The sequence below is a fragment of the Aplidium turbinatum genome, chromosome 15 (assembly GCF_918807975.1).
Source record: "Aplidium turbinatum chromosome 15, kaAplTurb1.1, whole genome shotgun sequence".
In the NCBI taxonomy this organism is placed as follows: domain Eukaryota; kingdom Metazoa; phylum Chordata; class Ascidiacea; order Aplousobranchia; family Polyclinidae; genus Aplidium; species Aplidium turbinatum.
In genome coordinates, this window is record NC_137486.1 from 13,566,075 (window position 1) to 13,637,620 (window position 71,546).

A 71,546-nucleotide genomic window follows, 5' to 3' on the forward strand; every position below is an offset into this window, starting at 1 on the left:
TTTAAAGTAATTTTTCAAAATTTTCTGGGGGAGGCCCCCCAGACCCCCCGCCGCTGGGTGGTCAAAACCCCCCCCTTTCAAAATTCCTGGCTACGCTACTGCATGCAACGACCATTGATCGTTTTCGTTTATAACTCACGAAGCTGTAAGCCAGTGGTGGGCATACTGCTAAGTGCTAAGTAGCAAAAATTCTTTTCATGATCAACAGTTTTACTTGCATAGCCTACTCTTGGAGAGTCGTATTATTTTTATTGCGGTTTGAACAGTATGTTATTTGAGTAAGAAGGCTAGCATTAACCAACAGTAAATGTTTATGACACTACTCAATGGCATTCTTTGAACACCGATATTTAAAACTTTAATAGCAGGGTTTAGTTTTGTGGAAATACAGTAAATTCTACAGTCAAGATTCAAGAAGCTGGCGCATTTACCCAAGAGTTGCAAATCAGACCGATTTTCGTTCGAGTTCTTAAAATGTTTTCTCGTTTGAGTTCTTTTATAATCAACTGTTTAAGTTCTAAAGGAGTTTTTTGATCGATTGACATCGTATTTAGAAAAAAACATCAAGTTTTCCGAGTCAAAAACTTTAGATTCCAGGGTTTTTGTTTTACAAGGTCATGACTGTTTGGCTTTGGCGAAAACACAAAATTCTTTAAGTTTGCCCTAACGTAGAGGTTTGCAGCTTGGTTTTAGCCACAGAGAAGATCTGATTATATCGCAAAAAATTTTGTATCCAGCAGTTTTGTAATCAAATTCACAGCTAATAAAATAAAAGAGTTTTTGTCAGGTGCGGGCTTTTCGATACAAATTGATAAATAGACTTTGTGGCATAGAAAAAGCATGTGAAACTTTATCCATCAATGAAATCTGTAAACAACATTTCCGCATGTTTCATTTACGTTCAAACGTAAGCCACCGGATAACTTCTTACAGTTTCGCGTCTCGTCACGCCCAAGTGCTTTGTCGAGTATGCTACCTCACCGCAGGCTACAGACAGGTACAGTTAATGAACGTTCAGGACATTTGGAAAATTTGATCAAGTATATGCGGACTGTAACAAGACGAAAGACATTGTAGTTCTAGAAGCTACAATCAAGTAGATAGTTCGCCTTGTGAACGATGAAGCAATAGGGCGTGACTGACCAGCATGACTGTTACATCAGAGGTAGCCGAAGCCATATAAAGGCAATTGAAATTCCAAGCCGACCAGCGGCTTGGTTGTTTCTGTAACGGATACCTTGGAATGATTGTGAAACAAAGCGTGGATTGAATTAACAAAATAAGAATGTAGGCTACAGCTCGAAAAAACTCCGAAACAAAACTACAGCTGCTTCGGAGCATAGCCCAAAGTTCTAAAGAGAAGGGCGGCAGGCCTACATATAGCTCATTACACAAAGTGAATTTAGCAAACAGTCGTTGCAAACGTAAGGGAAACGGAGCGAAGGCTTGTCACATTCCGTGCTTTCCGGTTGTCATAAAGTAGGAGGTTGCTTCAGAGGCATCTAAAGTTCAATTTGAGATGTGCAGAAACAGGTAGGCCTAAATAGTTTTGTCCCAGAAAGGTTGTAGATCAGTACTTTCCCCATTATCAGCTTTAAAACATCATTCTCTCAAGGCGTATCAAGCAATACCAATAAAAAAGCAATTTTATTCATGTCTCGCGAAGCATATTGTATAACCAGTTGTTTTAAAAATATTTGGGAAAATAACTAAAAGCCTACCTTGTGTAATCAGCAAGGCAGCGCCTAGCCTATATTTCGTAATCGTTGGTGGCATAACATTTTCCCCCTTGTAAAAAATGTCGGCACCTAAACGCCTCTTGACATTTTTGCACTGTGAATTAAAAACTGACCCCGGGGCAGTGGCGTAGCTCTAGGGGGGCGGGGGGGCGGACCGCGGCGGGGGGGCGGACCGCCCCGGGCGGCGGGGGGGCGGACCGCCCCGGGCGGCACGTCTGGGGGGCGGCACTTTCAGACAGGACGTTTTGTTTTTTTGTTGATAATGCAAAAGTACACGGAAAATAAAAGCAAACAGAATGGCAACGTTCAAAACAGTGGCGTAGCCAAGGGGGAGGAGGGGTTTGGGGGTTACAAACCCTCTTTGGCACGCATGTGACGTCACGATATTGAAAATGATGCTTTCAGTCTCTATGTCTCTAAAACAAAGTTTGCCTAATTTTAAACGAAACTCCATTAAAAGAGCGAGTTTTGCCAATACCAAACATTCAAATATCTCAGCCAGGAATTAGCAACAAGAAAACATAGAGACTTAGCTTTACTAAGTTACCAAAAAATTCCCAAGAAAACATGATCTTATCCTTTTGCTATGCCACCGGACAGCACTATTTTACAGGAATATTTATACTAGGGGATTTATACCCACATTTTTGTTGAAAATGCTCTCAGAATGCACCAAATCCAAAGTAATTTTTCAAAATTTTCTGGGGGAGGCCCCCCAGACCCCCCGCCGCTGGGTGTCGTCTTTGACGAGGACGCCGTCGGGCTTCGCCCGCCAGCCCTTAAAACCCCCCTTTCAAAATTACTGGCTACGCTACTGGTTCAAAACATAGAATAATTCCACTTCAAGTCAATTAAATTTCATTTTCACATGCTTTTTCTTGAAGGGGCAGCAAAATCTGAATCCGCCCCGGGCGGCACATTCCCTAGCTACGCCACCGCCCCTGGGATGTGATATCGCCCAGTTTGGGAACTCCGCTGTCGGTAAAGCTTTAAAAACCTAAAAGTAACGTAAATGCTCACACTTATTTGTTCTTTTGTAACGCGATTAACTGCCCTGTTGTCGGCTGCGTAGCCGAATGGTGAGAGCCCTGGTACGGAACTCAAAAAATTGCCGGTTCGACACCGCTCAATGGCGTGCGGTTGTGTCTTCCTAGATAGCAAAAACGGATTTTATATTGTATACAAAATATCAAACTAAGGTTCTTAAATATGAATTTAAAAGATACCACCATAAAACATCTTTCCTCTGAATATTTTACATTGGAGGCTACCAGTTTTGTTGGTACGGTGTACAAAGTAATGTTATTGTCGTAAATGTGTTAGTACTGTGATTGGATTCAAAATTAGCCAATGTATGTAGATTAGAATTTAGAATAGCCTACTTTTAAACTTTATAAATAGATTACCGGTAGTTAACGGAATCAACAAAGTTTATAAAGTCTTTCTTTCAGAAGTAGACCTACCAAGTGTGGAATCTGTGACAAAATAATTTTAACACCTATTTCAGTGAAATGGCAAATTGTGGCTGGCTGTGGTCAATTTTTTGGCTTTTGGCTCTATTGATTGTCGGTTTACCCATTGGACTTATTTGCGCTCTTTTATGGGTGATCCTCTCTCCGTTCACTGCTTGCATCTCTGGATGTGGAGACTGTATCAGTATATTTCAAAAAGGATTCAATCTACCTCAGAATTTTGCTCACAACATGGTCAGCGGAAAAAGCCCATGTTAGAAGATTTGAAAAGATATTTTACCATATTTGCATTCTCTCGTGCTTTTAACATCTCATTAATGAAATAATACTTCGTGTAGTCGTTGTATTTTTTTATTGACTGATCGAGCTTTTAAAACTATTAGAATATTTTTAAAACATTCTTATGATTACTAACTGGGAAGTGGCCTTTGATAACAAGTGGCCTTTCATTTTTCTTTAGCAAGCGTTTGGTAAATTTCTGAAATAGGCTAACTATAAAATAGATGCTCACTTCAGTTGCTGTCCCGTTTAGCAAAAGTTATCTCTTTTACAACGTTTTGCGACGTTAACACAACGTAAAAAGCACAATTTCTGCTGGCAGAGGAGCAGTAGCCTATATACTCTGTTTCAGAAACGTAGGACATTTAGAAATTTGACTGGTAATGCAATTGTCTGCTATGATTCTTATTTTGTTTAAACATTGACAATAGCTATAGCCTAACTGTGTAAGAAAATTGAAAATTTCCAACAGTGGCTTAACTTCAGGCTTATACCTACTGAGGCAAGCGCACTGAATAGAGCTCGATAGTCACAGTTTAAATAAAAGCAAAAAATGTAAATACAGGATATGTTGCTTTCTAGAGGGTTGGTTTGTTCGTTTCATTCCTCTATGAGAGCGTTATGGCTTCAATGCATTATCACATTTTAAATTCCATAATTTTTTAATTCGTAAAGATACCATCAATATACTGTATTTTTCAATACAAAGCAAACCTTTTAACCACAACTTTAACTTCTTTTATACACATAAAAAGTGGTATTTCACGTGTAGCCCACTCGGTTTAAAGTTTGTAACTCTATGTTAACGATGTATCTCAGTCGCATATAGCCAACGTAGACTAAAAAGTTTTGCCTCTCGTACAGTCAGTTTGAAGCAAGACGTTTTGAATAATTCAGTCTGGTCTAAATAGATCATTGCTTGCAAAAAATACGAATTGTGACGAAGGAGACGAGTTGAGGATATGTGCGTTTTGTGCTTTGCATCAAAAGCAATTAGACATATGTTTCAATGCAGTTGTTGTTATTTGTCACGGTCGAGAAAAATTAATATGTTTTACAAAATCCCGTAGCCTTATTCGATGACTGGCTTTTACCGGTAACGAAGAGTTGGTAGAGGAAAACGATGGGATTTTTCAACAGTCCCAGATAATCAAAAATTCCACCGCGTTGACCTTTTCAAAAATAAATTTATCTTTTGTGAAATGCCTCCGCCTTCTAATGAAAAGTTTTCTAATCGTGTAATATTGTGTTTTTTTTAGTAAGAACCTGTATGATGCTTTTTTGTTTGTATTCTTACTTATCAAAATGTTTTAACCTAGATATCGTATTAAATGTTATGTTCTGATATTTGGTCGTATATGTTAAATCACATGACATGTTAACCTTTTGCGTATATCTATAATAAATATTTCTTTATGGCTAAAAGAGAAAGAGTTGTTGCACAACAAAATAAGTTTCACTGTGAGCTGGTAGGTTATGTGTATGACCAAAAAGTTAAGCTACAAAATGATTTTGTCGATTTTTATGAAAGCACAACATTTTATTGTAGGTAGGCCTATCAACAGGGCCGTTGAGAGGATAACTTAGGGCCGGTACCAATGAGATTCTCGGGCCCCAAAATTAAAGCACTTCTAAGAAAAACCCACTGCATCCAACCAATACGAGGTGATTCTTTCAAGTTCCGGGTCCCTTGTAAAGATTTTGGGCCATTGCAATCATCCCAGGCCCGGGTCTGAAAGTACTCCTTGGACTCAACGTCAACGCTAACGTAACGTCGACTTCAACTCCTTGGACTCAACGTCAACGCTACTTGCCTACGTATCAAACGGCTTGCATAATAAGCTCATTGTGTAACAACTGACGATACGGCATACTCAATAATTATTCCTCGCTTACAGGCTACCAATAGCAAGGAAAACTTTGCATTGCAAACAATGAACTTGTTTTCCCCGATTTGTTGTTGTATCGTTCATGTAACAGGTTAAACGTTTGATGACTTGTACGACTGTGAGGTGCCTTCACGCAAATCGTTTCTGCCTTGATTGCTCTGTGGAAGATCCATTTTTAAACGAAGAAAAGCTATCGTACTTTCGGTGTTTGTAGTTGGGTAAAACGCTTCGAGGGCAGCTCTCCATTCGATGGCATCCAGTGGATGGAATAATTTGCTCACAACAGTAAAGCAGTTAAACTTTAATTATAAGTGGATACATGTAGGCCTACAAACGGAAACTGGAGATTTAGGCTCATATCAAATCCGTCAACAGCACTAAAGTAAGCCCATTAGCTACAATACATTTGCAATGTTGTATTTTGATGTAAAATAAACGTGAAGCAAGGCACCAAATGATTTATTAGACAAAACCACAACTAAACACATAAGATATCAAACTATTTTTTCAATTGCTTTAAAAGTTTGTATCGTTAACAGCCCGGTTTAGTTTCTTGATTTGACGAAGCGAGAGAGAAAGAGTAACCTACTTTATTCATATTGAATACCCAGCTTTCTGCTGATCTATGTAGCTTACTTTATTGCTTTTCTAAGTTTCACTAAGAGGCCTTGTTTTTCTAAGCTATTGTTGCTCACTCAATTCCCGTAAAAGTGTTGTTTTTTGAAGATGTCTTCCACATTCCACAGTGTTTAAAACGCTACCATTTTTCAAAGATGGTTTTAGCTCATTCGCCCGAATAAGTTTTTAAATGGAGGCCGTTCAAAACATCGCATCTACAGTCGAATGTCGGTCGAGTATAATACGAAAAAAATGAAGATATGCTACAATACAGATGACAATAATTAAAGTACCTATCATAGTAACGTAGACTCCGCAAAACACAAACGCCATTTTGAAAGTTGAACATAATTGAGTTGAAGTATAATCAAACAAATTTCAAGACAAAAGTGTAGTCCATTTACAGTGGGGTAAGTGTAGTAATTTAACAAGTAACCAAATTGAAACTCAATAACAGAATAACTTTAAGTGAATGAAGATCTGACGCTTACTTTTGCATGCCCTTGCTAGTACAGTACTAATCTTAAAAAACTGCCAAAATACATTTTCAAAGTTTTTTTTATGGGAAATTCAACAAGTTGATAGACAGGCCTACTACGGTGACGTGATTGTTAAATAAATTTGCAGAGGGCTATTTCAAAGCTCTATTGTATCACTATTCTATAAATACATATAAACATTTTGCAGCATATAATAAAATCACAACAAAATCTAAAAGCAAACACGTAAAAAATCATCAACCGGTGTTGTTGAAAACAAAAATATTTTGAAAATAACCTACTTGGATTCGAAGCAAAGTTGTTTGCTTTTCGCTTCTCGTCGTATCAGTTTTTCAGTGAAGAATTTCGTTTTGAAATTATTGTTTCGTTGTGAACTCGAAACGAAAACAAATCGCACTGGAATCTCGAAGCTCAGAAAGAGCATTGTGTTATACTCTTGAATTAAATTTCTTTGTCAACGATGTCGTTACATTTCGAACAGCCATTTATAAAGAAAATCGTTTCGATAAAATAAAACATTCGTTTCCCACAGCTATATAAACAACCATTCATTCCAGCACACTGTATGGTGTTCGTCTACGAAACGCTATAGCAACATACCCAAGTTTGGCATAAAGCAACAAAACGGCTAAAAGTCTTCGCTGTCGCTTTTCGATCCAGAACTATCTGTGTTTTCACTTGATTTCTTCTCTTCGGCCGAGACTTTTCTTGAGCGAACTTTTTTCTTTTCTTTTGGTTTCTCAAACAGCGACAAAATATTTTTGTACCCTGACCTTGATGCCTGGTCATATGGTGACAAGCCTTGCTCGTTTTTAACGTCATGTCTCGCTCCATACCTAACAAGAAGTGGAAAGTAAGACAAAAACTTGCAAAAAATTACATTTCTTAACATTACAGATATCATCGTCTGCATGACATGACTATTTTAACGTGGAAATAAAGAAAAAGTAAGTTATTCTGAATTTCGGTCAATTTAAAATTACCGTATGTTTACTGAATTGGCTAAAGGTAAGCGTTCAGTAGGTGGACAAAAGCGGTATAAAGACTCACTGAAAAGTAACCGCAAAAAAGTGCAATATCGACTACACAAACTGGGAAAAAGCTGCAAAGGGTAGGCTGCTTTGGAGATCTGCCGCTCATGAAGATGTTGCCACGTTTAAGAAGAGCAAATCTCAAAGATTAAAAGAAAAAATAATACAAAGAAAAGAACGTCAATTACGCCCTCAACCAATTCCCCAAAGGATCTCAAACGTCCCAAATATAATTGAAGTTTTAAAGCCAGGATTGGACTCATTAGCCATTAAGAATTCGTGGTTAGCGTTTTATTGCGAAGACTATCATCCAAGCAATGGCTTTGCGTTGTCAAAAATTGGAAACTGAATAGGTGAGAACGAAATTATAAACATAATTTAAATACCTACCGTAGCAAAAGCTTCACCATGTCTTCACCATCCGGACCCAACTTGATAGCCTGGTGCAGTGGAGTGTTGTGATGAGGACCAGATCTTCTATCTACATCCGCTCCTCCTTTGATCAGCTCTCGGACACAGTCAAGATGCTTGTTCATTACAGCAAGACTAAGCACGGACCGGCGTTCGGAAGTGAGATAATTAGGATCAGCACCCTCCTTCAGAAGCTGTTTCACTTCACTGGCTCTTCCATCTCCTCGTGGACCCATCTCCTTAGCCAGCAAACGATCTTCTGGCTAAAAGGAGGAAATGAAATATTCAAGACAAGTAGTCAGTTAACATTGTAAGAATTTGCAGCTCAATAAAAGTGAGGGTGATTTATTTCGCCTCATATTTCAGCGTCTTACGTGCATGCGCTCCTCCAGAAAAACAGGCTTCTTTTTGCTCTTTTTTTTCTTTCCGTTTTTTTCCGTGTCGTTTAAATCTTTGTCAAAGGCGCTCCCAAATGCAATTTTCTTCTTTGATTGATACAAGTCTGAAACAAATACCAATCTTTGATCACAAGATAACAACAATTAGAAATAAGTTAAACATCAAGGTAAAGTAAGCTACTATACTCAATAGCTTACAGAAGTTTTGCTTAAAGGCGAACACGAAGATTGGCTTCCTTGCCTATCAGCCGCTTAACCTAAGTCTTCACCCACCGGCATTTGACTGGAGAGCACTAGAGAATTTCTTTTCACACACATTGGCATTTTTAAGCAACTGAAAAATGAATTAATTGTTGGCAACCTCGCTGCAATCCCCGCGTTCCACCATCGCCATATTCTGTATGTCCTTTGAGGGCAAAGGTCATGCTTACGGTCAATTCTTCTTCTCCTTCATTGACAGCAGTGGATAGTATCTGGAGGTATAAAAACATTAAAATAGGCTTTTCGGAAATAAAGCTGAATTATTTTCGTTGTAATTAATCACAGTGCCTGTGGCCAACATGAAGACTAGCATTTGAGAAAAATTTCTTTGAAGCCGCAAAATGTTCATTAATCTAAATTCTAAAAAATATCTTCTCAAAACTTATCATTTCTTCTCAAGAAAAATTGGGCTGCCACTAGGGGCTCTATCCACTTTTAGAATTCGGGGGGCGGGCGTGATTTTTATACAGTGGGCTAAAATCGTCATAGTCATTTCAACAACAACTTTCAACTCGTCTTAGTCATTCCAACCAGTCCATTGAGTGTGGGGGGATGATCACCCCCCCCCCCCCTGGATAAAGCCCATGGCTGCCACGTAACTATTTCAGAGGTCGTTTATTTTGAAAATACGTTTATCATATGATGCCACAACTACCACAGAGCTTGAGTTGAAGCCAGGTTACCTTTCCTAACTTTGGATCAGCGATCACTGATCGAAACTCAACGTCGTTGTTCGTGTAGCCACGCAAGTGACCACAAATATGATCGAGCTGTTTCCTCCAATAACCTGCACCAAAGTAGAAAAGTTTCAACGGTACATCATTCTTGATAAGTTTTCAGAAAACAAAGGGAATTCCAATGCAGTAGTATAGAGCGGGGTGCCCAAAGTGCGGCCAGCGGGAACACTATCTGCGGTCCCCGTCTGGGCTCCTAGAATATACATTCTTTAAAAACAAAATGAGTGAAAATTTTAATGCGGCCGCCGATACTCACAAAAAGAAAAATGTGACATGTGGCTAAAAGTACTTTGGGCAACCCTGGTAAGGAGTTAATTCCTGGTAACTATTGTGTTAATTAAAAGCGATTTGTCGCAACTTTTTTCTCTTGCGAGTAAAAACGTCATTATTATAACCTTGTAGGCCAAAGAAGGTTTATTCGCTGAAGGCGGAAGGGTGTAATCCATGCGGACGGCCAAAAAAGAGTTCATGCGATAGCATGCGGAGCGACCTACGAAATGGGAACCCTGTGGCGGTCAACGTTCAAAACAGGAGTGCGTGAAAAGCCGCCATCAAGCCGGATCGAAATTTGCTGACGTCCAACCCTCAGAATACGGTAAACAAAGGACGGAAAATCGTGAGCTAACTAACATTACAACAACATTACAACCACCTTTACAACGATGCCAACAATGCTCTCATCTGGCTCCAACACTGGTGTAACAAACTGTGAATAGATCACAACCTAACACTCAATAGTCATTGAACATCATTCCTACAGTAGCCGAGACTTACTGACCCCGGCCTGGGCTAACAGCGGTAAGTGGAGGATTTTTATCTCTCATTTTGAGCTCTTGATTCCTTATCTCCTGCATCATTTCCTGCTCCTGGTGGACTTTCTTTCCTCCAGGATAAAACATCCCGACTGTTTGCGTCTGCGTGTCATTCGTCCGAGGTTTCGCAGCACGGACCACCCTGGTACTGCAATGAAACAAAATGCGTTAGTTAATTCCTATCAGTTCGACATTAACTTAATGTGACAACGGATATGGGTGAGTAAATAAAGAGATAGGTGCAGCTAGATTTTGGAAATTATTCGCAAAAAAGCAAGTGAAATTTTCTATCAAAAATTACTATTGGTATGAGCAACACCAGTCACACGGATAAGAATTGAGAGACTTGCCATCAAGTAACAAAATCCGTCTCTTTTACATTGATTGATTGAACGTTTTAAACAACAATTTAAACACAACGCAAATATACTTTTGCAGAGAACACCTACTTTTGTGGCGATTTCGGTAGCGTCGGTAGTGGAACAGTTTGCCACATTGGTAGTTCTTTGAATGAAATGGTACCGGCCTGATTTCCAAGATCAATGTTTCTTGGATCCATGCGATCTGGAGCCACGAATCTCGATCCACATTGAGAACAGAACTTAGAGTATGGAGGATTGTTGTGCTTGCAAAGCGAACAGGTTAAAGGACTTTGTTCAGGAATGGGCTAAAAAAAGATCACAAGATGCAATGATATTAAAGATTTATATATTTTATGTGTCACAGACGGCCATACAAAGATATAAAAGTTTTCTTCAGATACAAAGTAACAATGATACACAATTTCACAGAAGACAGCGCTGAAGAAAAAACTTTACTAGCCTAATGTAGAATTTGGGATGAAGCAGCATACTTCAAAATATAGTTTTGCATGATTTTGTAGAAGATATTCACTGAATCTCAGGCCACTGCGTTTGTTTCCTTGACTTATTCAAATACAGGAGATAACAGCCAAAAAAAGTCAAATCTTTCATTCATAACTTTTGCACAGAGGCCTGGTGCGCATACACCTCGTTCAGTTTTTATGCAGCTATGCTCACATCCATCATGTCCCAAGGAGCTTTCAGGCTGTCTCAGTTGTGGAGTCGCATATTCTTGGAGGAAATAAATACATACCTTCTCTCCACACCAATCACAGAATCTAGCATCCGGATTGTTGACTCTGGAGCAGGATGGACATCGGACGAGCTCACCATCTAGTCGTGGAAGAGGAGGAGCGTTTGTTCCGGAGTGAACAGGGATTGGGAAGCGATGCTCACAGGATGCACAATGAGTGAGAGAAGACGGGTTGTTCGTTCCACATGCTCCACATAAAATTGAATCCTTTGAAAAAAAATCAATATAAAATAAATGATTATTCCCAGTTTCCACATGTCTTAAACTTTATAAACAAAGACAAGTAGCATCCGAGACTAAGGTAGTTGTGCTTTATCCGCGTTAGCCACAAGGCTTACATGACTGTTAACAGACAAGGTTCATGTTTATCATTTGTCTTTGTTAGCTGCACTAGCAAGTGGTGACAGCGTTTACTTAAAGCTCGAAAGGTTTGAGTTTGATACAATTCGAGAGAACACTTTGTCTCTTCCCAGGCAGCAAAATCAGTGGTTTTTACTTTGATTCAACGTCTGCAGACGTTTACAAAAACGACGGATTTTGCAGTCTGGGTTGACGCTTTACGTCTTCAAAACTGGACACGACGTTGTCTTTCTTGCCTTCCCATCAGTGGCGCGGGAACTATTTTTCTCTAGGGGGGGCTGAAGCTGTCGTAGTGTTGTCAGCTTCTGGGGGGCTTCGCCCCCCAGACCCCCCTTACATGGGGGAACATTTACAACTGGTACTGGGCATGCGGTCTCCTGTGTAAAAAAAAACGACGCTAAAACACACACATTGCAAATTGTAACAAATGAAGAACGGCAAACAGCAAAGCAGCTGTTCAGGAAATTAAAATGAAAACGAACAAATTAGAAAGTTATATGAAAACGACAGTTTGTAGAAATGAGCTCTCACACGCTTCCGAAGATTGATTTTCGCTCAGGTGTTTTTTCTATAAACTGTGTCATAAGTTCTTTGACATCCACAGTGTCCAAAATGTTTTGGTGGACATGTTGCATCAACGCAAGATGAGTACCGTAACTCGTTTTTGTGTCATTGAGCTTCTCAACCACGTTTTCAGGCGTCTTAGAGCAGAAAAAGAACGTTGTGATGATGCAAGCGAAACCGAGAGGCAAAAGCAGAGCTCCACGAAATTTTGCGTTTCTTTGAAAAGATTCAGTGTTTGAGGGTTTAGTTGCAATAGTATCTCAGCAACCTTTTGAACCGAGTTTGCGGTTTTTCCACTTACAACATCGCTGAGCAAAGTAGGCTAAGTTCCGTTTTTAGGCGATCTTTTCTGATGGCATTGGGTAAGCTGATCTCAGTATCAGATCTTTCCTCACCGTTTGCACAGATCAAAAGGACCTTCTCTCTGTTGGCTGCTGTAAGCAGATCCGCCTGGTCGAATCTTCGATCAAGCTCAGCTTGAACCAAATCAAGGGCTTCGATGTATTGCCGTTTCTACGCTCCTTCTCCCGCAGACGACAAAGCATCCGATTCCTCTATGTTTCGAAATCTTGCTGGAGTTTTTCTCACTCGGAAATCCTTTGGCGTCTTTAGGTTATTGACAGACGCAAAGACGTTCGCTGTTTCCATAAGCTTGGAAACGGATTCATCTTTTCTGAGATTTTTTATCCGTTCGCGGAGAGTGGTGATTGATTCCAAAGCTGAAGAAGCAAAGATCTTTGGAGCTGTCTTGCGACGGCTTCTGCAGACTGAAAAACTTCCCCGCTGCAGGTAATCGCAAAATAAAGCCGCGTCGTGCGTGCTTGTTTTACCAAGCCGAATATGTTTGCACGTGCGTCTCCTCTCATTGCACTACGGTATCTTCTGGCATGTCGGTCAGACTTGACAAGCATTATCATGTATTATTGTAATGTCCAGAAGTAGCCTACGCATGAAACGTAGGCTAAATAGTGCAGAATGATGTCCAATAAACGATGTACCGCCGTGTTAGTAGGGAAGGTGGCTAGCACCGCCACTGAGATGTATAGCTCCCTGTGATTGACGACTCTTGCAATTGATGAGCGCGACACGTAACAGGAACTCGATTCATCGTAGCAATTAGTGTTCAAAAAAATTTCTGAAATTATGTTATGTAGGCCTACCTTAAATTGTCAGAATTTTCTAGGGGGGGGGCTGAAGCACTTATTAAAAATTCCAGGGGGGGCTGAATTTTCTCTAGGGGGGGCTGCAGCCCCTTGAGCACCCCTACTTCCCGCGCCCTTGCTTCCCATCAACTTTTTCTAAATTTTAACAAGCTGGATTCGACACACAATCTACATTGTCTTTTGCAAATGAAAACAACTCAGCATAAGCTAAAAATATCACATTTGAAAGAGCGAATTCAAGCAACTGAGCTTCCGTTTATAGCCACTGACTTGCATTCTGATGGTTGAAGAAGGTTTTGGTCGCGCTCCTCTTAGAGGTTCCTCACAGACTATACATTTGGATTGAAGCAGAGGAATGTAGGATCGGCACTTGGTGCACATTCCCATCTGTGGAATGGCACATGCATGTGATTGATACCCAGAAGTGTGGAGAGAGTGGTTATGTAGTGGAGAGAAGAAAATTTTGCAAGATTCTATGAAATGTAATAAAAGCTACTGTCGTCTACACAGTCGGCTACAATGTCATAGCAGCATAGTTGATATAACACACAAAATACGTTACATAAATTCAATAACCCTACGTTTTCTATTACGTCCACGTTTTACAGCCATTATCCCTAAAACTGGTTTGTTTTACGTTGCTGGCCCTTTGCTTACTTATGAATAAAACGGTCTATCAGGAAGTGATCTTGTCTATCATGCATAACTATCATAAAAATACGGACCAGCCGGTCAATACGGACGTAAAAAGATTTATTAGGACTGCCTTAAAAAGGTGGGTTGCAAAATAAGCAGCGGATTAAGATTTAATCTAATTATCAGCTATTTGTGTAATTTGTTAATCAAAGATCAGTGTGCGCGAAGTCTATCTGTGGGTTAGTTATCAAAGTCCCACCATCAGAGTCCCTCCCCCCAGGAGCAAACGCTCCTTGGGCAAAGTGGAAAACATTAAATCGACTCCGAACCGGTGTTGGACGCACTAAGTCTGCAATGGTGGAGTGGGGCTACGACACGGGCCCTGTTGCATGTATCTGTGGCACCGAGCCCCAAACAGCGGACCACCTTCTTGTTTGTCCTCGGCTTGCCACCCGGTGCAGTAGGTGGGACCTGTCAGTGTATAACTCCGTTGCGGAAGAATGTGTCAATCTGTGGTGATTCAACGAACTTTAGAAGACTCGATAGAAGAAGTTATCAAAGACTGTAACTAGCGGATTACGGTTGGTGCATATAAAAAAAAATTAGTCCACAAATAAATCTGCTTAATCGGCGACTTTGTTTAATCGGTGGATGATTTTCTGTCGATGTATTTACCCCTAAAGTCACAAAGAACATAACTCTTCCATAATTGATCATCTTTCATTCCAAATAAACACAATAAATAATTTCTATTACCAAAACAAATTAAATGCTTTAGAAAAATGTTTTTTTGTCTTGCCTCTTAATAAATGGCTAAAAATTATCATCAAACTGATTTGGTTAGAACTAGTTAACTTACGGTTTCCTGGTCGATATTTGACCCAGGGGAATCTACAGGGACTGGTTTTCCGCAATCAGTGCAGAACCTAGAGCTTGAATTTCTTGCACGCGGAGCGTCACAGTACACGCATCTGAATAGTAAGAAATGTGAAAACATCATCTAATGAAAATGTAAAGAACACGAAATGGAAACACTAAACTCATGCCGAGCAAACGTTTCGAAAATTAAGCTGTTTTCATCTTCAGTGCTAAGTCTATTCAATACTGAAGGTGAAAACAGCTTCGTTTTTGAAACGTTTACTGAACATGAGTTTGATATCTACATTTCAGGCTCTTCATTTTTTGATTAGATTGACAAAGCATTCCAACCATTTTTCTCCCAAAATCACGAAGCGTGACCTGTGGAAGCAAATGACAGCCAACCTTCGGCTCGGAGACGATATATGATGATGATGCTTTTGGACTTTTTATTTTTTGATTAAATTAGCAAGCGTTCTAGCCATTTTTCCTAAAAACACCATCTTTTAAAATTCATCCTACTATGACTAGGATGCGAAAATGCAAAAAGGGTATATGGAACGGAAGTTTCATGCAACAATAGATCTTGAATCAAAACCTACCTGACAACATCTCTAGCTGATAAACTTTCTCGCTGTGTCATTGCACTTCTAGGCCGCGGTGACGAGCCAGTGTTGATGCGCAAATCTATGAAACAAAACGTTGCTTTTGTAAAGTTTCAGTTCACCAAAATCCCGATCACTATGAGCCAAAGTAATTCCCGTTCTACAAACTAAAACGAATTGATGGTTGTACTTTAAAGTTTAAGCTGATAGTACTTTTCTCGCTTTTAAAACAAATGCAACTTTACTTATTCACTTAGCAATTGCTTGAAAGCAAGTGAAAGCCGTAAATGATGCATACCGAAGTGGCCTTGTACTGATGGTTGTGGTGGCCTTTCCCTCCAAGCCTCTTTAGATCCTCTTCTTGCATCACTTGAAGATGACACTGGTCTTGAGTCTATCTGTTGAAAAATGGCACAATGAGTTCCTTAACAGAAGTAGTTTTGTTTCTTGAAAAAATATTTTAAAAATATTGATGTAAAGTAAGCTGATAGCAATAGCTTTAATCGCAAAGATCAATTGCAAGTAGGTAATGTCATTAGTAGAGTTTGATTATATAACAAAGCATATGTTCACTTTGAGATATTGACAAACTAGCTCATACAAGTAGCTGGAAGGTAATTTGTCACTAAAGCTATTCAATGGTAGTCAGCTTCAGAAGATTATAGAACACGAAGCACATTATAGTTGAAATGCATGAAGCAAGCACCTCTTGGTAAACATCATTGATATAACACGGTCGCAGAAGAATAAAAAATGAGTTGTGTATTTAGAAAACAATAATTATTCCAATTCCTACCATACTGTGTCTGTGCGAGTTGTACTGATAGCTTCCAGCATTTGAAATTGTTTCACAGTCGCTGTCTGACGAAGAAGCAGGTTCTGCGTATTCGACATTGAAAACTTTCGTCACTACATTGCTCTCTCTTCCATCTCTGCATTGTTGAACAAACATATTACAGTTTTATAAAAGTGGAAGCATATAGCCTACACAATGGAGACAAGAGTTGTAAACGTGAAGGCAACATATACAACAATGTACAATAAGATACAACATACAATAATATACTGTATAAGTATAACAATTCTCACTGAATAAGCCCCTTCTGATGATCTCAATAAAAGTGAAACAGCCTGTTAAGTGTTAAGGTGTTTAGTGAATAGTATTTTATGATATATAACAAAGTCACATGAAACTGCTTGTCGTGTGAAGTAACTCATGTATATCAACCTGCTTCTTGCAAGAGCTTTAATGTGTCTCTTTCCATAACGAAGCATGAAAGGTTCCTTGTAGAGCAAAGTTGTATTCTGTCCAAGCTTCTTGTCTGGGTCTGGACGGGTGTTGTCCACCGTGTAATAAACCTTCGTGTTTGACGTTTCTAAGCAAGATGAAGTACTTTAGGGAAAATTTAGTATAAAAAAGTGATCCCATTACATCAAAAGTTTACAAATTTATTAACATAAAACGTATTAGCTCTTTAACTGGTAGAATTAAGAAGAATGAAAAGCATGCATCAAGCAAATAGAGATAATTCCATTTAAAATAATACAGTGACAAGGCAGAAACAATATCTATATCTATAATTTGTATATATAAAGGGTAAACTTGGACTATTTATTTGTGTTAGGTTGTCAATGCAAATGATTTAGCTTAATTGCAAATGATTGTTATTGCAAATGATTGTTATGAAGAGATTACTTCTCTTGTTTGCATACCTCATATACTAATTATTTGAACACAGAAGTTATTTGATTATAAATTGCACTCGTGTATAAGCACACCGCTAACTGAGGCCTGTTGAAATAGTACAGAGAGCATAAGTCGCACCTTGAAAGAGAATAGTTGAGGCAAACTCTGCATGTTATATATACACAAATAAATATGGTAGGCTATCGTAATCAAATAATCTGTTTTATTGTACCAAGATTTGCACAAATCCCAAACCTGGCCAGAAAAGACACAAGAGTTCCATTTATTACAACGGGTTATTGTTTGTAAAGAGTTTGTTTCCAACATAGTTACAAATAATTGACTTTCAACTGAAAGTTTTAAGCAAGCATTTGTAGAAACCCAAGTATCCACAACTATAAGTATCCCAAGTATCTACAACTATAAATATCACAAGCATCCACAACTAAGTATCCCAAGCATCCACAACAATAAGGATTCCAAGTATCCACAACTATAAGTATCCCAAGTATCCACAACTATAAGTATCTCAAGTATCCACAACTATCCACAAAATACCGCCAAAGTTAAATTTCACAAAATGTGGTTCCAAAATTATTACTGAATTAAATTGTCAATAGATTGATTTAATAGACAAAATCTTGCATAAATATTTTTACTTTACAGTTTACTATAATCATTAACCATCTTTTTTGTAAAAACTACATGAGCTTGCAACCAGCCAACAATGACAGTTTGTTTTAAGTGATTAAAAAGTCTTAATACATTTAAAGCAAAGGTTTTAATAGAGTATGAGCATGTTAATATTTAAAATTAAAAATCGCATATCATGAAGTTTAAAAAACAACCATTACTTTACATTCCTGAATAGCTTATTATTTGTGTTTTTTAACTTGCAAAATACAACAACATTTAATAAGTAAGTAAATTTCATTGGTTAATGACAGGCAAAGGTCAGTAAGTTATATTTAAAAAAATAAAACTATTAGCCTATGTTACAGTAATATGAAAAATGTATATAAAATTCTACAAGAATAATGTCAGAAGCAAAAATTCAAAAAGGAATTTAACACGTTTTGCAAAGGTTTAATACATATATCAATCAAATACAATGTAAAATGCTTCCATCTACAAACTAAAGTTTATCGTTTCACATACCTGAATGTATCTCAATCAATGTGTTGGAATCAATGTGATTTTTCATTGTTCCAATGGTTGGCAATCGCAGTGGCATAATAGTGGGAACGGCAATGGACCCAGCAGTCATTTTTAAATTTTTGTTATATATTTGTTGTTTACTTAATCATAATACCTGCCAGTGCCAAGTAAATCAAGGCTGCTAGGCCACTCCAAGCACTAAGTGATTATTACCATGACTTGCTCAGTAAACTGTTATGGTCACTTCAAATAAAGCATATGGATATTAGGGTGTGACAGCCGCCCCATGATTTTTAAAACTTGGTTTCACAGAGCCTAGCTTTTTTTGGTGGTGAGGTTTTACCTGTATAAGATTCCTGTAAAGTTTCAAAAAAATTGGTCAAGGTTTAGAGGTGGCCCGTGACCACTAAAGTTTTTGGGGGTGAGCGATGCATTTTTAGGGGCGTTTTTGCTATATCTCAGCTCGTAGACATGATAGAAGGTCATGCTATAGCTCAATCGATGCAGTATAGGCAAGTTTATATCAAACTTGTGAACAAATGTTCAGTCTAAAATGTTTAGTTTTTGAGTTATTTGAGAAAAACCTGTTTTTTGCATATTTGTGAGAAAAATGTTCTTAGCACCTTTTCTTCTTGGGTTAAAACACATGGAAAATCAATGAAATGATGAATTCACATGTTTAGTTGTTAAACAAAATCACAAAATACATTTGAAAGCAAGGAACAGCGATGATAAAAATCACAATGTAAGAAACCAACACCGAGATGGATGTAAGTATTGTTTATGCTGATTGGGCATAGAATTTCTGCTGTTCTCAACTACTTGAAGAATATTTTGAAATGAAACTTCTGTCTTAGTAGTGTCTATAAAGTCTTGGCACAGTTTGACACCCCTTTCTGCTGCATCATTAACAACACAAAGATTTGAAACCCGTTTCTTTGCTTCACAGTAGCTGCCGTTCTGGCACCAATCGACAACACCAACACTTAAAAAGGTCGTGTCAATCCTCAAGATTCTGAAGAAGCTCCAAGAATCTTCTCCAACAAAGGAGCTCAAGTCATCATTCTGTTGGTTTTGTAGCAACGGAAGGAAAGGAGGGTTTGCCAAAATCACTTGCTTCTCTTTTCAAAGAATGTCCAGGATCTTCGAAGCTTGTCAGCTTTTGAACAATTTTCTGCTTTGTCCCGTCAGACACACTGCTATCGAAAAGGGTAAGGGGAATAAGTTCTTCACTAAGATATCACATGTGCCCCTTTAGAGCTTTAAGAGCTGCTTTGGCCATACTGCTTTCGATTTATTCATACTCGTTGACGTTGATAAGTTCTAGGTGCGTTGCAAGGAGCAGAAGTTGACACAAAAGTGGTTAGCCACCATGGCACACAGGAATATACAACAAGCTGAACAAATTTTTGGATTTTCTTTAGCTGTTGCTTTGAACATATAAAACCTGCAGGAAGATCTCTAGTAATAACTTTAGTGAGAAGAACGATCTTGATGCAGTATAAAATCTTGGCCATCCATCTGGCGTGGTGACAAGCACCGGATGTAGAAAACCTCCAAAGGTCTCAGCTCCCTCACCAAGATGCAAAAGCACTAGTTTGACTAGCTCCTCATAATCATCCATCACAAATCCCTGTGCTAGGGCTTCATAGCAGATCTTCACAATCATCCCCTTCTTGATCCTCATATCTGCTGGCCATCGCTCTGATGGTAAGATGGACTCGCCTAGTCAAGCCTGAAGACAACATCCAGTTTGGGACACTTCTATCAAAGCTCAAAATAAAAGACATCAGTGAAGTCCTCCAATTAGGCAGACTGAGATGGCTTGGTCTCGTTGAGCGCAGCTCAAGCTGGATCTCACAGGTCAGATGTGTTAACATCGCAGCACAGCGGGGTCAAGGAAGACCAAAACCTTTTTGGGAAGAACTTGTAAAACATGACCTTGTAGCCCTGAACATGAACTCTGTCAACCCAAGAAATGAGGTGTGGAGGGGAAGACTTCGTTCTCGACAGACAGGCCACACCCTCGACATGAGGATTAATTCATGGCCTGTATAATCAAAATTGGTTGATGATGATGATCTTTAAACTGTGACATAGCATGTAATATAAATTATCACTTACCACCATAAAAATTGCCTTAACAGTAAACACAATGTTAGTGTTCAGTTTCTATGCTTCTAACAAAACAAAACATGAGGTAACTTAGGTTTAAACTTTGAAGACTTACAGCTTCTGTACTTCTCCAGGTGTCCCTAAGAAGAAAAAAAAGTGAAAATGATAAAATATTTAATTCATATGTAACAATTTTTCACAAAATTTGTGCAAAAAACAGGTTTTTCTCAAATAACTCAAAAACTAAACATTTTAGGCAAATAGTTTCTTCATAAGTCTAATACAAATTTGCTTATTCTGCATCGATTGAGCTATAGAACGACCTTCTATCATGTCTAGGAGCCGAGATATAGCAAAAGCACCCCTAAAAATACATCGCGCACCCCCCAAAAACTTTAGTGGCCACAGGTCACCTCTAAACCTTGACCAATTTTTTTGAAACTTTACAGGAATCTTATACAGGTAAAACCTCACCACCAAAAAAAAGGTAGGCAAATTCTAAAAAGGTCGGGGCGGCTGTCACACCCTAATGGATATGCAATATGGATTCTTGAGCATCTAATTTGAGCTTTGTTTTGTATTTAGCTTATGTAAATGAATCAATCTCTATAAACAAGGTAAAAGATGAATTAAATTTCTGGCTGTCCTGGCCATCCCTGGCATTGGCAAAGTATTTCTAACCCAACCACTGCATTAGATCGGAGAGCAATATTTAGTCACTGATTCTTCCTTTTAGTAAATTGGTGTAGCCTATTAGTTAATAATAGGTGACCCATGTAACAAGCTTCCTACAAATTAATAATAATGTACCGTACACCTTAAACTAAACTACAAATAGGCCTAGCCTATATTTTAACCAAAAAGCCAAACACTGACAAAAAACGACAGCAACAACTTCTTCCTGTTTTACATCTCATTTCCCGGAGTCGCTGTAGGACGGAGTCTGAGAAGGCACATATGCAGTCTCTACTCATCACAATCTAGACCTAGGGGGCTAGTGTTGGTCATCTGCCACCACTTCCTGTCATCATTTATTTATTGTCAATAGGTAAAGATATAATATGATTTTAATCAGAGGTAACGGTTCTAGCAGTGTATTAGCATCAAACTTTGTGAAGTTTAGTTTTGGTCCATGGTTGGCAAACAATGCTAGTTTTTCATTAACAATTCTGTTTCTTTCACTGTTTAAGCTATGATGTTGTAAAAACTTGAAAATTTTGAAAGTATGTCAGATGACCAGTTCATAATGAAAGTACAAAAATGCAGCATAAGTTCTATGACAGCATAACATTAATGTAACATACAATATCGCTTTAATTTTGTTGCCCCGTCAGCGGCACCTAGGGAATGGAATTTATAATTCCCCAGCAATAACACTTCAACAATTGGAAAACTTCACTCTACTAATCTCGGCAACCAGCCCTGCGTCAAGAGCCTCTAGGCTACAAGTATGCAAAACTACCAGAAATAACTTATCAAAGCTTTGTCAATCCAAGGATAAAGATTCAAAAACCAACCAAACCAAAACCAGTTCAAAAGTTTTTGAAGTTCTTGCAGTATGGTAAGTTGAATAAAAAAACAAACTGTTGCATCTTGTAATTAAGTGGTCATCAGCAAATTTTATTCTCAACTTTTTTATGCTGAGTTTGACCATCAGAAACATTTGTTTTTTTGGTGGGTCAAATCCAGCAATAACCTATAGGTTTCTTACCCCTGTTTCAAATGCTCATGTGAGTAAGTGTAGGCTACTGCTTTTTCCGAATTCTAGATAAGTGCAGCCTGCTTACATAATACTAAAATGTTAATATTTATTTTTAATTGCGTGTGCTACCATACTTTGCATAGGTTTTATAATGTGGTTTTACACCAAGAAAGAAGTTTTATTCATACAAAATACCATACAGGATCTTCTACGATCCCACCCCATCACGGTAAAAGGTCACATTTCAGATCATGGCTGCTTGAAACCAACATATTTGATAGTACAAAAATCAGCTTAGTCCTGCACTCCTGCAATGTTGTGCACAATCTCCTTGGAGATAACACACGAACAGGGACTCTCAATATTTTGCATAAAAACTGTAATTGTAGCTGTTTCCAGCGAAGCGTTGCGAAAAGTAAATTGCAAATGGTCAAAGATTCGGCTGTCAGAATGCAAAAAAAAGTAGAATAAGTTAAACGTGACTTCGCAAAATAAGTAAACCAAATTTTACAAACAATTGTATGCAGTCTCTACTTTAAACGTTCAAAGTTTCATGAAATATATTATGGAGCTTTGATAAATTGTAAATTCCTGAAATACAGGTACGCATCTTGAATCTGCTGATGTTACTTGCTTGCACCACGTTTATGGTGCATAAAATGTATAAACAGCATTAAATAAAAATTGATTAACAGTCGGCTAGGTGGCCAAGTTGTAAGAGCGCTGGCACGACCCTTTGAAGGACGTTGCGGCTGTTCGAGCTCGACACCTTTCGAGGCCGCACGGCGTTTTGGCGAAACGTTTAATGCAAGTCATGGAAACAACTAGCTCAATGTCTCTCATCACGGGTCTAGTTGTCACGGCTGTACTTCTAGACAACTCAGTTGGTCAAAGCGCCTGATTTCACGAACTCAAAGTTAAATGATGAAATTTTATACGAGAAATACAAAGTAGCCTACATTTAATTAAAATTTTGTTTCCGGTCTTAATTTTCATGGTATTTTAATTCCTAGCCAATAACTTACGCTTTTTTGTTTGTTTTATTGATTTTTATCAATAAGTTTGCAACAGTAGCTGCAGCAAAACAAGAAATTTAAGAAAAAAAACATTGGCTGCGGCAATCAGCGCTTATGTACAATGTGCTCAATGATAAAATGTCAGATCAAACGAAATGGTTGCAACGAATTCAACTTTAAACCTACTGCACGCAAAACATACCGCAACTAAACCATTGTATGAATTATTGTTTTGTGTTTCTTCCGTGTTTTGTTTTGTTTTTTGATAAGATAGATATTCATAGATTAATACAGGCTTCGAACAAAATTGGCACAGAGTCTGAGTTATCTTTTCTCCCAGCGGTGTTTGAAAGAACTAAAACAGAACATTAGATGCACAAAAAATCAACTTCTGATGTAGGACCAGGTAGGACGACTAGATAATCTCCACACTGTGGCACAGTTCAAACACTCTAACACTAGTGGGCGTTTTTTAAACGATCAACTCATGTAGAAGCATCATAGTTACTGTACTCTACATCAGAGAATGAGCTGCTGCTCTCAGATATACAAATGATGTTTCAGCCTAGGGGAGGCCTACGTGCATACTAACTTTGTCGTGATGCCACTGTTGAGTCCATATGAAAGTACTAGTCTAGGCTATGACCAACTGAGCTTTGAAGTGGGTTAGAAAAAAGTATAAGGTTCAAATATAAAAAAAAAAAACTGTAGTCCATGTGCATATTTACAACCATCGTTTACAATATTTACAACAACAGAGCAATTGTTACTAGGGAATAACTTCACAGTATTGAGTATTAGAAAGCCACCCCTTGCCAGTTAAACTTTGAAATTCAGTCGTTTTCTAGGTTCGTTCAAAGACTCCCCATTGCCGGGTGACTTTGAACAGACCATTTAAAAATGAAAAAAAGGTAGTTTTCAATTTGTTTTTTTCAAAGTAATCATTTTTGTATGGAAAGTAAAGTCAATGCATTTGTATTGGAAAGACTTAAGAAGTATTTTTAATGCTAACTTTTATTCTCATCACTTAAAATTTTTTTAAGGTACAGACAGAAATTCGCAAAAGTCTACAAAGCCACCCCATGTTACAGTACATATAATGATGGCTGTAGCTATATTTACACTATATACCGGTAGTGTAATAATAGCCTCAATAGAGTTGCCAGATAAGGAATTCTGCCCTAATTTGAGAAAAGTTTAAAGCTGTTGAAAACAAAAACTTGTATTTTGGAAATTTTTTTTAATCCCGGGCAAAGATCAAAACCCTAATCTTATTCCTAACTCTAACCCTTACCTTAACCCTTCCTAACTTTAATCTTAACTCTGGAAACACCTGATTGTAACCATGGCATTAAGTGTGGAAAAATAGCCACTTCCTATAATGATGGTTTATATCTTAATGAAAGTAATTTGTTATCTGACTTCCTATTAAATTTCTGCCTAATTTAGCTATCTGACTCCAATAACTTTTTTCACAAAATTGTTGTTCACATTTTATTTTTGAAGTTAACAGAAGATGTTCATAATTTTGTAGGTACCTTATAATCTAACGAAATGAACTAAAGGATTTCTGTATAAAGAAACAATGTTATATGATAATTGGATACATTTTAGAAGTCCTAATATTAACACTCAAAACGCAAGATTTATACTATTTAATTTTTTTTCTCTTCTCTCTATGTTTCCATGTGTGGTCCAAAAGGGCAAATGTAAACTGTTTTATTCTCTGCTCTCGTTTTCGTGTTATTGTTGGAGCATGTTACATGGAAGTTTATATAATCTTTAGGAAATTACAAATTATATAGATCTTCTTCTTGCGTTTGAGAGAATTTCTCTCATTGGACACCAAGGCCAAGGGTTTATCCTTTTACCACCCCAGGTGCCCTGTGAGTTGCGGTCTCTGATTGTTGCCATTCGCTTCATTAATTTGAATTACCAGGACTCACCATGAGGAGGTTGGCAACATGAGTCCCATATTATATAGATTAAACTGGTTCACTAGTTAATGAAGGACAAACTTATTTTACGTAACATTGGATTGCTACAGTATAGTTGCAGGCATTAAAATTACAATAGTGCATTTTGTGATTGCTGTTGTAACTCCTAAATGCATCCAAAAACCACTATCATTCTGGTGGAATGATTCTGCACGATCCGCCTAATAAAAACAATGTGTAAAAAACGTATGGCAAATAATGCGATGACACCAACAACACGTGAACCCTGATAAAAGCACTTCTCATTGACGTATTTATTTTTATGCTGTTTAAAAGTCAAGATGTCATTTTTTTATAAAAAACATAGTTTTTTCTAGAAACGTAATTTGAATATAGCCTAATATTAATTTGATAGCTAGCCCTTGCCGGAGTTGCCGAAACAGTTGACCACGCTAAGTATCTTGAAATAATAGTTGATAAATTGAACCTCACTTTTGGGTTAGGGTTATCGAATTAAGATTAGGGTTAAAGTTAGGGTTAGTCACACTTATTTTGTGGTAGCCCATAAAAATTTAATGATTGTTGTAATTCAATGGGAAAGTTTTAATATGTTTTCAGAAACTCCGATCAGCGACATGGACTTTGTTCTATTTTTTTCTCAATTTTTTCTGGGGATGAAACTGAGGGACGAAGTGTTCGAGGGACGGAATAGGTTGCCTCTGTAGGGTGGCCAGTTCCTTTCTCTCGGCCGCGTTTACTTCAGCAACTACACCCTTCGTCCACCCAATTTAATACACCCTGGGTAGAGACTAGAGGTACCAGCATAAGCAGGAGTCGAACGAGGATTGCATGGTTGAAAAGCCATACCCGCTGCGCCATACCACCACATACAAACCAACTTTATATGTTTCAAAATCTATTTGATAATTATTCTTAGGGGAAAGATTTAATGTAACAATTTATGGTTAAAAGATAGTAGCCTAAAAGATATCATGGATATCACACAAGGAGAGTTTAAAGACTACTACTCATCTCAAACCAGCAAGAGTATTGGAAGAAATTCAAGGGGGTCCAGAGTTTCATCTCGTGGAAGCTTATCATGTTCAATGGAATATTTATCACCAGAAGAGGTATGAAAAGTTGTTGTATTGTTTTTAAGCAAAAAGGTTTAAAAGTGAGTTCTTTGTTTTCTGCTACTGAATTGACTAAGTTTTTGATTGATTGAATCTTTATCCTCGGACTGGGAAAGCTTCTTGCAGAGCTTAATCCTGGCAGTTTTGCATACTTGTAGAGGCTTTGAATCACTGACACAGGCTTGGTCACCGAGATTGACAGAGTGAAGTTTCCAATTGTTGAAGTGTTGTTGCCAGGGAATTATTCCATTCATTAGATGCCGCTGAATAGTGAGCAATCCTTTACGTGCATTGCTCAAGCGCACACCCCGATAGTCGAATTAGCGTCGCTTGATCTTGAAGCTTCTTCGTTCCAAAAGTCACGCGTATTGTATTGTTTTTAGGAGAATAATTAGAAGTAATATATTTGTGGGAAATGTTGTCTAATAACACACTTCAATTGAGCTATTAAGAGTGAATGACAGTTATGTCCACGTATAATTTAAGATTAATTGGTAAAATGATTTTCGTAGTCATGTGAATAGAGTAATAAACTCTATGAATGTTGACTATGTTTTTAACATTTTGAAATGTTAATTACTTTGTGTCTTGTTATTCATCAGTGATTAGAATTGATTTAACCTCACATTTGCCTGGTCATGAGCCTTAAGGAAGTGTATTGCAATCAAAATGTTCTGTTTTGGTATGTTGATACAATGTATGATATCATTTATTATACTGAAAACATGTTTAGATTGAAAACACTTCGCAGCCTGTTGCTATTTCAAACAATGACAATGAAGTTACTGCCACTAATATACACAACCTTGTACTGACATCACAAGATGATTTTAGCAACGTAAACACCAGTGTTTCCCACCAAGACAGCCAATACGGTCACAGCAGTTCAAGTGATTCCGTATCAAGTCAGTCAGATGTTGAAAGTGAGAAAGCTAACTCAATAAAAAACTCAAATGATGCTGATAAAGTTGACGAAACGCCACAAGATTCTGAACTTAAACTTGCAATTAAAAAGATGAAGAAGTTGGATAGAATTCTTCAAAAAAGAATGAAACGTGAACAAGAGGTAATGCTTTACAAGGGTCTTCTACTATTCGGTGAGTCCGATTCGGTCAGTTCCTAACCTCTAACCCTAAAACGGCAATGATAATAAGGCTACGGTGCCCAATAATTAAAAAAAAAAATTGAAAAAATCACCGAATAGGGATCAGACTCACCAAAACGGGCCATTCCGGCTTTACAAAGTGTTAGCTCAGAAACTAAAACATACGGTAATTGAAAAACCTGGATCTTTCCTAGGCATCCCAAACTTTAAGTTGTGACAGAAAGAATACATAATCTAAAAAGCATACCGGTAGATAAGTTGGACATGTGTAACTTTTTATATCTTTTATGATGTGTTGTTGTTTATATAATGTGTTCTGTATGACCTTTAGGATTCCTATTAAAGCTTTTAAGTATGCATGCAGCATTATTGCTTTTTTATTTCTTCGATAGAAATAGCATAATTTGTTTTATTAATAGAGGTTGAACAGGACTTTTAAATGTTTTTTTAAGTTTCTTGTTTGAGTTTTACCACTAAGCATGACATTCTTAATATTCTTAATGCTCTGTAGGTTAAAAAACAACGGCTGCTGAATCAGAAGAACTTTTATTCCATGCTTGAAAAACTGGAAGTTGAAAAAGAAGGTGGCCATACATACAATGAAGTTACAAGCAATACCGCAAAATATCTAGCTTTGCTTCCACCACCTCAGCAACTTGACAGTAAGATGAAACTGTAAAGATATATATTTTACTTTTTAATAAGCGTTTTATCATGTTATACACTATTAAAAATATTATCTGTTGTGTAAGTAGCTACAGATATAATTCCAGAATCATTCACATCACAAAATTCAGTTGTGTGTTAGCGTTGAGTGTCAGCATCCAGTATAGTGACTAACATATTCTCATGTATTTTGCTTTGAAGTTCTGTTGGAGAGGCAAGAAAGCTCAGATGATTGTCAGCCAATCTTTCAAACTCAGTTTCTTTCGTCTGATTTAAATTTGAAAAAGGTTTGTAAGAGTTTCAGTTCATGTAATTTTTGTAAGTTTCAGGTCTTTATTTTTTCAAGGGTTTAGCACTGACCTTTATTACAAATTACCTAATTTCAAATGGAATTTACGTAATACATCTCTATTTCTATGCGACATCACTACATACACTGAAGCGTAAACCTTTCTCATGTTGTTTTATATCTTGCAGCCAAGAAGCAGTTCTAGTGATATCAACACCACACATGAGCCTCGAGCAAATTCTTCAACCGAGCGACGTGGCAGCTCCAATGATGAGGAGAACCTTCCCAAGCCATCTTCTGCTGGTTCCAACAACAAGCGACATAATAAGAAGCATGAAAATGATACCGATTTTATTGAAAGAAATATTCAAGTATATTAGTGGTTGTCGTATTGAGCATTTAAATTGAATAAGATCATCTATGTTTGGTAACTTGGCTCTTTTCAATGACTGAGAAGCAGAAACGGAGATTGTGAGGCATCAGCTTCTACGTTATTAGCCATGCTGTATTTCCTTTATAAGAACACTCTGAAAAATCATGTTGTTACATTTCGTCTTTTTTAAAGTTTTACTGCATATGCAATTTGTATTTTTAAAATGAAATATCACAATGAACCGTTTAAGTCTAATTTTGTGTTCGCCATTTATATGTTATTGTTTTACCATCTTAGACCAGAAAGTGAAGTTTTCTAAGCGCATGTTTGGCTTTAACTACCTACTCTATTTTCAAAACAGACTGAAACATAATCACCAGCGACGTCAAGTTAAGACTTAAAATGTCTAGATGGAGGCGCTCTGTCCATCTGAAAGAAAAAAAAATAGTAGATTCTTGAATGCACCTTCACTACACTTATCATTTAGCAAACGTTTTGAAGCTTGGACCATTTTCACAGCTAAAACTGTGCTGAAAAAGAACGCTAGCATTTTATTCCACTAAAGATTAAAGCAGTTTACTTCCTGAAACGTGCTGCATGAGGTTGATTTCTGCATTTTTGGCTCTGTTCTCTTTCGATGATGCATCACTGTTACATTCTATTGTTTCGGGCATATCCATTCTCACTTGTGGCAACATAACATAGACGAAAAGTTACAAAACAGTGCTTTTCATACTTGTTTGACATATTTCAGCTGGCCAAAGATGCTGGGAGTTATGTGGCTATGACCGAAGATGAAAAGAAGAGATTGGGTGAATTGTTGCAAGATATCGATGACGACGATGGCAGTTTAAAAGAAGTAAGAAAAAAAAATTTCTGAGTATATTTCAATATTTAGTTAAACATTAAACAATATATACTATCAACAGTACAAAAAGTTTTCAATGCCAAACAAAAAGCCGAGCAGAGCGAATTAGTATTATTTATTTGCATCAGACAAGAATCAAACTATCAAGTTACGTCAAATTCTATTTGAATAAGAACTTTCTGATGCTCCCAATTAGGGTAAAAGAGACTATAAAGGGTTTTAGATGACTAGTGACATAGTCAAGAAAATGAAATATCTTCTGACAGGTGTACTAGTGACAATGACTATATTTGATATACAACTAATTCGCTTTGTTTGACTTTTTTGCTTGGCAATCAGCACTTTTTGTAGTATTAATGGCATTCATTCTTTAATAACTGGTTATGTGTTTACTCAATGAGTTGCCACTCCTCAATTTGATGGCTTTAATCTTGTTGAACACAGGATAACGATGCCTTCACTCGGTCCGTTGTTTCCCACGGCCAAGGTTATACTCCAGAGCCGGACGAATTAAAGCATCTCCAAGAGATTGATGTCAGACTACAAGCCCTTTTATCTCACTCTGGATTCAATTCCATCTCAACCACACCGAGACTGAATCAAACTTTCTCAGTCACTGTAAGCATTGATTTGTTACAAATACCGAGAAAATATGTCTCAAGCGTAGGCCTGAATTTCTAAAATGGGTCGTTTTGAAATTTATTGTCAGTGGTCGCAGGTTTACGTCAAATTTTCTATCAACATTAAGAGATTTTAAAAACACTTCTTTTAAGAGGAGGTTTATCAACTTTTGAAACTGTTTCCAGTACAGGTTCTATAAATATGCTCTCTCCAACCGCGACACCCAGTTCTTTCATGCATCCTGGTGCAATATCTATGCTATCCTGGTCTATCCACTCTTGTCAATAAACAAGAAAGAGACAAGATGTGAAACGAGCATTACATGTCTCAAGATGATTGACTTATAAGTATCCTTATAAGGCTGCAGACTATCATGATAAGACTATCCTACCGTGAGTGGACATGGGTAGTCTAGCGTTGAGGCTACAATCGCTCGCTGTTCTGTTCCAGTGAGTACTCAGCTTTGTGCTTACTGTTAGGAAGAATACTTTATTCTACGTTAGAACATTAATAGTTGTTCGTATAGCAAGGTGCATTTCGCTGCCCTTCCCCACCCCACACCGAAAAAAAGCTCTTGACATGAAGAAAGGGTAATAGAGAAAAATTTTGAATAAGATATATTAGATCTTTGTTGGCTAGTTGTGCTAACTTTTGTGAATGATTAGTCCACAGAAATGACTGAAATTGGCCGAAAAATAGCGAAATCAAAACTGACAGAATCTCTTCCCCCCTCGAAAAGACTTGAGGAAATAGAAGAGAAGTTGTCGAAGTTAGATGACCGATGGAAAGAAAAGGTGACGGGCTCAAATTGATGTCACATCTTGTATTCGTAAAACGTATTTTGTTATTTCTAATATTTACATAGTTTGTTTTCAGTCCACGTAGAAATGGGCAAGCTGTAAAATTCGCTTTTGTGAATATTTTTAGCTTGCAATTTGTAATGAGCGCCATTCAAGCTTAACTAAACTTTTTTAAAGAATTTTTTTTCATTTATATTTTCTTCTTCAACTTCAATTTGATTTGAAACCAACGTCTTTTTACCACAGTTTGACGTAACTGGACCACGTCTCACTGACAATCAGCTGCAGCATTTGCTGGATGAATGCTCCCGCTGCACTTCTCCCGCCTCCATGACGACATCAAACTTTTCAAAGTTGGATTTCCGCGACAATGAAGACTATGCCGACCACTCCTCTTGTACGAGCTCGTTTTCAGAAGCAAATTCCACCTTGTCTTTTCCCTCGTTGTCGAATTCTCGGTGTTCGGTTTCCTCTGATATGACTTTACGATCTGGAAATACTTCGATACCGGCAAAACCTCTTGATAAGGAGGTTTTGGAGCGATTGCTGCTAGAAGCGAGAACCTCACTCGGCATCCATGCTCCCGAAACGGACTCCAAACCTCCAGATTATTTTTCCGAATCTTCTGATGGTTCGAATGACTCTGTGGTGGAAGATATTGAGTAAAATTCCTATCAAGATTTCATAAAATATTTTTATTTGGAAAGTTGGTTCAATGTGGCAGCAACCTCCCAGTTGTTACAATGTGATGACCTATTTAACTTTAGCGTTCCACCATGGCCACCTGAAAATGCGGCCTGATTTGTCACATTTTACAGATTTTGATTACAGCTACTGCTTGTGTTTGACTCACATTTTTTGAGATTTTTTTACTTTTTGCTGTGTCCTAATGATAACTTCAAAACCGCCGAATCAGACTGTTATTGAAAATTAACAGTCTGACTAAAATCTTCGAAATCAAATTTTCTTTGTTTTTCAACATCTGAGGATGTTGAAACCTATTGTATCATCTGGGGATAAGAGTAAAGAAAGCGTAAAAATAAACTTTTTGGAAAAATTTATTTAAACGTTTGCCAAAAGTTAGCAAACTCTGGAAATTTCTGCATAATGTGACAAATCAGGCCGTATCTTTAGGTAGCCATGGTTCCACCAGTAAAAACAACTGACTTCTTCATAGACCTAGAGCAAGTGATAATCATATTTTGGTGTCAAGCTTTTGTTGTGATGAAAACTTGGTCGTCCTTTAGTAAAATATGATTGTAATTGCTTTGTGGTAATATCTTTGCTAATTAACGAAACTTTTCTGCCAGCAAAAGCTCTTTACATCGTTTTTAGGTCGCTAAACGTTGAAATGGTGTGTGACTTAGTTTTGCCGACTGGGTTATGTTTATCACCTGCTTTGTTGTTTACAGTATTTTGTAAGGAAGTCAACAACTCAAGCTTATGATCTGCAACTAAGTAAACGTTTTCTCAGTCTTGCTCTTTTTGTCCATTAAAAAAGGTTTCACTCAGTATTTCATGTAGCCTAACAATTTGCTTGTTGTTTGCTAGTGTAATATATTGATGATTTAACTGTGATTTAACCGACTCTACTAAGTAGTGTACTTCACATGAATACTGTATGATGGCATTTGATGCTTCACTCAGTATGAGCAGGTTTTACCTTTGCCTGCTGAAAAGCTAAGTGAGCATGTAGTCGCTGAAAACCTATTCCGATTGAAAATATGGACAAACCCACAAACAAAATACCACTTTTGCGCACTAAGTCCTGTTCAACGTCAGAGGGTTAAGTTTTGATCATTGATCGATAATTCCAGCCAGCAAAAGTTTCCAAAATGGTAACTTTACTAGCACAGATTGTTTGTTCTTTGATGGTGTTATGTTCAGTCTTCCAATGTCCTTGTTTGATTTCTATGCTTTTTTATTGATTTGCAATTATTCTTGTACTTTATTATCTGCGTCCTTCACATTGTGAAATAGCACACTGTAATTTCGAGAAATAAAATTTATTTTATACAGGTTTTGTGCAGAATTTCCTTAATATCTGTGTCATAAATAGTTGAACACACATCGCGCATGTGATAAAGCATTCTCTAAAAATTCAGAAGAGATTTTACGATGATTTTTGCAAAAAGATTAAACGAAACAACCAAACAACTACTTGGCTCTTCTTAATGAACTTTATTTGGTCAAATAGTGTTGGTTTATCTAGTACGGGGGGGGGTCTGAGATGGTGCTCACACGGCCCTGCTACTGTTTGATTTCAGTGTAGTGTTTATTCATTCGCTATTGAAGCTGTACTGAAGAGAGTTTAATACTCGAAATCTAGATATACAGCAATTCATGTTGTGTATAGAATGGAATTAAAAGCGGATTTGGTGTTAGAAGTCTTGTCTCAGATTTCATAGAATTTAGACATACGAAGGCGAGTAGAATTAGAAGCAAAATAGTGAACGCTTCAGAGCTTCGAAAGAAATCCTTTTTGAGAGATTCGTGTTGAAAAAAACGAGTTCTCGACTTTGTGTTGCATTCAGACGTCGAAAAATAAGGTATAATCTTCATCTGTTGTTGTGACGTGGGGAGCCATGTCGACTCCTCGGTCGGTCCAAACCCCATCTGTAGGATGTGACAGGCTGTCCGTACCCTGTAGAAGCACTTTGAGTTAATTTATAGCTTGAAACTTAATTTGATCATTTTTCTAATTTATACGAAAATCTCAGATTACTTTGTAATTAAATAAAAAAAAAACAGTTCCACATTGCACAGAAGAAATATAACAGCTGAATGAGTTTCGCTTTTAGCAGCATGATCGTTGCTTACTTTACAGTGTAGATTCAAACGATCTGTTATAGCCTGATGCTGCGGGTTATTTTTGGCAATATCAAATTACACTAGCTTTCGGAACACAGTTTCCTAGTCATGTGCTATGACGAATGGTGTTGAAGTCAGTGAGTGGTTCTTTGAAGTGGCTCTAAATATAACAGCATTCAGCATGCAACTCAGACAGCCATTTTAGATCTGTACCCTATCTGGTAAAGAATTGGACCAAATAAAGGGGTTGTCTGGAAATGCTCCAGTCACAGCGGCGAATGCTTACAAATACGATATCAAATTTTTAAGACAATATTATTACCATCATTGACATGCAATTAAATCGTACTTTTTCTAAAACTTCTAATCTTCTTTCGAGAATACATTCAATGTCCACACTGTATAATATCAGATTGTGATATCTTTGTTCCAACATCCATGAAGACCAAAGAAGGAGGAATTCGGAGATTTCTTGCTTGCTTTGATGCAGCATAACCTCCGAGGAGGAGAGAAGTCTGGTCAAACTCTTCCTTCGTTGTTCTAATACATGCATCCGATCCTGTAAATATGTAAATTTCATCGACGCGACAGCTAGTTTAGTATAAGCAAGCTTAGTGGTATAGTGACAGGACTGTTGAACGGCTAATTTGGGCTTAGCACCAATGACATGCTCGGGGACCAAATCAAGACACTTCTAAGACAAAACGCACTATATCTAAAGAATCCAAGGTGATTTTTTGAAGTTCCCTGGCCCTTTAAAAGAGGATGCAGTCACCTAAAATTATCCCGGGTTCAAAAGTAGGCTACGTTCTGGATCTCCCTGTCAAGGTTTTGGATAGTGATACCGTAGGCTACCGTTAGTCTATTAGATTAATGAGCGAACGGTAGGAATACCCATAGATACCTGATTATTGGAATGCAAGTTGCCAAGGTGATTTGGATTCCAACCAAGAGTTTCAGTTTCATGTCTGTAAGTTTGATCTTCCATTTGTTTTAACCACAAATGAAATTCTGTGATACGACCAGCAAGAAAATGCGCATTAGAAAAAAGCAAAGTGCTTTCCGATTCTGCACTTGCGAATGTGAGAGCATCTTTATTATGCAGTTTTTCACTTGTTCTTTTGATGTCCACTTTTTTGTCATGTGGCAGATACAACGCGTTTGGTATAAAACTTGAATCTGGAGCGTTTTGACTTTGGTCAAATCCATCAACTTTTGTCTTGGAGAAAAAGTTTTTAGTTCTGCAACAAAATATGCAATGATGTTAGAAGAACTTTATGTTGTGTAGCGGAAATTTTTACTTTTTAGCATCAACAACTCTTTCATGGATCAGGTATTGTTTAGGATACATTTTCAAGTTTCTTTACAGACTTTTGTGGTGAGCATATTAGCGTACTTTATGGTGATAGCCTAATTGCTGACGCAAGTAGCCTACCAAAACTTTAGAGTCGGACCAAAGGTACCTGACTCTAGAAATTTTTCAAAACCGGCTCCGGAAACGCAAGAATTGATAATTACACATCAACTTCACAGCCCAGCACATGGTTCTGAAGTTGTACCCTGGTTGTAGCCTATCATTAAAAGCATCAGAATTCAATTATGAACAAAACAAAGAAAAACAACAAATTTAGGTACCAGACATGCTATAATTCTTCAAAGTCAAATACCTCGATCAGCACTCATAGAAACAAGATTAAATACTCTAAGCTACTTATTCAAAAATACGGCTGCATAGCCGCGTGGTGAGAGCCCTGGAACGGCAATTGAAAAGGCGCCGGTTCGACACCGCTCAAGAGCATGCGGCTGTGCCTGTGGCAGGACACTCAAAGGCATGCCTGAAGGTGGACACGAAGATCGGCTTCCTTGCCTTCCCGTTCACTTAATCTAAATCTTCAACCACCGGGTGTAAGCCTGGATACGACAAACAAACATTCAAAAATAGGAAATTTGTCAATTGGGATTGTCAAAAGCAACAGAACCATAGATAATGTTAAAACGTAGTGTATTAACTTACCTTGTTGGCCACACTTCTGCAGACGTACGCTTTGCGTGTCTGTAAGGTTTACATGGAAGATGAGAAATGTTTGACCTCATTTCTTGTAATCGATAGTGACATTTAAGTTCATCTTCAATTCCTTCAAATTCTATCCAACTTGACTCTACACTTGTCCGATAAGATGAAACGTCCGAATATTCAGAATCTTCTTGCGGCAGCTCTAGTTTAGGAATGACTCCTCTGGGAGAGTTTCGTTCCTTCCTCAGACTTCTGCCTTTATCCCGAGACATGCACGCATTTCTATCTGTTGAACAACCTATAGCTGCTGGTTGGTCTAGCCTTTGATAAAGTAACGTAACGTACGGTTTGGTCATAGATTACTCTCAAAAGGAAGTTGGAAAAACACTTGATCAGCTGGTAGAAAAGTTCAATTTACATAAGTAGCCTAGTAGCCAATAAAGTTTAGGTTAATTTGCGTCAGGTAACAACCGACAAGTTTGTTCACCAAATATTTAAAAGAGGTTTAGGCTATTGGTAAGTTGTTACACTTTTAGGCTAGGCAGCCTACTACCTTTAGTAAGTTTATAGGCCGACGTACGTTTTTATGAAGGGTCCACAAAATACGAAGACTAACTCTATTTTATACGAATATAGTTGGTAAGCTTTTTCGTTTATAACACATTTTCAAGTGCAGTAAATTAATATTTGTTCAGCTGTAGCCTATAGGTGTCGATACAATCAAGAAATTTTCATATCAATACCTAAACGGTTTCTGGTTTGGGAAAAGCTGCAGTCACGAAGTGGTAAGTCTGCTGTTGAAAAAGATTGTGACTTTTTCCATTTTTCGACTGTGGAAGATTGCAAATCGAACCTCCTTGAAGAAAGTGATAACTCACCATTCTGCGACTGTTGAAAAAATAAATAGCTACTCCGCTGTAAGCTCATTGCAGACTAACAAACTACACAGACCTTACTTTTTTTATCGTAAGCTATACTTCAACGTTAGGCTACATTAAAAATGTATCAGACTGTCAGCTGAGTTTTGACATTAGTCTGCTGTGTCATGATTATGCATTTGTGCCACTTCTATTAGTGGCTTCATTTAGAATATATACCGTAGTCACTTATTTATTTATTTACTTTATTATGTAGCTATTTTATTCTATGTATTAGCATTCACTTAGACTACGTCTACATTAGTCACTTTATTTTGTACATGCGTCACTCACATTTACGCTTTTATCTTTCAAAGATAGAGATGTCAAATAATGGCACAGTTTGAGCTTTAGTCGACGCCAAAGTTCATCTACTTCGGTCAACCTGCTTTGAACGTGATGTTGAAGCTCAGGAAACATTGTCCCTACGTAGTTGGATTTGATATTCAAGCACTCACGCCTTGTTTTGTTCTTGTTCAATTGATGCAAACATCCCTGTAAAAGTTTTATGTTGCTTACCATAAATCATAAGCTAGCATAGGTTAAGAGTATAGCTAAAAATGTACGCTATACAGTAGGCTGACATAGGCTACATAGAAAGTAGGCTAAATACTTAACAAAACAACTACCAGACCATTTGTAACCAGGCTTGTGGTAAAGACCAGGTGGATTCAAAGGTCGCTAGTAAAAACCAATCAGTCAATCAGTGAACAGTTTTTGTTACCTAACGTCTAGCCAGAAATAAAAATTTCAGTTTAACTTGTTTTAATTATAAGGTTCTGTGTCAGGAGAAATCTTTACTTGCCACAAATAAAGTTTCAACTTTATGCGCTGAGAAGCTTCCAGTTTCTACTCGCAATATATTTCTTTCCATGTTTTGCAACCATTCCAAAACAGATTTGCTTTCCTTCTTAAAGTCAGTCCAGTATCTTTGCGATGCAATGCTCCAGGAAGATGAGCCGCACGAGGAGGATTTTGTTTCATAGGTTTTTGCCTGAAAAAATGTCCAACATTAGTAGCCCAACTTTGCATTTTTTTAAAATTATATTTGTGACATCTTTGTTTGCTTCAACAAAGTAAAACTAACTTTCTGAAACTCAGAAGCGTAGATTTTAATTGCTTTTCACAGTCTTCATCAACCGCTGTCATCAGAAATCAAAATATACAAACTAATCGTTTTTGTAAGAAGTTTTACAGATGTTTCCACATTAAAATAAATTGTAATAAATCTGCTTTATTTCTTTGTTTAAATCCGCTATGATAAATATAAACGTAGGCTATGTCGTAGGCCTATGTAAGTAAAGCCCAGTTAATCATATTATTCTCCTCCTGTCCCCAAACAATAAAACTACTAAAAGAACACTAATTTTTGATCACTAGGTATAAACAACAGTCTAGATTACTGCAGTTGTAGAAACTTTCCTCTTTGAGCCCCAGCTTACGAAACTCAGCTGTTGTAGACCTAATTTTATAAGTAAATGTGTAGAAACTGTAGAAAAGTAGCTACATACCGAAAGAAAAGATTGGGTACCGGTATTCGAAAAGGCTGTTCTTGTGTTGAATCGAGCTCTTTTATCTTCAGCTTCTATTGCTCTTGAAAATGGTCGACCTTCAACATTTGTCAATTTTTTTGTCTCGTAAGTCTCACGTGGGGTGGACGTGAGCAATGGTTTGAATTCTTCACAAAACGATAAAGAAGAAGTAAGGTTATTTTTCAGCTTTGGAGAAAGAAACATGTGATTCTCTTTCATTTTTATTGGCATGATGTTGCACAAATCAGAGTAGTCATCTCCGACGCTTATGCCGTATTTTAGGCACTGAGCATCGACCTTTTGCAAAACTGCTAATATCGTGCTTCTTTCGCAAAACAAGTTTTTGAGCAGAACAGCAGCATCTTCCATCACGTCTCCGTACAATCTTTCAACATGTTTCTTTACAGTGGCAATTCTTTCACATTGGGACCCGCAAAACTAAAAAGCAATATTTGACATTAGCTCGATCTTATATCCTTTTCGTTCAGGAGGTTTCACTCTGTTTCCAGCAGATTTTTGTGCTTTTTTTGCACAAAATTTACGCTTTGTAACACCAACTTGTCTTTAAAGTTTCAACAACAAAATAATCATAAACAAGTAGCCAATAACCTGCATAGGCATAAACATTGCATGTTGCAGTAGGCAAGTCACTATAGCTTCCGTTAGGCTACCGATTGTAGCGGCCTTGAACCGGAGGTTTATTGCCACGCTACGGGACAATGGACCTATATAGAAACCTAGTAGGCTACTCTACTGCAGTTGTGTAGAAAACATTGCATATAATTTGTAAAGAGACCCAACAAAAAGTAAACAATACCTTTCTAACAAATAAAGGTTAGTAGCAAAACTAGTATTGTCCACAAACAATTTGATTTTTTCGGAGTAGACTTAGGCTGCTGCAGGTAGACCTAGCCTACCTATCCTGCCTTTAAAACATAGCCTATTGTATAAGCGTGTTATTTTCTTTTTTCTGATAGTGTACACATCACCGTAAGATGATAACATACAGTTCATCATTGAACTTGTGTCCTTAGCTGGATAGCTTACCTTAGACGAAGATTCTTGTTGGGAAACATCACCCAATTCTTCTATCCAGCTTTGTAAGGTGACTGTGTTTTGGGAAAATTTCTGTCGTTGAAACAAAAATAATAATTTCGTTGACTAAAGCCAGGGATACCAAAACAGTACGGGATGCGCAACTACGCCCCTAGTGATCATTTTTGACGCCAACTGACGGTACACTCACACATGGCAGTGATGAGTGATCAGTGATGGCACATTTGCACAGTACTCAGCACTAGCAGTCAGTGACCACAGGAAATCAATAGTCTACGGTTATCGGTGATTAACCTGATCTGTGGGCTACTGTATATTTTAGTTAAATTGTAAGGCCAATTTACAGAGACATTGCAGCCCGTGAGTAGAAATATATTTTAATGTTACAATTGGTTTATAACTAAGGGTGTTCACTGTGTGGTTAGTGTTAAAATCAGTATTATTCAAGAAGGAGTAGATTACCTGACTCTAACTGACTATTTTATGCATGAAGCCTAACCCTTTCTAAAAGTTACTGATAAGTGGCACATGAAAACAGATGTGTAGTGGTGTCAGGCCTAACTGTCCAATTTTGCAAAGAGACATTGAGGTTAATCTGGTATTAAAAAATGATTGCCTACTGTATTTTAATCATTATGTAATACTGTAGGCCTATATACTATAGCCTAACTAACCAAATATAGAGCTTTGCAAAAGGGTGCAACCTATTTCGTCCCTTGAACACTTCGTACCCCGATTTCAGAGGACGAAATCAGAGTACGAATTGTTCAGGGACGAAATAGGTTGCATTCTTTGCAAAACACATTTATGTTATGTGCTGTAGAATAGAAATTATTAATGCTATTTATTAACCAAAACATACAATTTTGCAACATTACAATTTTGCTTACCCTATTGTACGGTACGGTAACTCCCTAAAACAGTAATTCTGTTTATTTATAGCTTTTCTACTTGTACAATATTACAGTTCAAGGTGAAATTCTGCTCCAGTATTATAAGATTTTTTATGCAATATGGGATACTATTGTTGTGCTCCAGGGTGCAAAGTTGGTAATCGTGCGTTTAAAAGAACTGGGGAAAAAGTTTCAATGTTTCGATTTCCAGCAGATCCTGAATTGCGTAAGGCTTGGATTAGAGCTATATCCAGGGAAAATTTAACTGTGACACCACACACAAGAATTTGTGGTAAGCATTTCTACGGAGATGATTTTGAAACAACATCAATCGATAGCCACTTAGATCGCCAACAACGCAGAGAGTCTGCGAAACTTAATCAGCCACGGTTGAAGCCATCAGCTGTGCCTCGCATTTTTGCTGGCCTGCCTCACTATCTGACAAAACCGGCTCCAGTAAAGCGCTCAACTTCTGCTGCAACTGCCACAGAAAGACTGAAAAAAGACAAAGCTAAACTTCAAGATCAAAATGAAGAATTTCTGTTGCAAGACTCTTGTTGTGATTTGGGTTCTTTAAAAGATAAACTCAATGAAGTGGTTATTCCTTCTGGATATATCAAATTGTTAAAAGAATCTTCTTTGGAATTCCACTTTATAACATATAACAATGGCAGCCACATTTCTCCTCAGTTAATGGCATCTTTGGTGGTAGGGGAAACTTTAGATGTGCATGCATTTGTATGTTCTATTTCTGTGCCACAAGAAACATTTCAGCATCTGATGAGCTCCGATTCATTAAGCAAAGTATCAGAGCTTTGCAATATTCTGGCATTCTGCAAAAACCTTATAGAATCACCAAGTGGTAACAATAGTAAGACTTTTGCCAAGTCGGCTGTTGCAGCCCTTGAGCAATGCAAAGCAAACCTGGAAGAAAACGAAAGCCAAGATGAAGGTTTACCCCTAATTCAATTTGTGTCCGAGCAACTTCAGTTGTTGTACATAGATAAAAATGGCCGACGGTATTCACCCAGGTTACTAACCATGTCGTTTCTGTGGCAGCTCACTAGCAACTCACTATACAAAAAGCTTAGTGAGTTTTTTATACTGCCATCAGTCAGAAGACTACAGCAAGTTTCGAGTGATTGTAATGTAGAGACTAAATCTATAGATTTGCAATACCTGAAGCAACGAACTGTCGACTTATCTGAAGGAGAAAAAATGGTAACCTTGCTTATTGATGAGGTATACACTGCACAAAGGGTTGAATATTGCAATGGCGCTTTCATTGGATTAACAGAGGAAGGCCAACGAGCGAAAACCGTGTTGACATTTATGGTGCAATCAGTATGTAAAAAATATAAAGATGTTGTGTGCCTGGTGCCAATTGAAAAGATAAGTACACAGCTGCTTCGAACCTTCTTTAACAAAGTGATGCAATCTCTAGATGAAATTTTCTTTGTTGTTGCTATATCTGTTGACAATCATGTGTGCAATAGGTAAGCTTATAATATGCTTGATGACAACTATCTATAGCAAATTTAATAGGATTACAGGGTGTTTCAAAAATTTAACACCATTAACCTTTAATATGTATTAAAATCAAGGTTGTGAAAAATCCTATGTTTATGGGTTTTTTTACAACAATGATTTTTTACAACAAAAATAAAAAGGTAAATGGTGTCAGATTTTTTTAAACACCCTGTCACGTATTATATTTTAATCCTATTTCAATATTGTTTTTCACAACCCGTCCATAAAACAGAATTTTTAAAAATGTGAAAATAGAAGAAATGCTGTTCAGAATTGTTGTTCCACCTTGATTATCATTTTATAATAACATGCTAAAGCATTAGGCTATTGTTTTCACATTCAATCAAAGTCCAACCGGTTTTATGATATCTGAAAATTTTTTGCAAAAAAATTGGACTGCAAATGGTTAAAATGTAATAGTTTTTATACAAACAATTTCTGCACTAAAGTCCCAATATGGAGAAAAGTTACAAGTTTATTGCAAACTGTTTTTCGTCAGTTTTTTTTTTTGGCTGACAAAACTGAAACAACCTCGATTGAAAGAAGTGGTGTCACGTTTTTTGAAACATCTTGTCTATTGAATGAAACTGGTTTAATATTACATGCTAAAATTTATGTGTGATTTATAATGGGTTATGCATTTTCAGGAAGTTGTTTATGGATTTATGTGGAAGCAATAAGCTCTCAAACAGCATTGCACACCCTTCAAGGAATGGAGAGCGTTTCTTTCTCTTGTTTGACTTCACCCACAACTTTAAAAACATTTTTAACAATTTTGTGAATAAGAAGCGATTCCACATTCCTCATATTTCTGGTGCTGAACATATTTTGGGAGAGCAATGCACAGCTGAATTTGCACATATAAAGCGCTTGTACACTCTTGAAGAGCATAAACCTCTGAAAGTAGCATTTGCACTGAAGAAGGCATCACTTAACCCAAGCAATATTGCCCGCACCTCACCTCTACACGCTTTAAGTAAGTACAGTAGCTTTTGTAAGCAGGGCTCAAATGAAGATCCTCCCCGGTCCTTTGGAGTGATGATGATCGCCCCTACAAAGGTTGACTCAAACTTAACTTCCCTCTCCCCCAGAAAATGGTCACGGGATCTTCAGTTGATCCTTCAACCCTATGCAGGCTACATTTTCACATTATTTAGTCATCTAACTTGTTTTAGTTTGTATAAGAAAATTACATTATATATTTATTGTATCATAAAACAATGAAAACTATTAATACTACAAAAAGTGCTCAATGCCAAGCAAAAAGGCAAAGCAGAGCGAATTAAATCAAATATAGTTATTATTATTTGAAGCCTTTACAAATTGTTTCACCTATCGGATCATCAGAAGGTCTTATTCAAATAGATTCTATTTGAATAAGACCTTCTGATGATCCGATAGGTGAAACAATTTGTAAAGGCTTCAAATAATAATAACTATATTTGATTTATTGTATCATATATATATAATCCAGAAATTGATTGCAGCAGTTGCAATTCATATATATATATAATTTTGGTTTTTCACTTGCAGGTGTGTTTAGTGAATCCACCGTAAATGGACTTCTTATGTATGCTGACACCAATCCGGGCTTTAAGGAAACTGCCAAATTTCTCCAATTCATCTGCAATGTTTGGAAGGTGATGTCTGTCAAAACACCATTCAAAGGTATATTTTCCAAGTGTGATTAATATTTTTAAATATAGCCAGTCGTTACGGCACGTCGGCACAAGTTACTAGTTTTCTCTGGGCATATTTTCTGTACAGTTTATGCACAACTTTTTAGAAAGCTGCACAAAGATTTTTTGCAATTGAAGTAAAACATTTGGATTTTTTCCTAGAATTTTATTACTTTTTTGTACAAATGACCTAGTTGTTACTTACAGAGTAAGTTTAGAAGCTCATTGAAAAATCAATCTGATTATGTTTTGAATTTTGAGACTAAAAGATGCAAAAATGCACACGGCCTTGCACTTGGTATACAGGGAACCTTTACTTTAGAACTCTAACCAGCCTTCACTATTTTTAACAACTTTTATATATATATTTCAGGCATGGCAAAAAATGATGAGATGTGCATGCCAATGAAGTTCACTTCAACGGAAGAAGAAAAACCTGCAAATTTACGCTTTCTTAAGTCAGCAAAGGATATTTTAGTGAAATGGCAGCAATCCGGCACTTCTGGGCTTACAGACCAAACATTCCTAGCATGCATTCAAACCATGTCTGCAATGCCTGAACTTGCTCAATACTTGCACGACAAGATTGGATTGAAGTATGTGTTACCGGGAAAATTTACCTCTGATCCAATCGAAGGCCGTTTCGGGTGGTACCGCCAGGTTAGTGGAGGAAACTTTTTTATGTCCATAAAGCAACTGCTTGAGGCAGAAAAGAAAATACGCAAGTTGAGTTTGCTTCAACAACATGGCATACTGGCTGCATCCAAATTATGTTCGCTTGACTCTATTTCTCTGGGAAGCGGAAAGCTTATTAATGCAGACAGCTCCATTGTTTCTTGGCTCGAAAGGTTTTTCTCAGAGGTAACACTTGATGATTTGTCGGAGACAGATGCAAATGTGGCATATTTTGTGAGTGGCTACATTGCAAGAAGTATATCCCGAAGACGACGGTGTTCGCCCTGTAAAGTTCTGTTGGTAAAAAGTGATGACTGCCCAGCCCCAACATGTGAATCTGAAGAGCATGTGAAATTGTTTGAAATTGCCAATCGAGGTGGTCTGTCTGTCCCAACAGAATTTTGTTTTTCTGCAACAACATTGGCTGTTCACTATTACAGTGCAGTGATATCTGATTATAATGCAAAAGAGAAGTTGTGGACTGCACCAAACCAGCGCTCCGTGTTTATACGAGCCCTGAAAAAGATAGTGGAGGCGTCGAACGTTTACAGAGGTGCATTCAAACAGATGTGTTCTGCAGGCCACTCAAATTTCGAACTTATTCTTCAAACAGCATTTAATTGTTTTGCTAAAAATGAGTTGAAACGTTTTAATGCACCTGGACGTGAGGAACCAGAGAAAACGGCCCGGAAAGTACGAAAACTTACCAGTGGCAGTGGTACAAAAACTGCATCATGACTTAAATTAATTAGAAATTTAGGAAAGCCACGGACCCTTTAGCCCCCCTGCTACGTCTATGGTTATTTTACCGGTACTAGTTGTAATGTATTGGAACCGCACCGTTGCACTCTTAATTTTGTGTGGGAATTCGCCCTTGCCAGTGTCCCGCGTTTTGCTTTACGCGCTTTTCATGAGAGCAAGTCTTTTAGGCGCAGACAGTTAGGCGCCAGTCAAATAGGCGCGCACACTGTGGTCTGTGGCGTCTGGATATTTAGGTGAGGAGCACTGTGGCGCCCGTTCATTTAGGTGCTATTCCTAGTAAAGTCTGCAGATTGTATCAGCTTGGCATGTAGGGCAATGCTTTTCACACAAAATGTTGTATTGAACAGAAAAACATAATGTTTTTTAATGCGCGTGTTCGGCACTTATTTGTTGTTAGTCCAGGTTTGCGGCGGCGAAAGCTTTATCAATAAATTATTCAAGTTTGCGAACATAACTGAGTTCACTTTTAGTGAGTCAAATAATAACTACCGGTACACTAAACATCAGTAAAAAATATACCGTAGTCTATATTCAAGCGGGTGGTAGGCTTGAGTGAAGAGTAGCCTAACTTAGTTTTCCATCAAAACCCCGACTAGGTTTAATAACGAGCAAAGTCGCACCATTATGCTTGCAACTTGTAGGCAGGGTTCATAATGCTCTATGGAAATGTATTATTATTCATGTTGTAAAGCGTTGTCTCATACGTAGCCTACTCGCAATACGACCAGTCGACCAATCCATCCCGAGTAAAAGTAATTGCGAAAGATAACAGATTAAGTAAAGTTCCATCTGGCTGCAACCTGTGTTCAGGATGCATTGCAAATGTCCTGTGGAGATGTGCTAACACCAAGAGTAGTAGAGCGTTGTCTGGCACCTCATCTCCACACGCGCATTAACAAAACAACATATGTTTCTAACCAATGTAACATTTTATGTGAAAAGCATTGCCCTACATGCCAAGCTGATACAATCTGCAAACTTTACTAGGAATAGCACCTAAATGAACGGGCGCCACAGTGCTCCGCACCTAAATATCCAGACGCCTAACTGTCTGCGCCTAAAAGACGTGGACCCCTTTTCATGACGTCATAATTGGTCGCCTTTAGGCTTTCTTGACAGTGTTGTGCTATTTCTTCTTACATTCTGACATTTATTACATTATTACAATTATAAGTTCAATCGACTTAGTGTCGGAGTCATGTTGTAGTTGTCGAAGTCTGTGCAACATTACATGGTGTCAGAGATGGATTCGATGCAAGCAACAAAGTCAGAGATGAATTTCCAACAAGGAAATGTTGCAGATAATTTTAAAAAGTGGAGGCAGATGGTCGAGTTAACGTTCAAATTTGCGAATTTTTGTGATAGTAGGAAAACTAATCACCGAACGTCTAGGCCATTATACCCGCAGTCAAATCTAGAAGAATGCAGCTACTTGTTGCTGCTGATGAAAACGCTATTGCTGATGAAAGCGTTGCTGCTGATAAAAATGTTATTGCTGATAAAAGCGTTGCTGCTGATGAAAACGTTATTGCTGAATGCTGATGAAAACGTTGCTGTAGATGATTTTAACGACGAGCCCAATGTGCCATGTAAAAACAATATGCCAGCACCGTGTACTACCCGTTCTGGCCGGATAGTGAAGCCGCCTGATAGATATGGTGTTTGTGTAACTTGAATCGTTTTGTATGTATAGTGATACGTGGAGATTTCGTGTTGTGCATCATGCATACAATGTAGACTTGTGCTGTTATCGGAGTTTGCACAACGAGAGTATACGAACTATAAGTTTAATGCTTGCTGTTCACTTTGAGTCACTGGAAAATTGTGTAGTAAACGTGACATCGTTATTGCATCTGCAGTTAATAGTGTACTCCACTCCATAATTTTAATCTGTTTGTGTATCGATAGATAGTTCCTTTCTTTCTTCAGACAAAGGGGAATGTAATGTATTGGAACCGCACCGTTGCACTCATAATTGTGTGTGGGAATTCGCCCTTACCAGTGTCTCGCATTTTACTTTGCGCGCTTTTCATGACGTCATAATTGGTCGCCTTTAGGCTTCCTTGACAGTGTTGCACCATTCTTTTTACATTCTGACATTTATTACGTTATTATAATTATAAGTTCAATCGACTTAGTGTCGGAGTCATGTTGTAGTTGTCGAAGTCTGTGTAACATTACACTAGCAAGCTCCTACTTATTCCTTGTTGTTTGCAATTAATTTTGACAAAGTACTTGAAAAGATAGAAATCGTTTGAATTTGCATAACGTTAGAAATAACTAATTTATTTGGTCGATATGCGTTGTATTTAATGTGCTGGCGTTATTTTATCATAGAACTTTACATATTTCTTGATTTTACAATTGGGACATCTGATTCTAAAGTGGCCCAAGTTAATTTGGGCCACTTATGAGGTTTTGATGGAATCTTGCACAAAACGATATAAGGTTGTTGCTGACAAAATTTGGAGTCTTTAGACTAAAAAAATTTTTTTTTATTAAGTGTCCAAAAGTAAACCAAGTTAACTTGGTTTCTTGGATAAAAAAAAATATTATTGCAAGAATGGCCCAAGCTCACTTGGGCCATTCTTGCATTTACGATACTGCAATTTTCACCAAATCAATAGAACCAAGTTATAGCTTGTAATAATAAATTGATTGGTGGTAATACTGTACTGCGTATTTTTTTAGTCTTTACTCCTTTGTTAACGAATAAGCTAACATTAAACTTAAACTATGCTGAAGAATAGGTTCATTGTTACCTAGAATTGTCTTTTAATTTGCTTTTGCAGCTGTAGCCTGCTTTATAGTAGGGTCATTTTCAGAAGATCCTTGGCCGTGTTTAGGATACCAAAGTTTCTCAGTGGATTTAACAAGGGCAACTGATACTAAAAAATAAGCTCTCATACACCTCACGAAAATGGCGGGAAAGTTGTTATTTTAGACGTTTTTCAAAATGGCTGCCACCGCCATGTTTGAAAACTAATAAAGTTCTATTTCTTGACGTGGATGGCCAAAAATGACAATTTAGGTGTCAATTCCCACTAATTTTGGTGTCAAAAACACAATGGGATGACATATTTCATGATTCAGAGTCCCCTTAACCTCAAAATCCAAGATGGCAGACGTATGTGGTCGCCTACTGTATTAGATTCACTATCACTGCAGGACAAATATGATGCACAGCTGTCAGAATCACTTCTGCTGTCATCATCACTGTTCCGTAATCCCTATATATAGATGACTTGGAGTTGTTGGAAGTTCCAGGGATCGTGGAAGTGCACGTTGGGTATAGCTTACTGGGAGGCATATGCCATTTGCAAGGTGCAATCCATGGCCAATTGGTGACGGATGATTCTGAAGCTGGAAGTTCTTCTGCCGATATGTGAGGTAATTGGTGCGCTATAAGTGTGGTCGTAGACTGTCAGAGTCAGGTAAGCCTACCAGTCTGATGACCGTCTTTTTCTTGAGTACTGACCACTTTGCTGCTCTCACCTCTCTCAGTGTCTTGTGTTTGGTGTCACGATAGATGTATCGGATAACAAATTTCTGTAAGTCAAAGATGATTTCTTGTGTGACCGGGAGGATTGTGCCACAACGCTTAAAGAGGTTGTGAGCTTCTGATGATTGTTCTACTACACGGTCAGCAATAGTTTTCTTGCCTACTCCATAAAATCTGGAGTTATGATCGCATCCGCTAAGAACATGAAGTAAGATTAAAGACTCCGCCATTGCCTCATCACACAAATACCGAGCACCGACATCAGCTGAGATTTGCGTTTCAAGCACAAGAGTCCTGATATTTGCCGAGCCTTGCAAACATGCCACTCTCCATGAATTGTGCTTGGATATGGGGAAGACTTTCCAAGACTGCAATGAAATCTGGAAGACATATTTGCCGATCTGTGCAAACATGCCATTCTCCATGAATTGTGCTTCGATATGGGGAAGACTTTCCAGGACTGCAATGAAATCTGGGAGATGCCGTCCATATCTATCATCATAGATACGCATCCAAGGAAGCATCAACTTCAGTGAGGACTTGAACTCCATCCAGTTTCTTGTCCTTATAGCATGGATGTTTTGAGAAAGTATCTCTACCATCTCCAAGAATGAAATCCAGAAATCTTCTTGTGGAGCACCATCTAAGTTCTCGAATAGAGAGTCAACAAGCACCTTGAGATAGGCATTTGCATCATTAAGTTCTTGTTGGTCTACTGAACAGCGTTACTTACTGAGAGATTCCTGGATCTCTTCAGACAGAGTGGAACCTTCCAAAGGTTTGTCTAGTGCATGGTGGACTAAAGCTTCGTAGAAGAGTCGAAGGCAACGCACACCGCGTTTGAAGTGTTTTCCACGCAGAGCTGGATCTACGGATCCATTTGCAATGACACCTGCAGCCACCAGTACATCTGAAATGCTTGAGCCTTTGAACCTCTTGTAGACCGCATTGATGAAAGGCATCTGGATATGAAAGGGTCCCATGCATGGCAATGTGTCAGCAGTCATGTCTGGATTCTCACTTTTCAATTCTAGCAATAATGCGTAGACAGGATGATCACCGACAATAACTGCAAATGGCATCTTCTTGTCATCACTTGCCTTTGCAAGCTTGCGCAGGACTTCATACAGAATGATCTTGCTTGGTGGATCAGGATAAGTCATGTGATAAATTGCTTGGCTTTTCTGGGTTTCTGGTGATAGCTTGGCCTGGAAGCCAGAAAAGGCTGGTATGGTCTGGTCTTCTGGCTTTGGTCTTGTTGGGTCTGCCTTAGCTCGGGCCAATGCATGGATGACACCTCTCATTCTTTGAGGAGCTGTGTCCAGATGTTCATCCGTTACCCTTGATCTGATGGGTGGTTCACCACGCTTGACTGTTTTGTATGGTTCAACTCTTTGCATCTGGCTCCCAAGTTCTTTGAGACTAGCAGAGACGTGGGAAGTCAAGGTGGTATTTACAACTGGTCTATCCTCAATTAGGGTAGGTAGATTCAACTCAGGCAGGTCTGGCTGAACAAATATGACATTTGTACGATGTGATTGGCCACTTCCAGTCAAAGTATCACTTTTGAAATCATCGTTGTCGACTTGACTATACATATTGCGGGTGTTCTTTCAGAAAGTTCAAATGGACACTCAGTTGAATGCTTCAGGTCAGTAACTGACCAGAAATCTCTAAGCATAAGTACATCGTTGTAACTGATTCCCAGGCCATCCTTATGTAATATGTCTACCATTTCTCTGCTCTTTGCCATACCATGTAATACAGCTAGGTTTGTCTCAAATGCATTACGTCTTCCAGTGATATAGCTGCTCAAAATAGATGCAATTGATCTAACTGGGGGTGTCATCGACTTCAGACTTAGTGGGGTGCTTTAACCAAGTGATGAGCTTCAAGAGGAGATCATGTAAGTCTCCATTTTCTAACTCATGTATGTATGGAGGCCAAGGAATAGTTTTTGTTTTGATCGGATCTCTGAGTCTCCCAGCTACATTCTTCACCAGATTATCGTCACTTACACCTAGAGAGGATATTGCAGCCTCAAGATATGAGCTTGCAGCTGTCGTATCATATACCAGTTCACTCACATTCTTCTGACCTCCTTCATGAAATCCTATGTCATTTCCGAATACCTTAATCAGAATTTCCTTCAAGAAACTGGACTTTGCTGTGGAATAGTAACCACAATTTGAAGTAATGCGTTTGTAATCCATTAGTACCCCTTGCAGTGTACGGATTTCATGATTTTCAAAGATAACTTGACGGACATGATGAAAGAAGATTGCTTGAGGCTCTCGAAGATTAACCTGTTGCAGATGCTCTGTACTTTCATCAGACAAAGATTTCTTCAGAGGGTTGCTGACATAATTGCGCCAACATCCACGATGATAACGAATTTCCAATCTAAACGCCGTTCGACTGTCAGGGATAGATGCGAGTAGGGTATTCAATCTTGCTCTTATAAGCTCATCTGACAGACAAAATGTATGCAATTGGAACCGGCTTCATGCGTCTTCTGTTGACAGCAGCAAAAGTTTGGATTTCCCAGATTTACTGTTTTTTATGGTCCCTTCATACACCACAAGACGCTAAACCACTAACCACAAGAAGCTTGATGCAAGACGATAAACAATAAAATTTTTGTTTGCATTTTTTTTCAAAATATTGTTTCTTGTTTTCTGTATTAACTTTACCGACAAATAGAAGTGTTTGTTAGTCGGAGTCAGCCAGCTATAAATCGAGTGGGCATCGCATATTTTTTGCCCGCTTCTACAGCCTTGGTTTTAAAGTTAGCCTACGTTTCTTTTATAGCCCGTATTGTTGTTAATCGTTTGTTCTTTCACTATTTTGTTGTTTGCTGTTTTTTCCTTATTTTAATAAAAAGGTATTAAAAGCTTTGTTTTTCGTGTAACATAAAAACAGGCAAAAAATATTTTTTTAAAACGCAAAATTTTTGACTTGGGCCACTTTTCTGTTATAAGAAAAGCTTTTATTATCTGTACCAAGTTAACTTGGGTCGCTATTTTTGACTTATCTAATCATAGAAAAGTGGCCCAAGTTAAAACCTACGTAATAAACGAAGATGACGTCATCACTCAGTTAAACCAAGCATCACAAACAGTTTCTTGCTCACCCAAGTTTTCTCACATACAAGATAAAGATTGCAAACCTTCAGTGACAATTTTTATCACAGCATGAATCTTTAAACTCGATTATCTCAAAACCACTTTTTTTGACTTGGGCCACTTTAGAATCAGACGTCCCAATTGTTTTTTAACAACGTAACTGAAGATGCAAGTCGTTTACACATGCGAAACGTTGGAAATAAAACAGAGAAGATGTCAGTCACTTGTATATTGCAAAACGTTAATCATCAGTGTGCTTATATGGGAACTGCAGGCTTTGCAAATAGCTTAGAAAAGCAATGGCTTTTATTGCGACAACGTCGTACCTTCAGTTGGCGCCTCGTATTTGTAGTTTCGCATCCTGTATCCCTGACTAAAGCCAGTAAATAAGCAACAATAGACAAGTTTTCTAAGATAATATTTCTATTATAAGCAGTTACATGACTGAATGAGATACTGCAGATGTACTGTAGGCTACTGTAGCCTAATTGCCTCAGTGACATAGTTAACAGAGATTGAGCCAGGGAAAAACAAACATAGTGGACTTTCTAGAAACATAGCATAGCCTATTTGATGCAAATGCCAGATTTCAGCAAAACGTAATCAAAGGGAGAGAGAACACAGCTTACAGTTTAATAGCATTTTGCTTACAGGAAGAGTTTGCCCCTTTACCTTCTATCACATATGTTCATGACATTCTTCTCCTTCTCTCAAACGCAAACGAACATGATGGAAAGACCAAATAGCTTACAAGTTTAATAGTTGTAATACGTGTTGAAAGACAGAAAACTTTAAATCTTAACCTAAGCAAATGGTATTTATGCATGCGGAAAGTTAGAGATGATGCAATTCGCTATACTACCTAATGTTTTAACACCTAAGTTATATCATAAATTAAATAAATTACTTCAACAACTTTGGAAATTTCATCCCACTCGTCTGAACACAAAGTCACTGTACTGGCAGATGATGCATCGTGCTTGTTTAGGTCAACAAAACTTTGATCATTTTCTCCATTGGAAACACAGGAAACTGAATCTAAAGATTCAACTCCTTGTTGACGAACGTGTGTCTTTGATGCATTCTATCAACAATATAATCTTGCCAGGTAATTTCTACGTTTCAAAGTAGCGGATGGCTATCAAGTCCGCCCCGTTAGCTCAGTGGTTACGCCCCCCGCTCAAGATCACGCGACGCTGGTTCGACTCTCGGGATGTGCGCTTGAGCAACGCATTTCAGGACTGCTCTCCATTCAACGGCACCTAGTGAATGGAATAATTCCCCGGGAACAACACTTTAACAATCAGAAAACTTCACTCTGCCAATCTCGGTAACCGGCTCTGCGTCAAGAGCCTCTACAAGTATGCGAAACTACCAGTAATAACCAATCAAGGCCTTGTCAATCCGAGGACAAAGATTCAAAACCAACCACCCAAGATGTAAGTTAGAAGAAACTTAAGAACCAACATATGTCCACAAGATAGAAGAGCTATAATTGTTTCTTTCAATACACAATAACAATATACCGGTACTCAAAAAAGAGCTAAATAAAACTTAACTGTCAAGTCTCGAGTTTCCTAAAGGTTATGCTGTTTACAAAAGAGCAAGCAAACAATAAACGCAATAATACATAAAGATTTACAATAAAACAATAGCTATAATAAACAAGCTGTAGATAAGAAATGATGGTATTGTAGATGAGATAGAAGAAGAAAGTGCCAAATTGGGTGAATGTTTCAACCAGCTATGCTGTATTAGTCTATTGAATGACAACAGTCCAGCTAAACAAGAAAAGCAAATATTGAAAGTGGTTGAAAAGACGATGCTGCGCTTTTCTTTCTCTTAGGCTATAAGCAGGAAAGATAAGGTCAAAGGCGAAGTGAAGAGGAGGAGATAGATTGATGCGAGAGTCCTGCTGGAAAGCTGAGAGAAACACGCTTGTGTTAAGGAAACTTGTCTGGTGGAATTGTGAAACAGTTTATAGCAAAAGACGAAAAAGAAGAACACATTGAAGAGAGACTGCACAAGATAGGATATGGAAGCTGTGGGATTGATAGAAAAGGAAAAGCATAATAGACCACTTTTAAAATAGGAAATCTGCACTGGTGACCAGGCCCGGATTTAGGGGGGGGCAGAGGGGGCAGTTGCCCCGGGCCCCCCGACTTTTGAAGGGCCCCCCTATGTGGAAAAAATGTGATTTTGTGTTATTTTTTTCCTTTTGGCCTTTAAAGTTTCTTCAAAATGCTGTGCAGTACTGGACTGATGCTACTGTAGACGTAGAGATGGTTTTTCGCGCCGTAGGCTTGAAAAATTTTTTTGCACGGGTGCCCCCCGATCTAAAAGTGCCCCGGGCCCCCCATCAGCTAAATCCGGCCCTGCTGGTGACCCCTCACCGTGGGACTAAAGCCAGAAGAAAAAAATGAAGACGAAGCTTATATTTCATAAATTGGACAAACTTTATAGGCTGTTAAGTTGTAATAAAGCAGATAGGCTACAATAGACTGATTACGATAAGATTTGGCCTACCTGTAAAAGTGGACCACAATTAATTGACAGCATATCAGGTATTGAAAGCAGTTCTTCACTGGCACTTTCTCCCATTTTCGAGTGATAACCATCATCATTTAATTCAATCATATCTGAGGTACTTTTCTGAACATTCATCGCAACGTGCTTTGTGGTTTTGATTGTCTGAGTAGCCGTGCTGGGTTTATCCTCCGAGAAAAATCGTGAATCTTTTCGTATTGTTTCAAATTTTTTGCTGTGTTCTAAATCTAACAATCTCTGACGTTCATCACTTGTAAGAGAAGCGTCTTGATTTGTGATGTTATCCCTTTGACTCTGAAAATTTTTGCATTCTTCGACACTGTCGTCTGAAGTTCTGTATGTCAACTTTTGAAATCGAAAGTTTGACAGGAAACTTTCGATTGTTGTCAAGTTGTTTTTAACATTATCACAGATTTTTCTTTCTTCAGAATATTTTTCATTTACTTTCTGACAGCGTAATTGTATGTCTAAAATTTTAATTTGAACTTGCAGGAATCTCCACAATTTTTCGATGAGTTCAAATTGCTCATTGGAAAAAAATAGAATTTGTTTTTTCCCTTCTGTGTGACGTGGTTCTTTCCTATAATCTGAAAGAAAAAATCTTACTTATATTCTTTTAAGCTGCGACTAACTGATTTGCATTATTTTCAGCATTGAATTTTGTATCAATGTCTATATTTGCACACTCACTTGTATTGTAAGTCAAGCTGTCGTTTTCATTTGATTCCCTCAGAAAAGTCCTTGCCAGAACCAGCAATTCTGCCACAAAAGGCTTTCGCTTGCCTACGTCCGCCTTTAGAACCTGAATCGGTAATTTAAATTTATTACCGATTTTTTTGTGAAAAATAAAAGCTCGTAATTTATCTTTCAACAATTTCCTAGCACAATGCAAGCTAAAATACAATACTTAGGAAGGAATGCGCCAAGAGCCTATAGACCAGATGGCCGCAATAAAAAATGGTCGATACACTTAAACTCAAAGTGGTGATTACGATGCTTTTAAAAACCTTTGACAAAGCGTTGAAATAACATGAAGAGTTTAAAGCTAAAAGCGAGCTTAGTGCCTACCTCTTACCTATATTTCCAACAAAGGCACGGAATTCCACTTGACCATAAGTAATATTAATACATTTGCGAAACTCTGACGCATAAACAATTTAAAAGCTTATAAAGGAGGAATTTTATTTGTTGCTTAGCTGGTGGTCGCAAGGAAGCAGAATATTTTTATTTATTACGTTGATGCGACTTTACTTTTTGTTATATCAACGTAATATTTTTAAACTAGTCATCATTCTAAGATTTACGAATTTTATTATCATTTCATTGCCGATACCAATTCACTTTGCATGGTTTTCAGTAATTTAGACTCTAAATCGCAGGATACAGAAAGGAATTCCATTATATAAATAATTTATTTTATCAACTTTTTACCTAATTAAAAAGAAATAACTCTAACGCTCTTTAAGCAAAGTTGAATCGCGTAAATGCCGTTCTTTCATTTCCATAATGCACCATAATCCAAGTTTTAGTTTAATTATAACCTGTAAACTGCAACTTACTTTAATCTAAACAATTACCAACACTAATCCTTACCTCCAAAACGGATCTTGCTTTGTTTCTTGAAATACGAAGCAAGGGGTCGTTGTGGTGAATTTCATTCCCAATCTGACTTAATTGGTTCGATTCTCTTGCAAGCCACGAATAAAAAGTATCTACTTCAAGCCTAAGAGGAATCTTATTTGCGTCAGAAGTGAAACTTTCGTGCTCAAGTACTTCCTGCGTGATCTCATGGTCATGTTTAGATTTCAAGCCTTCTGAGTTTTTCATATTCTTCCAATCGCAAGGTGCTTGATTCATAAGCACTTCATCATAGACAGTCGCAATTTAGCTTCATAATCACATTGTAGTATTCGCATTCCCGATGTTACTGTGATCAAATGCGTTAGCCAAAACCTACTGTAACTAGTAAGCTACCGTACTTCAAACGCCACTTGTCTTGTCACTAAGCAAGCCGTCTGGTTTTGCTAATCGAATTAATCACAAATATATCAGCCTTCAAAATAAGTCAAAAGAGTTGTAAAAATACACATTGATTTTACTAGACAAAAGCCTGATGCTTGTATTAACCAATCAATACGGTGGTTGATCGCGTTTCTATGTAAGCCCTGAACACTACCCAAGTACCACTTATGAACAAATCGGTTTGATTTAGCTGGAGCAAAATAAACAACCTCGACAATTGTTTTGAGAATTACAAAACAAAATCTAATTGTTTAGTTGCTAAAAGATAAAAGTAAATCTGTTTTGTTGGGATCTAACTTTGCTTGTGGTTTCTTGCATAGCCTACTACCGCTTTGAATTTCCTATTTCGTTGTTATACCTTTTCTCGTAGGCTACAGTTATGGATGGCCTACTCTAGCACTTCCAACAGTAAAACTTTTAAATTGCATTTATCATTTAGGGTGGTACTGGTTTCCAACAAATTTGTTGTGGACAAATTTCAGTAATTTAGAATCAGTAGCCTAGGCCTACGCAGGTTGGAATCCATTGAATTACACCAGACCTACGGTTTTGCTATGGGTAATTTAACCGTTTGAGACCGCTTTTGTCTAGTTTTTGACTGGAAATCGTTACAAATACATAACATTTAAGTTCGAAAACATTATCGTTCATAAGAAAGCTGTTAAAAAGTGATCTCAAATGTCTGCAGAAGATTGCTTTAGTAGACTATAGGCCTACTATTTTGTGGATGGATGTTTTGACGAGAAAGTTGCGCTTTTCTCCATGAGAAAGAATATGCTGAATTTAAAAGAAACAAAACACCTAAGTTATTTTCAGAGGAGAATGTTTTGTTATAACAACAAGCCAAAGTAGTGAGATACAATGTCGTTTGTATCACATCACAATGAAAACTGATCCAACCATAAATACGTAAGCACGCCTAGTCATTGTATGAGCGACTTTATGATGTAAATTGGTAAAGACATCATTAAACCTACATCATTTAAATTTCATCGCAAAAGAAAGAAACATTACAGTAATCTGCAACATGTTTTGTCATTTTCATACTTTAACATTCTTGACCGTCATGTTGGAATTGGTTTCCAGAACGACCTAGAATACCCCTTTAAAGCCAATCATTATGCCAGGGCTGAGGTATTAAACTAAAGATACTCAACTCTAATCATTTATACAACTCTTTCCACTCCTATTCCCTACTTAAATCCAAGCGTAGCGTGCAACCAAGCCCATCAATCGAAACAATTTACTGATTCTAACAACAGAATATAGGTATAGCGATTGGAGTATATTTTACAAAACACCGATGTGATAGTTGCAGATTAAAACGTAGGCCTACCGCAATTTTTATATATGTAAGCCCAATTTTTAAATATGCAAACTACACTGTATACTACAAACTACAAAGTTTCAAAAATGCAACAAATAATGCTTAGTAAAAATTGTCAAGCTGACACATTTTCAAATTCAGCAGTCAACATTGTTTCATAGTTTTGGCACTCCCTCAATTACCTGTGTCTGGCTGCAAAACGTCAAAAAGTAAAACTTATCTCATGATGTACAGCACTGTGAAACAGATGAGCCAACAACCTAGTAGAAAATACATGCTTTTATCACATAGCATTTACAAATATAGCAACAAAACACATAGAATGAAAATACAGGCGCATACATCTTTTTTAGTTCAAGTGTAATCAAGCGTATAGCGCTGAAAATATATGTTTTGTTATAAACGGCAAGCATTTCATATCGAGATTGTTTTTTGAAATTCCATTTCCTCTTGTGGAATGCTAAATGATGCGTTAACAAGTAGGCTATTGAGTTTTTCTTTGTGTGCTGTGCAGAAAAATGTTCCAGCAGAATAGCCAGTTAGATACACAGCCATTCATAAAACTCAAATAAAAAACAAGCGTAACAAACAACTTTACTGCACTAATAGAAATCAATGCTTCGAAATGGAAGGTCACTGCTTCTAAATTTTGTTACCTCATGAGACATCTTTCGAATTATGAATTTTTCTGTCAAAATTCATTTAAATTGAAGTGCTATTTTTGTTCTGCTAGGCGTGCCACTGTGTGCATTAAGATTTTTATTTTTGCTTGTTCATAGCGGTTTGCATTTGACGTTTATTGCGTACAAACAAGAACGTCTATTTTTCGGGTCATCGTCCTAATAAGCTTAAAGAGTTTAAAGTTTTATGGACACAGCGTAACTGCTGTATGTATTAGGCTGCTTGCATTTGACAGTTGTTTTTACAAGTTAATCTGCTATTTTAGTCAGTTTAATATTATAGGCTGCACATCTAAAATTAGAAATTGTTTTTTACTTAAAAAAGCAAACCAAACCAAACCATCACAATAGGTCTGCAGTTCATGGAGTGTTAAGATCGATAATATTTATTAAAATTTAATACGAAAGTCGAAACATCATGGCAACACTAATCTACTGAGCTATAAGGGTTCCTTGACTTTTGCAGCAGTTTGATAAAAATAGGCTAAAATTACAAAAGCTAGCGAATTTGATCAAATTTGGAAAATCAAATTTCAGCCGTTTAAAGCCCTGAATGTTCTTTGATTTAATTGTATTTAACCACTTGAATAGTAGAAAACAAGGAGATGGAAAATAATTGCCTTTTGTGTTTTTTAAATTTTTATCAGATTCTTTGAAATATTTATAAAACCTCAAATTGAGTAAACATTTATGCAAATCCCAAGCTTGAATCCACAAATGCAAGTTTGTACGAAGAAAAACTGTTTCAGAACATCAATAACAAGCAAAAACACAATAACTACAGTTTGCAAACGCAACAGCAAGTTGAATCGTCCTACGGCAAGATGTTTAACGAACCACGTCAGCTCTCTATCGCGGCATACGGCAATTACCCTGCCGAATCCACTTCAAGGATAACAAGAATTTGAATGCATCTCTAAAGCCTTGATTGCACATGGCATAACAGACAGGATTTAAAGTGCTGTTGAGATAACAGAGCCAATATCCGACGTTCCATGTAGCGTTCGGGATACACACGTCATACCAGCAAAAGGCTTCGATAACAACCATTACGCTGTAAGGAAGCCATAGCAGGATAAAGGCGGCTAGAATAGAGGCTAAAAGCCGTGCTGCTTTAATCTCCTTCCTTAAGGATTTCAGTTTTTTGTTATTTTGAATGTGGATTCTCTTGCCATTATCCATATTGTTGACTTCTGTTTTAGCATTTTTTATTACCTTTTTGAGGCATCTGTTTTTCACATGACCAAAGGTACCTATGTTCACTTTACTCATTTTGCATTGAATGCTGTTCGTTAGTTTTTGCAAATTACTAGGTTGTGGCTCATACGAAGAAACAGGCATTTGATAGCCAAGGTTCACCGTTGAGGCCAGTAGGTTTTTGTCAGAGGCATCAAAACTTACGCTTGCATCAGCTTTTGAAACTACAGGATCAAAAGTCTTTATAGAGGATCTTGTAACGGATTCTTGCTTTTTAATCGACCTATTGTTAGTTGAGTTGCTTGCTTTTCCAATGGGGTTTTCTTTTGCTTTGTTCTTTATATTTTCATGATCTTCGAATGACGTTTGAGATTCTTTGTCTTGCGATGAAAGTGTCTTTGTTTGGCTTGCGTTTTTCATAGGTTCACAGGTTTTTCTAAAAGGAATTATTCTTAAATTTTAAACATTAAATGTAGCCTGTTTAGGCTACTGTAAGTGACAATGGATTAGTTAGTTTACAGGAAAAAAACAGTAAGCTTGCACAAAAATAATCAAACTTCACCAATAAGTTTATCTTAGAGATTCAAAAAAGCCTTGAATATTTTTCATGTAGCTTAAAGGGGATAAAATTTTATCTACAATTTGAAATGGTAATTATTCAGACCAGTGTTTCTCTTTTTCTCTTCAGAGCGCACCTGTAGTCCTGTAGGCTACACCTCTAACCACAAAATTCTTGTAAATATACCAGTATTTCTCTTGAATTGCTTGCAACGTTTTATTGCATAGGCCATATAGTTGCATTATACTTAAACTATTATAGGCTCAATGAGATAATGTAAAAGAGAAAAAAGAAAAATTATAAAAAGTAAAGCCTTTGAATATTATAATAATTTCAAATTGAAAACACACAGCTGGCTGAAAAAAAAAAGGATCTTACTTCAACAAAGCATGCACGTAATAAACTGAACCATCCCGATAACAGAAGTCAATAGCATACAGTTTGAAAATATCAAAATATTGATCCGAACTGGACTCATCCGGAACGATGGCAATCTGCTTTCGAAACTATAAATCTTTATTATCTTGATTGGCAGGCTTCATTCCTATTTTGGCACAGTTGGATGCGTCTTCCTGATTCAACTGTCTCAACCGCTTCGGTCTTATATTTAATTGTTCAAATGTTTTATGTTGTCCAACGTAGAAAGTAGGCTAACAGCTCGCACATCATTCTCTTGGTAATTATTTAAAATAATGTATGTTTCACTTTTTGTCTTGTCTTCAACCGCACTGCAGTAGCCTATACATATAACTTTATAATACAAATTTTATTCTGTACGTTATTCGTTCCGAAGATGCGCACTATCATAGTGCGCGAAACGTCAGCGAAGCAATAAAACAGCTAGTATTTTCCTGTTTTTCTTTAGCATTCATCACACGAACATTGCAACTACTGCTACAAGAGATATAATCTTGATGAACACCCAAACTTTTCAGCATTCGATTTTGCAAATGTTGGGTCTTATTTAAAGTAAACTTAGTTAATGTCCCTAATTCTAAAAAGAAAAACAGATTCTTTTGAATAATTTTTCCAATTTCCTGCATCGCACCTGGCAGCCTTCCACAGCGTGCCAGTGCACTACCGAGCACTGGTTAAGCTGATTTAGACTTAGTGATATCTTAGACTACTGACTAGGACCAAACATACTGTAAGATGACAATAACTGCAATTAGCTTACCTGTTAATGTTATGAAGAAAGAGGCTTGGTTTCGATGAAGTATCGACAGCAAGCAATTGGGGCACACGAGGTAATTTTCTGCTGGTGGGAAGTTGTAAGGTTGCTTCCGACAAGTCAATGGCAGAAGTGGGATCTGGTGTGGTTTTTACCGGAACAACTTTTTCATCATCGTCAAGGCTACAACCCAATATCCTGCTTCTAAAATTCGCGCGAAATGTAGAGTTTTGTTTATTTTTTGGAGGGGTTTCTTTAGAACCAATTTTCACGGAGTCTTTGGTCGGGGTTAGACAGGGAGCATTTACATGCTGAGATTTGACAAAATGGACGGATATATTTTCTTGTGCATATCCTTCTTTACAAACTAAAGAAAACAGTTTTTTGCTACTAGAAGGTTTCAAAACGTCCAGGACCGAGGATCTTGATGATTCCAGGATCATGTTTTTTGGATTTGCCTCATGTTGCAAATTATTGCAATTACCAACAAGATCTGTTACTACAACACCACCTGAATAGAGAATTTGTTTACAACCACAGCGATCATTTTGCTGATTCGTCGTCATAAATGAATTAGTTTTTTTTGGTTGAACTTCAAAAAAGCCGTGTGTGTTATTACAAAAACAATCGCCTTGATTTCGTTCCTGACTTTTAGATGTTATGCAAATATTTGACAGACTTGACAGGGTGTTGGCACGCGTACATTCCAAATCCTGAGACTGACTTTCATCGTAATTGAAGGAAACTTTGAAATAGGTAGAAGGTGGTGTTTCTGCATTGAGTCGAGAGGTTTGATATTCAGTAGATTCTACAGCAATTTCAGTCAAGTCTGCATTTGAACTTCGCTTGTTGTCTGTGATGGTCGTTTCTGCAAGAGTGTGAGCCAAGTCTTTTGAGATCGCAGTTGCTTTGGCAATGGAAATGTTTTTAGAAACTTGTTTACCTACGTCGTCTATTGTGCTCTTCCTGTCTTGAATGGTTGCCAAAGAATAGCAGACGCTTGAGTTTTTCACGTAGTTACTTCGGTGGAATCTAGATTTGCAACACAATACACTCAGAATGATAAATTTCTTTTTCTGAGACGACTTTTTACTCTTTGATTTGTTTTGCGACGCTCGTAGCTCTGGTCCATCCGAGCTGTTGCTAGTGGATGTTCTTTCGAATTCATTTGTTGAACCAGTTTGACCTTTTACAAACTTCACGTTGCTGCTCATGCTCATTAGGTTTCTGCAAATACACACAAGTAATACAATCAAATTGTGCAGCAAGCGATCATGGCGACGAAAAAAATCGAAGCAAAGAACACTACACACGACCTGCAATTATAAAATAATTGGGAAAAGTTAAAAAATATTTATTAAATCAATGAAAAGACCGCTTACCGAGATAATTGCAAATTTAAATGATAATCTAGATATTTTTTCATATACAACGATCAATAGTTGGCTTACTTTGCTTGAACATTGTATAAAAATTCGTGCTTCTAATAAAAACAAACAGCCCTAATGCCGACAGCATATCTTGCAGAATCGATGTTAAGAGGTATTATTATATTTTATTTAAAATAATCTTCACAGAATAAATTTTCCATGAAATCAGACCAAAAACCAGTCTAAAATGAATTATTAAACAGTTGAATAGATAATCTTTTCCAGAAAATTTTTCTCAAAGGAGATATTTCCTCACGTCAGATATGCAGAAAAGTGTTTATTTATATAGGCTACAAACTGGATCCAATACGAAGAACAAAGCCTGTTGAAACAAAATTGGACTTCATCAATGATTGAAGCATAAAAGACTTAACTTCACATAGTATGTATTTAACGAAAACGTTTGTAGATCACAATTTTGAAGTTGTGACAGTGTGTCTATTTTTCTATTTTTCACTGGCTAACTGCGTTTAGAGAAATTTTGTTTCGTCGGAAAATTTAAACGTACAGTATTTTTCCACCACCGCTATTTTGTATTGTAGCACAAAATAGCGAAATCTGATTTTAAACAACTTAGGTCTGTGGTACGTACTAAAATAGAGCAAAATCCGAAAAACAGATTTTGCTGTTTGGTGCCAGGCTGTAATTGCAACGATTCTACTTGCAATACAAACAATAATAAACAAACAATAATCCAGTAAGGTAAGCTAACAAAAAAGCCGCTGATTCGTCAGCCCATCAAGTAGATTAATAATTTGGTAAATAATTTTTTTCCATTAGGCTACTTTATGTCTACTAGCCTATTTGTTAATGTCCATACTTTATAAAATTAAAGTAAATTTGAAAGAGTTTATGAAAAAGTTTAATGGGAATTCTTTCTGCGAATTCTAGCATTAAAACGCAAATGATTATTCTGTCCTTCTTTTAATGGTTTTGTAGGCAGTGCTTGCTGGTGATAAAGTTGGACGTTGTAACTATCAAGGGGATCCCATGAAGTCCTTCAGATTTACATCAGTGGTACTCTATAATTATTTAAGTTGTGTCTTTTCCAAAAAAATACTGACCAAGTAATTGAGATTTGTGAGCATACTGATTGCGATTGTGGTTGTGTCTTTTCCAAATAAGTTAATGAATTGATAAGTTGTGTCTTTTCCAATAAATATTGGCCAAGTACTTGAAATTTGCGAGCATGCTGATTTCGATTTACAAGCATGTCATCACGATCGATTTGTAATTTGAATGACGTTTGAAAGCTGAAAAATAATCGATCAAATCACTTTCCTACTTTGTTCTGTCTCTGATTCCGACCCAAACCTTCCAGTACAAACAGCACATCGCAGAAGCCGGGAGATAAAAAGCTGCTACTTGCGTTATCACAGTGACACTCTTGCTGTCCTTGATAAACTGAATGTAGCATTGACCCTGCGTTACACATATTTAAGATGAAAGACAGACAATGTTTTATCATGCTTTATTTTGTTGCATAAAAATAAACGTTTGTCTCACTACAGCAGGGCTACTCAACTGGCGACCGTTATCCGAATCCGGACCTTCTGGGTGTTTATGGTGGACCTTAAGCTTTTGGAAGAATAACCTCATTGCCACATTTCAGGGCTTCTTTAAACAGATTTCGATTGGGAGGAAGCAATTTTTACAGTGATTATCCTAGTTGCTGGGGGGCTTCGACTCCCAGACTCCTCAACACTTTCTCAGAAATCCAATTCGAGTTACATTTTACCTAAAAATGTGCTTTGGTACAGATAATTTAACTTTCGTGGTTGCGTGTGAAATAACTTATTCATCGGACCGCTAAAAATATTCAACTTGTCAAACTGGACCTTTGTTAAAGTTACCGTAGTTGAGTAACCCTGCACTGCAGTATAATTTACACATGAATGAAAATGCTAACACAAAGTCGTATCCATGCTTTAAACATGCTTTTGATAGTTGAAAGTTTTGATTTAACAAACTAGAAGGCTAAAACAAAAACTCGTGCTCTCGACAGCGTCGGGGTCGAGGTCCTTTTGAAAATCGGTCAGACACCACTGTTTAAAACTTATTTTGTTTATTCCACTAATGACTAAGCGTATAAATGTTTTCTTGTTCTATTCAGGCAAACGCCCAGTGACTAAACATTTTTAGACTAGGTGGACGTTAAGGCAAAGAAGCCAATCTTTGCGTTCGCTTTTAAACACGTTATTAAGTGTATTACTAACACACAAACGCGTGCTTTACATAGGTGTCGAACCCACAATCTTTGGAGCGTCGCGCAAGCACCCTTACCACTCGACTACGCAGCTGACAAACAACGTGACATCATGACGTACGACCAAGCTTCCACAGAAAATTTTTAATTGAAACTGATCAAGAATAACGACGGTTTGAACTTTCGTAGACGTTCAAATAATTGTTATGAGGCGAACCCTGGGGAATGTAATTATTATTTTTTATGCCGGTTTTATCTTTCAAAACGTCCACACAAGTAAATTTGCTATCAAAATTTGAAGTTGGTGTAGCTCTTCGAAGATATTTTTGCTATTTCTTCTTTAATAGCTACCTACTATCGTTTTGTGATTTTTCAAGTAAAATGTTTGCAACAACTGGTTTATGCAAGATTAATTATACCGTTTGTGAATGAAACTTGACACTAAACACGAACAACCAGTTCATGACAGATAGTAAGATCGCACAAGGAATTTTTTGCGTTCCAGTTATATCTAAGTAGTTCTATCAAGTAAGTTGCATAATTAATATCGTTCACCTCAGGGACTGTTCTTTCATTAACAATAAATTGCCAGAAGAGAATCCAAGGAGCCCAAAGCACAAATGATACAGTCCATGCTCCAACAATTGCCAAAATGAATCGTTTTTTGGTTTTTTGATTTCTGTATGCCACTGGCCGAGAAATGGAGATATACCTGAACATTATTGGTTAATTACAAACGTTGGTGTTTTCAATAACAATATTCCTTACACAACTTTGTGAACCATTAATGGTTGCTTTATTATTATTTAAATAATAGTTAAAAAGTTTAAGATATGAATGAGATATTTAAGCAACTTTTGCTGCGTTTGGAATATGCAAATGTAATATTGTTTAAAATTATATATATACTCTTAAAAGTCAATGCAAAGATTTGTGCAATTTTAAATACAAAATGGCCCGCCACAACTTATTCAAATTAAAAAAAATGCTGGATAATTTTGTGGAAATGACACTATCATTTCAACTAAAACCTAAATTTTAAAAATCGTATTCTCTGTCGGTTGATGCAGTGCCGGTCTTTGGGGTGTGCAAACCGTGCGATCGCACAGGGCCCGCAAATTAAGGGGCCCGCAATTTACTAATAAAATGCAGTAATTTTGTCATTTCCAATGGAAAAATTTAACAAGTGAATTCAACAAAAAAATTAGCAACAAGAAAACATAGAGACGCAACGGGTGCAACCTATTTCGTCCCCTGAACATTTCGTACCCTAAAAAGATCGAGAAAAAAAACAACAGAGCCGAAGTCGCTGATCGGAGTTGCCGCAAACATTTCAAAATTTCTCTCGATCTTTTCAGGGGACAAAATAGGTCGAAATTTGATTTTGTTACGAAATAGGTTGCATCCAGACTCAACATAGCTTTATTTCTGAAAAATGCCAAAGAAAGCATGATCGTATCCTTTTGCTATGCCATCGGACAGCATCATTTTATAGTAGCCTAACATTCACACCCAAATTTTTCTTGAACATGCTCTCAGAATGCCCTAAATTCAAAGCAATTTTTCAATATTTTATGGGGGAGGCTCCCCAGACCCCCCGCCGCTGGGTGACGCCTTCAGCGATTACGCCGTCAGACTTCGCCCGCCGACCGTCAAACCACCCCCTCCCCTTTCAACATACCTAGCTACGCTACTGAATTGGATCATTGTCATTGGGGCCCGCAAAGCATATTCCGCACAGGGCCCGAAATACCCTAAGACCGGCACTGGTTGATGAGCCCAAACCAGAATAATGTGCAGTTTTTACAGTAGGCTACTATGCAATCTGATGACGTGATGTTTTTTGCAAGTTATTAGTTTCAGTTATTTTGTTTTTCCTTTTAATTATTCACATGATTGAAAAAGCCTGTTTCGGCAACAAAGTAACCTTTTTTGAATTGAATCAACCAGTGTGAACATTGAATTAATCAACGAAAGAAAGCACTGACGGGGGAAAGACAGTAAGCCTAACTCAAATCTTTTGCCTTCCATCTAAATATGAAATATTTAATTCTGCTATTTCAACTTTTTCTTTAGCAAAGCTACCAAAGATGTGGAAGCAATGCGAAAATATTGGTTCCTAACGACCTTTAGTAGCAAGAGTGAAGAAAAGAGGAAGTGAATTATTTAAAGCACATTTCGTTAAAAGGAAACGCAAAATTAAAAAAATCGATACAAAATTTGTTTAGGCTACCATGTCTTTGAAGAAATGGCAAGCTAATTACCACTTGCAAACAATGTGTTAAGTAAGTTGCACTTTTTCATCACTTTAAATTAAAATGTCGTCAATTTGCTAACGGAAACAGTAAATTGTAACTTTTGATTCATTTTCAAAGCTGAAACTGTATCACAACTTAATCGACACTTTTCCTAAAGCCTAGAGGAGGCTCCGGGTTTCTGTAAAAAGGAGTTGCGTTTGATTGAAACTTATGCGTTTTGTTGTGACGTCACTTGTTTCGAATAATAGAGTTTCGCAACAAAACTGAGTCAAGTTAAAATCGCATTAGTCAGTTTAAGATAATAAATAATATTATCCGAATATCAATCCAGATGCATTTGATGCAAAAGCAACTAAAACAGAATTCATTCGTTTGAGAATATTATATACATGGCCATTATGAGAAGATAAGGTTCTCATAAGGTTCTCAATACTAAGCCTTCAGCACTAACGACAGTAGGGTGGCCAGTTTCTTTCTCTCGGCCGCCTTTACTTCAGCAACTACGCCCACCCAATTTATTACACCCTGGGTAAAGGTGAGCGGTGTTTGTCAACAACCAGCATAAAGCTGGGAGTCGAACCAGAATTGCGTGATTGGAAAGTTTTTTTTTTTTTTTTTGGAAAGCGAGCGCCTTACCCGCTGCGCCATCCCACCGCAGTGTTTGCTCAATAGGCGTTTAATATGGAGTGTTAAAGTGAGACCAATTGACTATGCATGATAGAGTAAACCCTAATTTATTAAAACTAAATTAGGATTTCTGTATTTTAAAATGAAGGCTTTCTGGGTTACGTATATTTTATGGCAGTGCTAGTTTGTCTAATCAAAACCGCAAAATTTAATTTTAACAAAAAAAAACTGCAGTGTTGAATGCGAGTCAAAATGTTGACATACTGCAAACTTTGTTGTTGCGCTTTCTCACCTTCAAAGCATATCTATGGTAGATTGTTAATGTGAGTCAACTTACCTATCGATACATATTATCAACAAGTTCATGACGGAAGCATTGCTTGCAACATAATCCAAGGCGAGCCAAATATCGCAAAGTGCAGGACCAAGAACCCACGTTTCGCGGACCACGTATAGTGTGAAGAGATTCATTGAAACGACTCCGATGACAAGATCTGCTGCTGCCAGACTCAGCAAAAGACGGTTGTTCAGTCTGTTTAATTTCGAATTGATAAAGAACGAAACGATGACCATCACGTTTCCCACAATTGTAAGAAAGCTTGCCAGCCCGGAAAAAATGCATATGAAAGCTTTGGATACAGTAAATTCTCCACTAGATGAACTTCCAAATCCAATCTCATCAATTGACAGATTTTTTTGATGTGGTATTACATTGTTTGTTGAAGTGTTCAAATATTGGTCCCATATTTCAAGATTGAGTGTTGTTGGATAAAGCCGCTCAGTAAATATTGTCATTTTAAGGTTATTCTTAGCGAAACAGACCTTACATTTATAGTCTTAACCAACAAAATCAAAATTAAATCTTCTTCGCAAAATCTATTTCAGCTACGTTATCTAAATCAGAAACGTGAAAATTAATTGGTAAAATGTTTACTATTATCTTAGTTGCAAAGAAAGTTATCGAAATACATTAAAATATAGTTTTCAGTTTCTCAAGCTGTATTGTCATGCACCGCAACACAGAGAATGATCCTGTTAAGAGTGATCAGAAAGAAATTTTTTCTCCAAAACAATCTTACAACAATTTTCTCAATCGACTGTTCAATCAAGAAATCGATTTTCTGCAATTCGACACTGACGCGCTAATTGGGGGAATCTTTATCCCAGCACTGAGAAAGCTTTTTTTAGCTTAATCTTCGCAGTTTCTCATGCTTGCGATTGTGGGGAACTTTATGGCTGACACAGACCCAGTCACTAAGATTGACAGAAAGAGGTTTCCACTTCTTGAAGTGTCGTTGTCTATAAATTATTCCCTATAGCTGCCGCTGGATGGTGAGTTGTCATTGAAGTGCGTTGCTCAAGTGCACATCCTGAAAGTCGAACCATTGTTTCGTGATCTTGCTATTCTTTGTAGGCAAAGTGAACCGCTTGAACGACTGCACGGGGCGGACAATACTGTAGCCTACTAAAACACAGTTTTCCCTATCACTTGCAACATTAAATATATCATTTCGTAGGTCTACTTTTCTTTATGGCCTCCTGGAGTCATGACCTTTATTTCACATTCTTTAAACCTGCCCACCAACGACTTGAAAACAGATGCAACTATAAACGTATTTGAATTTATTTGTTAAGAAATGCATGAAATTGAAAGTTTGAAAGCTACTTCATATTTCAACAGATTCTATTCCGTATTTGTATTTCACTATGAATAATTTACAAAGGTTGCAATCATTTCATATGTCTACGTGTATACGTAGACCAATATATTTTAAATAAGGAAGTAGGCTACTGGCTTAATACCTCATAGCTTATGGTGAGCTAGGCGGCATATTAAACTCAGTCTACGGCAGATCTGTAGGAACCAATGACGGAAGTTAAATGTGAAAAAGTAAAAGTTACAAATTTGCTATAGTTTCGTTAAAAAAGTGTGTCAGGACGATTGTTTTTATTTTTTTTAATTTTTGAGGACGACAAACTCTCTGCCCTGAAAAAATTTGTAGCAATTTTTCACCACAGTTAAATTCCGTTAAGTAGGCTACGCGTTAAATTGAGTTAAAGTTGCTCTTGTCTTTTTTTTATATTTTATTTCGGATCGTATTGAAATCGAAAAACGTAGAAGATTTGATAGGTTGGTTTTGAATATTTATCCTCGGACTGAGAAATCGTCTGAAAGGTTATTCCTGGCAGTTTGTCACACTTGTAGTGGCTTTGAACAACTGACACAGGCCCGGTCACCGAAATTGGCTGAGTGAAGTATGTGACTGTCGAAGAATTGTTGCCTGTGAGTTATTCCATCCACTAGATGCCACTAAATGGAAAGCTCTCTTTAAGATGGGTTGATCCAGCACACCCCTTCCTCCCCCCGAGAGCCAAACTAGCACTGGTTGATTTTGCAGTTCTATTTGTGCACAGTCAATACTTAGCCAACTGAGTTATCGGGGCAAAATGACCGGGTACAATTTTTTGTGAATCCGAACCGGAGTCGGTCGCTTCCATTCCAACATGCACAAGTGGGGTCTGGCTCCCTCATCGGCCTGCAAATGCGGCGCGAAGGAACAAACTGTTGACCATGTCGTTCCCGAATGCCCCATCTACAGGGCATCAAATGGAACGCATGGTATAGCAACGCTGGACGAAGCTACACTCACCTGACTCTCCACCACCTGCCCTGAAATTTGATTTGATCTAGTCTCAAACGAAAGAAGAAGATTGGTAGTACGAGTTAAAAAGAAAAGAAAAATGTTAAAAAAGCGCATTGCCAGCATGATTGTGCTTGTTCATTCTCCAGCAGAATACTGTGCACTGGAGTCGCACTATCCACTGCCATCAAATTGACACTGGCATAAATGACGCCTTGCGTATTGTGACTGGATGCCTGCAACCTACACCATCTGACAATTTCCCTGTCCATGAAGGCATCCAACCAGCTGAGCTTTGTCGCAAAGAAGCCATCCTGTCTCCTTCTCGCCATGCTACGAACTCCAACCACTTCCCCCACTCAAGTCTCTACGAATCTGCATGCGAGCATTACAACCCCGGCGGCTAAAATCGAGACAACCATTTGTACAGGCAAAACCCTCTTGATTAAAACCGTTGAAGACCAATCCTTTAGTGCGGCTACCTAAGCGGACCACCAATGGAGCTCGGAGTGGAAGAAGAACTCCTCAAGACTCCAAAGTTTCATCTTCGACACCAGCCCCCATCCAACCGGAATGCTTTTGCAAAGGAAGACCTGGGTGCAGCTTAACCGCCTACGCACTGTCGTAGGACTATTCCGCTCCAACACGTACAAATGGGGAATGGCTCCATCCACGATCTGTGACTGTGGCAAGGAGGAACAAACCGCAGACCAAGCCATCTGCAACTGCGCATTTACCATGCACCAAATGGTGTGCGTGGTCTGCGTGAACTGGATGACGAATCTAGTCAGTGGATGCTCGACCCCTGCTTAAACAACTAGACCGAGTCCCCGCCACTTCCAAAGGGTGGTAACAAGCAGAACCCCTCCACCGTTGAAGTGGAGAAGAAAATTCACACGAAAAAGAAGAAGAACACTTACTGTACAGTATATCCAATAAAACAGCAGTTTTATGATTTTTTTCTGCAGAAGACTCTTGTAGAAAATTAAACTACACCAAACCATCGATTGCGCTTATTTTTATAAATGTCAAGGTTGTCTACCAAACACAATCAATATTTTTGTGCCAACGGTGAACTACCTTTCAAAAAGACTATTAATAAATACCACTCGGCTGCTACAGTATATGAAAATATATACCAAAGGGAATTCTTTTTAAAATGTTATCAAATTTATTGATAGGCTACTTGTAAAGCGATTAACAAGACAACGACGTTAGCTAGAAAAAAACTTTTGGGGGGCATAAGCAACTGTTGAGGAGGCAGACTTTTTGGAAACACATTTTAAGTACAGCAGCTCTCCAATGTCTCCATATACCGGCTAGCCTCCTAGCGGATTAAATAATTTACAGACAACAACACTACAATTATCGGAACCTTCCCTTTATCAAACTCGGTAACAGGGCCTGGGCCTACGTCAGTGGTTCAAAGCCTCTACAAGACTACAAGTATGCTGAACTGTCAGGG

At 37.7% G+C, this 71,546-nt stretch overlaps 4 protein-coding genes across 5 annotated transcripts; 2 read left to right on the forward strand and 2 right to left on the reverse strand.

Annotated features, from left to right (window-relative positions):
- Nucleotides 1-5,781: 5,781 nt before the first annotated feature.
- On the reverse strand, nt 5,782-18,424 carry LOC145784254 (double zinc ribbon and ankyrin repeat-containing protein 1-like). 2 transcript variants are annotated; one of them, XM_082596041.1, is made up of 15 exons: nt 18,295-18,424; nt 16,678-16,825; nt 16,246-16,381; nt 15,748-15,847; nt 15,447-15,531; nt 14,846-14,957; nt 13,621-13,737; nt 11,264-11,470; nt 10,597-10,814; nt 10,114-10,295; nt 9,282-9,385; nt 8,699-8,810; nt 8,314-8,441; nt 7,919-8,202; nt 5,782-7,333 (listed from the first exon to the last, which is right to left on the reverse strand). In XM_082596041.1, exons 1-15 carry the CDS (start codon nt 18,401-18,403, stop codon nt 7,126-7,128), a joined length of 2,250 nt encoding a protein of 749 aa, XP_082452167.1. In that variant the 5' UTR covers nt 18,404-18,424; the 3' UTR covers nt 5,782-7,125. The 2 variants fall into 2 exon arrangements, with proteins under 2 accessions (XP_082452167.1, XP_082452168.1); XM_082596042.1 differs by lacking the exon at nt 13,621-13,737.
- Nucleotides 18,425-26,056: 7,632 nt separating this feature from the next.
- LOC145784684 (fibrous sheath-interacting protein 1-like) lies at nt 26,057-32,940 on the forward strand. Its single transcript, XM_082596549.1, has 9 exons — nt 26,057-26,194; nt 26,931-27,263; nt 27,814-27,964; nt 28,170-28,255; nt 28,446-28,628; nt 29,385-29,489; nt 29,943-30,116; nt 30,785-30,913; nt 31,166-32,940. Exons 1-9 carry the CDS (start codon nt 26,057-26,059, stop codon nt 31,583-31,585), a joined length of 1,719 nt encoding a protein of 572 aa, XP_082452675.1. The 3' UTR covers nt 31,586-32,940.
- A 152-nt stretch (nt 32,941-33,092) lies between these two features.
- Nucleotides 33,093-55,884, reverse strand: LOC145784683 (uncharacterized). Its single transcript, XM_082596548.1, has 13 exons — nt 55,556-55,884; nt 54,653-54,764; nt 53,942-54,549; nt 52,323-52,499; nt 39,241-39,321; nt 38,173-38,631; nt 37,467-37,655; nt 36,956-37,156; nt 36,488-36,632; nt 35,745-36,030; nt 34,635-34,971; nt 34,080-34,289; nt 33,093-33,563 (listed from the first exon to the last, which is right to left on the reverse strand). The coding sequence occupies exons 1-13, from the start codon at nt 55,817-55,819 to the stop codon at nt 33,450-33,452; spliced, it is 3,183 nt and encodes a 1,060-aa protein (XP_082452674.1). The 5' UTR covers nt 55,820-55,884; the 3' UTR covers nt 33,093-33,449.
- LOC145784554 (uncharacterized) lies at nt 41,270-44,983 on the forward strand. The gene is made up of 4 exons (XM_082596396.1): nt 41,270-41,638; nt 42,320-42,648; nt 43,206-43,340; nt 43,725-44,983. The coding sequence occupies exons 1-4, from the start codon at nt 41,361-41,363 to the stop codon at nt 44,762-44,764; spliced, it is 1,782 nt and encodes a 593-aa protein (XP_082452522.1). The 5' UTR covers nt 41,270-41,360; the 3' UTR covers nt 44,765-44,983.
- Nucleotides 55,885-71,546: the final 15,662 nt, after the last annotated feature.

What these genes read in the sequence shown, in the direction of transcription:
- LOC145784254 (XM_082596041.1), bottom strand. Translation starts at nt 18,403, where the DNA reads ATGACTGCTGGGTCCATTGCCGTTCCCACTATTATGCCACTGCGATTG. An exon ending in ATTGATTGAGATACATTCAG is followed by an intron (nt 16,826 to 18,294) that starts GTATGTGAAACG and finishes CATCTTGCTTAG; the next exon opens with AAACGTCAAACACGAAGGTT. An exon ending in TTCTGGAGGAGCGCATGCAC is followed by an intron (nt 8,203 to 8,313) that starts GTAAGACGCTGA and finishes TCCTCCTTTTAG; the next exon opens with CCAGAAGATCGTTTGCTGGC.
- LOC145784684 (XM_082596549.1), top strand. Translation starts at nt 26,057, where the DNA reads ATGGATATCACACAAGGAGAGTTTAAAGACTACTACTCATCTCAAACC. An exon ending in GAATGAAACGTGAACAAGAG is followed by an intron (nt 27,264 to 27,813) that starts GTAATGCTTTAC and finishes AATGCTCTGTAG; the next exon opens with GTTAAAAAACAACGGCTGCT. An exon ending in CTGATTTAAATTTGAAAAAG is followed by an intron (nt 28,256 to 28,445) that starts GTTTGTAAGAGT and finishes TATATCTTGCAG; the next exon opens with CCAAGAAGCAGTTCTAGTGA.
- LOC145784554 (XM_082596396.1), top strand. Translation starts at nt 41,361, where the DNA reads ATGGTAACCTTGCTTATTGATGAGGTATACACTGCACAAAGGGTTGAA. An exon ending in GACAATCATGTGTGCAATAG is followed by an intron (nt 41,639 to 42,319) that starts GTAAGCTTATAA and finishes ATGCATTTTCAG; the next exon opens with GAAGTTGTTTATGGATTTAT. An exon ending in CTCACCTCTACACGCTTTAA is followed by an intron (nt 42,649 to 43,205) that starts GTAAGTACAGTA and finishes TTTCACTTGCAG; the next exon opens with GTGTGTTTAGTGAATCCACC.
- LOC145784683 (XM_082596548.1), bottom strand. Translation starts at nt 55,819, where the DNA reads ATGAATCAAGCACCTTGCGATTGGAAGAATATGAAAAACTCAGAAGGC. An exon ending in AAGTTGAAACTTTATTTGTG is followed by an intron (nt 37,157 to 37,466) that starts GCAAGTAAAGAT and finishes AAACTTTTACAG; the next exon opens with GGATGTTTGCATCAATTGAA. An exon ending in CCAAACCAGAAACCGTTTAG is followed by an intron (nt 36,031 to 36,487) that starts GTATTGATATGA and finishes GTTGTTCAACAG; the next exon opens with ATAGAAATGCGTGCATGTCT.